The following is a 71,122-nucleotide window of genomic DNA, read 5'->3' on the forward strand; positions in this document are numbered from 1 at the left end:
ATTTAAAAAAATGTTCACCTAGTAAGATTGAAAAAGGGAGAGACAAATGCGGAAGAGGGAGAGGAAAAAAAAGAGAAACCAAAAACAGAACAAAGAGAGGGGGAAAGGGAGAGAGCGAGAGAGAAAAAAGGGAGAAGAGAAAGGGGGAGAAGAGAGTGGGAGAGAGGAGAGAAAAGGGAGAGAGGAGAAGAGAACGGGAAAGGACGAGAAAAAAGGGAGGGAGAGGGAAAGGGAGAGAGAAGAGAGTGAGGGGAGAGAAAAAAGGGAGGGAAAGGGAGAGAGAAAGGGGGAGGGAGAGAGGAAAAGGAGAGAGAGAGAAGAGGGAAAGGGAGAGAGAAAAAGGGAGAGGGAGAGAGAAGAGAGTGAAAGGGAGAGAGGGGGAAAGGACGAGAGAGGGAGAGAAAAAGGGAGCGAGAGGGAGAGAAAAAGGGAGCGAGAGGGAGAGCGAGAAAGAAAAATTGAGAGAAAAAAGGGAGAGATGAGAGAAGGGGGAGCGAGAAAGAAAAATTGAGAGAAAAAAGGGAGAGATGAGAAGGGGGAGAGGAGAGAGGGAAAGAGAAAAAAGGGAGACGAGAGATACGAAGCGATAGAGAAAAAAGGGAGAGGGGAGACCGAGAGAGAGACAGGCAGAGAGAGGAGAGGGAAAGGCAGAGAGAGGAGAGGGAGAGAGGGAAAGAGAGAGAGGGAAAGAGAGAAAAAAGGGAGGGAGAGAGAAAAAGGTAGGGAGAGAGAAAGGGAGAGAGCGAGGGAAAAGGAAGAGAGAGCAAGGGAAAAGGAGAGGAGGGAAAGGAAGAGAGAGCAAGAGAAAGGGGAGGGGGAGAGAAAGGAAAAGAGTGCGAGAGGAGGGAAAGGAAGAGAGAGCAAGGGGAGGGGGAGAGAAAGGGAAAGAGTGCGAGAGAGGAAAAGAGAGAGAAAAAAGGGAGAGAGGGAAAGGGAGAGAGAAAAGAGAGGGGGAAAGGGAGAGAGAGAGAGAGAGAAGGGGGATGTCATTGGATTGGCTGACAGTGTCAGTGATCAAGCCAATGGATGCAATAGCGCTATGTGGCCACCAGATGGATGTTAATTTTGTTCCAATACCTCCATCTGGTAGACACATAGCGCTATTGCATCCATTGGAAAGGGAGAGACGGGGAGAGCGCGAGAGAAAGGGAGAGAGCAAGAGAAAGGGGTAGAGAAAAAGATGGACAGAGGGAAAGGGAGAGAGAGCGAGAGAAAGGAAGAGAGCAAGAAAGAGATGGACAAAGGGAGAAAGGGAGAGCGAGAGCGGGGAAAGGGAGAGAGCGAGACGGGGAAAGGGGTAGAGCGAGACGGGGAAAGGGGTAGAGCGAGACGGGAGAAAGGGGTAGAGAGAGACGGGAGACAGGGGAGAGGAGAGCGAGAGAAGGGGGAGAGACAGGGCAAGGGGGAAAGGGAGAGCGAGACGGGGAAAGGGGTAGAGCGAGAGCGAGGGAAAGGGGTAGAGCGAGACGGGGAAAGGGGTAGAGCGAGACGGGAGAAAGGGGTAGAGCGAGACGAGGGAAAGGGGTAGAGCGAGAGCGAGGGAGAGCGAGAGCGAGACGGGGAAAGGGAGAGAGAGCGAGAGAGGGAAAGGGGAAAGGGAGAGAGAAGGGGAGGAGAGAGCGAGACGGGGAAAGGGGTAGAGAGCGAGACGGGGAAAGGGGTAGAGAGCGAGACGGGGAAAGGGGTAGAGCAGCGAGAGGGAGAGGACGGGGAAAGGGGTAGAGCGAGACGGGGAAAGGGGTGAGAGCGAGAGGGAAAGGGGAGAGGAGAGAAGGGGAGAGCGAGACGGGGAAAGGGGTAGAGAGCGAGAGCGCGAGACGGGGAAAGGGGTAGAGAGCGAGAGCGCGAGACGGGGAAAGGGGTAGAGAGGAGAGCGCGAGACGGGGAAAGGGGTAGAGAGCGAGGAAAGGCGAGCGAGACGGGGAAAGGGGTAGAGCGAGACGGGGAAAGGGAGAGAGAGCGAGAGAAAGGGAGAGCGAGACGGGGAAAGGGGAGAGAGAGACGAGGGAAAGGGGTAGAGCGAGACGGGGAAAGGGGTAGAGAGCGGGAGACGGGAGAGAGAGGGGAGAGGGAGAGCGAGACGGGGAAAGGGGTAGAGCGAGACGGGGAAAGGGGGAGAGACGAGACGGGGAAAGGGGTAGAGAGAGACGGGGAGAGGGGGAGAGAGAGAGCGAGAGGGGAAAGGGGAGAGAGAGGAGAGAGAGCGAGAGAAAGGGAGAGAGAGAGAGCGAGAGAGAGGGAGAGCGAGCGAGCGAGAGGGGAGAGCGAGCGAGAGAGAGGGAGAGCGAGCGAGAGAAAGGGAGAGCGAGCGAGAGAGGGAGAGAGCGAGAGAAAGGGAGAGCGAGCGAGAGAAAGGGAGAGCGAGCGAGAGAAAGGGAGAGCGGGAGGAAAGGGAGAGAGAGCGAGGGAAAGGGAGGAGAGCGAGAGAAAGGGAGAGAGAGCGAGAGAAAGGGAGAGAGAGCGAGAGAAAGGGAGAGAGAGCGAGAGAAAGGGAGAGAGAGGGCGAGAGAAAGGGAGAGAAGGAGGAGAGAAAGGGGGAGAGCGAGCGAGAGAAAGGGAGAGAGAGCGAGCGGAGAAAGGGAGAGAGAGCGAGAGAGAGAAAGGGAGAGAGAGCGAGAGAGAGAGCGAGAGAAAGGGAGAGAGAGCGAGAGAGAGAGAGCGAGAGAAAGGGAGAGCGAGCGAGAGAAAGGGAGAGCGAGCGAGCGAAAGGGCGAGAGAAAGGGAGAGAGCGAGAGAAAGTAGAGAGAGGAGAGGGAAAGGGGGAGAGAGAGAAAAGAGCGGAGAGAGGGGATGGGGAGAGGGGAAGAAGATCGAGGGGAAGGGAGAGAGCGAGAGAAAGGGAAAGAGGGAAAGGGAGAGAGGAGTGAGAAAAAAGGGAGAGAGGAAAAGGAGAGATCGAGGGAAAGGGGGAGAGAGGGAGAGGAAGGGTAGGGAGAGCGAGAGGGAAAGGGAGAGAGAAAATGAGGGGGAGAGGGAAAGGGAGAGGGAAAAGGAGAGAAAAAAAGGGAGAGAGCGAGAGTGAGCGAGGGAAAAGGAGGGGGAGAGAAAGAAAAATAGAGAGCAAGAGAAAGGGAAAGGCAGAGAGAAGAGAGGGAGAGAGAGAAAAGGAGAGAGAGAAAGAAAAAAGGGAGAGGGAAAGTTACAAACAGTTGTTGCAGAGAAAAATATGACAGAGAGGGAGAGAGATGTCTTTGGATTGGCTGACAGTGTCAGTGATAAAGCCAATGGATGCAATAGCGCTATGTGGCCACCAGATGGATGTTAATTTTGTTCCAATACCTCCATCTGGTGGCAACATAGCGCTATTGCATCCATTGGAAAGGGAGAGACGGGGAAAGGGGTAGAGAGCGAGACGGGGAAAGGGGTAGAGAGCGAGACGGGGAAAGGGGTAGAGAGCGAGACGGGGAAAGGGGTAGAGAGCGAGACGGGGAAAGGGGTAGAGCGCGAGACGGGGAAAGGGGTAGAGCGCGAGACGGGGAAAGGGGTAGAGCGCGAGACGGGGAAAGGGGTAGAGAGAGCGAGCGAGACGGGGAAAGGGGTAGAGAGAGCGAGACGGGGAAAGGGGTAGAGGCGAGCGAGACGGGGAAAGGGGTAGAGCGAGACGGGGAAAGGGGTAGAGCGAGACGGGGAAAGGGGTAGAGAGAGAGAGCGCGAGACGGGGAAAGGGGTAGAGCGAGAGCGCGAGACGGGGAAAGGGGTAGAGACGAGAGAGCGAGACGGGGAAAGGGGTAGAGCGAGACGGGGAAAGGGGTAGAGAGCGAGACGGGGAAAGGGGTAGAGCGAGACGGGGAAAGGGGTAGAGCGAGACGGGGAAAGGGGTAGAGCGAGACGGGGAAAGGGGTAGAGAGCGGAGAGAGAGCGAGACGGGGAAAGGGGTAGAGAGAGAGCGAGACGGGGAAAGGGGTAGAGACGAGACGGGGAAAGGGGTAGAGCGAGCGAGAGAGCGAGACGGGGAAAGGGGTAGAGAGCGAGAGCGGGAGAAAGGGGTAGAGAGCGAGAGAGCGAGACGGGGAAAGGGGTAGAGAGCGAGAGCGCGAGACGGGGAAAGGGGAGAGAGCGAGAGAGCGAGACGGGGAAAGGGGAGAGAGCGAGCGAGACGGGGAAAGGGGAGAGAGAGAGGCGCGAGACGGGGAAAGGGGAGAGAGAGAGCGAGAGAAAGGGGAGAGAGCGGGAGAGAGAGAGCGGGAGAGAGCGAGAGAAAGGGGAGAGAGAGAGAGCGAGAGGGAAAGGGGAGAGAGCGAGACGGGAGAGAAAGGGAGAGCGAGAGCGAGAGAAAGGGAGAGAGAGCGAGAGAGAAGGGAGAGAGAGCGAGAGAGAGGGAGAGCGAGAGAGAGAGAGAGGGAGAGAGAGCGAGAGAGAGAGAGAGAGAGCGAGCGAGAGAAAGGGAGAGCGAGCGAGAGAAAGGGAGAGAGAGCGAGAGAAAGGGAGAGACAGGAGGGAGAGAAAGGGAGAGCAGCGAGAGAAAGGGAGAGGCGAGCGAGAGAAAGGGAGAGCGAGCGAGAGAAAGGGAGAGCGAGCGAGAGAAAGGGAGAGCGAGCGAGAGAAAGGGAGAGCGAGCGAGAGAAAGGGAGAGCGAGCGAGAGAAAGGGAGAGAGAGCGGGGAGAGAAAGGGAGAGAGAGCGAGCGGGAGAAAGGGGAGAGCAGGGCGAGCGAGGGAAAGGGAGAGGAGAGCGAGCGAGAGAAAGGGAGAGAGAGCGAGAGAGAGAGAGGGAGAGAGAGGGAGAGAGAGCGAGAGAAAGGGAGAGAGAGCGAGAGAAAGGGAGAGAGAGCGAGAGAAAGGGAGAGCGAGCGAGCGAAAGGGCGAGCGAAAGGGAGAGAGCGAGAGAAAGGGGAGAGAGCGAGAGAAAGTAGAGAGAGGAGAGGGAAAGGGGGAGAGAGAGAAAAGAGCGGGAGAGGGGATGGGGAGAGGGGAAGAAGATCGAGGGGAAGGGAGAGAGCGAGAGAAAGGGAAAGAGGGAAAGGGAGAGAGGAGTGAGAAAAAAGGGAGAGAGGAAAAGGAGAGATCGAGGGAAAGGGGGAGAGAGATAGGGAGAGCGAGAGGGAAAGGGAGAGAGAAAATGAGGGGGAGAGGGAAAGGGAGAGGGAAAAGGAGAGAAAAAAAGGGAGAGAGCGAGAGTGAGCGAGGGAAAAGGAGGGGGAGAGAAAGAAAAATAGAGAGCAAGAGAAAGGGAAAGGCAGAGAGAAGAGAGGGAGAGAGGGAAAAGGAGAGAGAGAAAGAAAAAAGGGAGAGGGAAAGTTACAAACAGTTGTTGCAGAGAAAAATATGACAGAGAGGGAGAGAGATGTCTTTGGATTGGCTGACAGTGTCAGTGATAAAGCCAATGGATGCAATAGCGCTATGTGGCCACCAGATGGATGTTAATTTTGTTCCAATACCTCCATCTGGTGGCAACATAGCGCTATTGCATCCATTGGAAAGGGAGAGACGGGGAAAGGGGTAGAGAGCGAGACGGGGAAAGGGGTAGAGAGCGAGACGGGGAAAGGGGTAGAGAGCGAGACGGGGAAAGGGGTAGAGAGCGAGACGGGGAAAGGGGTAGAGAGCGAGACGGGGAAAGGGGTAGAGCGCGAGACGGGGAAAGGGGTAGAGCGCGAGACGGGGAAAGGGGTAGAGAGCGAGACGGGGAAAGGGGTAGAGCGAGACGGGGAAAGGGGTAGAGCGAGACGGGGAAAGGGGTAGAGCGAGACGGGGAAAGGGGTAGAGCGAGACGGGGAAAGGGGTAGAGACGAGAGCGAGACGGGGAAAGGGGTAGAGAGCGCGAGACGGGGAAAGGGGTAGAGAGCGAGCGAGACGGGGAAAGGGGTAGAGAGCGAGACGGGGAAAGGGGTAGAGAGCGAGACGGGGAAAGGGGTAGAGACGAGACGGGGAAAGGGGTAGAGAGCGAGACGGGGAAAGGGGTAGAGAGCAGAGCGAGACGGGGAAAGGGGTAGAGAGCGAGCGAGACGGGGAAAGGGGTAGGAGAGAGCGAGACGGGGAAAGGGGTAGAGAGAGAGCGAGACGGGGAAAGGGGTAGAGAGCGAGAGACGGGGAAAGGGGTAGAGAGCGAGACGGGGAAAGGGGTAGAGAGAGACGCGAGACGGGGAAAGGGGTAGAGAGAGAGCGCGAGACGGGGAAAGGGGTAGAGAGCGAGAGCGCGAGACGGGGAAAGGGGTAGAGCGAGACGGGGAAAGGGGTAGAGCGAGACGGGGAAAGGGGTAGAGAGAGAGCGAGACGGGGAAAGGGGTAGAGCGAGACGGGGAAAGGGGTAGAGCGAGACGGGGAAAGGGGTAGAGCGAGACGGGGAAAGGGGTAGAGCGAGACGGGGAAAGGGGTAGAGCGAGACGGGGAAAGGGGTAGAGAGAGAGCGAGACGGGGAAAGGGGTAGAGGGAGAGGGGAGGGGAGAGAGAGAGCGAGCGGGGAAAGGGAGAGCGAGCGAGAGAAAGGGAGAGAGAGCGAGAGAAAGGGAGAGAGAGCGAGAGAAAGGGGAGAGCGAGCGGAGAAAGGGAGAGCGAGCGAGAGAAAGGGGAGAGCGAGCGGGAGAGAGAGAGAGCGAGCGGAGAAAGGGAGAGCGAGCGGGGAAAGGGGAGAGCGAGCGGAGAAAGGGAGAGCGAGCGGGAAAGGGAGAGCGAGCGGAGAAAGGGGAGAGAGAGCGAGGAAAGGGAGAGAGCGAGAGAGGGAAAGGGAGAGCGAGAGAGCGAGAGAAAGGGAGAGACGAGAGCGAGAGAAAGGGAGAGAGAGGAGCGAGAGAAAGGGGAGAGAGAGAGCGAGAGAAAGGGAGAGAGAGCGAGCGAGAGAAAGGGAGAGAGAGCGAGGAGAGAGAGGGAGAGAGGAGAGAGAGCGAGAGAAAGGGAGAGAGAGCGAGAGAAAGGGAGAGAGAGCGAGAGAAAGGGAGAGAGAGCGAGAGAGGGAGAGGGCGAGAGAGCGAGAGAAAGGGAGAGCGAGCGAGCGGGAGAGACGGGAGAGCGAGCGAGCGGGAGAGAGCGGAGAGAGCGAGCGAGAGCGGGAGGAGAGCGAGCGAGAGAGCGGGAGAGAGCGAGCGAGGGAGAGAGCGGGAGAGCGAGCGAGAGAGAGAGCGAGGGAGAGAGCGGGAGAGAGAGGCGGGAGAGAGAGCGAGGGAGAGCGCGGGAGAGAGAGCGAGGGAGAGAGCGGGAGAGAGAGCGAGAGAAAGGGAGCGAGAGCGAGAGAAAGGGAGCGAGCGAGCGAGAGAAAGGGAGCGAGCGAGCGAGAGAAAGGGAGAGAGCGGAGAGAGAAAGGAGAGAGGGAGAGCGAGCGAGAGAAAGGGAGAGCGAGCGGGAGAGAAAGGGAGAGCGAGCGGGAGAGAGAACGAGAGCGAGCGGGAGAGAGAGCGAGAGCGAGCGGGAGAGAGAGCGAGAGCGAGCGGGAGAGAGAACGAGGGAGGAGCGAGAGAGGGAGAGAAAGGGAGAGAGAGGGAGCAAGAGAAAGGGAGGGAGCGAGCGAGAGAAAGGGAGAGAGAGGGAGAGAAAGAGGGAGAGAGAGGGAGAGAAAGGGAGAGAGAGGGAGAGAAAGGGGGAGAGAGGGGGAGAGAAAGGGGGAGAGAGGGGGAGAGAAAGGGAGCGAGGGAGAGAGAGGGAGCGAGGGAGAGAAAGGGAGCGAGGGAGAGAAAGGGAGCGAGAGACAGAAAGGGAGAGAGGGAGCGAGAGACGGAGAGAGGGAGCGAGAGACAGAGAGAGACGAGAGAGAGACAGAGAGGGAGCGAGAGACAGAGAGGGAGAGAGAGAGAGAAAGGGAGAGAGAGACAGAAAGGGAGAGAGAGGGAGCGAGAGACAGAAAGGGAGAGAGAGGGAGCGAGAGACAGGAAAGGGAGCGAGAGACAGAAAGGGAGAGAGAGACAGAAAGGGAGAGAGAGGGAGCGAGAGACAGAAAGGGAGAGAGAGGGAGCGAGAGACAGAAAGGGAGAGAGAGGGAGCGAGAGACAGAAAGGGAGAGAGAGGGAGCGAGAGACAGAAAGGGAGAGAGAGGGAGCGAGAGAGAGAGGGAGCGCGAGAGAGAGAAAGGGAGAGAGAGAGAGAGGGAGCGCGAGAGAGAGAAAGGGAGAGAGAGGGAGCGAGAGAGAGAAAGGGAGCGAGAGGGAGCGAGAGAGAGAAAGGGAGCGAGAGGGAGCGAGAGAGAGAGAGGGAGCGAGAGAGAGAGAGGGAGCGAGAGAGAGAAAGGGAGAGAGAGGGAGCGAGAGACAGAAAGGGAGAGAGAGGGAGCGAGAGACAGAAAGGGAGAGAGAGGGAGCGAGAGAGAGAAAGGGAGAGAGAGGGAGCGAGAGAGAGAAAGGGAGAGAGAGAAAGGGAGAGAGAGGGAGCGAGAGAGAGAAAGGGAGAGAGAGGGAGCGAGAGAGAGAAAGGGAGAGAGAGGGAGCGAGAGAGAGAAAGGGAGAGAGAGGGAGCGAGAGAGAGAAAGGGAGAGAGAGGGAGCGAGAGAGAGAAAGGGAGAGAGAGGGAGCGAGAGAGAGAAAGGGAGAGAGAGGGAGCGAGAGAAAGGGAGAGAGAAAAAGGGATGGACAGAGAAAAAAGGGAGGAGAGAGAGAGGGAAAAGGAGAGAGCGTGAATGGGAGAGAGAGCGAGAGAAAGGGAGAGGGCGAGAGAGGCAAAGGGAGAGAGAGGGGCAAAGGGAGAGAGGGGCAAAAGGGAGAGGGCGAGAGAGGCAAAGGGAGAGAGGGGCAAAGGGAGAGAGAGAGAGAGGGAAAGGAGATCGTGAAAGGGAGAGAGCGAGAGAAAGGGAGAGAGAGGGGGAAAGAGAGGAGAGAGAAAAAGGGAGAGAGAGAGGGAAATGGAGGGACAGGGAGAGAGAGAGGGAAAAAGGGAGAGGGCGAGAGGAGGGAAAGGGAGAGAGAGAGGGGGAGAGAGAGAGGGAGAGAAAGAGAAATGGATGGACAGAGAAAAAAAGGGAGAGGAGAGGGAGAGAGAGGGAAAAGGAGAGAGAAGAAAGGGAGAGAGAGCGAGAGAAAGGGAGAGAGCGAGAGAAAGGGAGAGAGCGAGAGAAAGGGAGAGAGAAAAAAGGAAGAGAGGAGAGGGAGAGAGCAAGAGAGGGAGAAAGGAGAGAGAGGGAAATAGGGAAAGGGAGAGCGAGAGAAAGGGAGAGCGAGAGCGCGAGAGAAAGGGAGAAAGAGAGAGGCAAAGGGGGAGAGAGAGAGAGAGAGGCAAAGGGGGGGGGAGAGAGAGAGAGAGAGGCAAAGGGGGGGGGAGAGAGGCAAAGGGGGGGAGAGAGAGAGGCAAAGGGGGGGAGAGAGAGAGGCAAAGGGGGGGGAGAGAGAGAGGCAAAGGGGGGGAGAGAGAGAGGCAAAGGGGGGGAGAGAGAGAGAGGCAAAGGGGGGGAGAGAGAGAGAGGCAAAGGGGGGGAGAGAGAGAGAGGCAAAGGGGGGGAGAGACAGAGAGGCAGGCAAAGGGAGACAGAGAGGCAGCCAAAGGGAGACAGAGAGGCAGGCAAAGGGAGAGAGAGAGGCAGGCAAAGGGAGAGGGAGAGGCAGGCAAAGGGAGAGGCAGGCAAAGGGAGAGGCAGGCAAAGGGAGAGGGAGAGGCAGGCAAAGGGAGAGGGAGAGGCAGGCAAAGGGAGAGGGAGAGAGAAAGGGAGAGAGAGGGAGCAAGAGAAAGCGAGAGAAAAAGTGATGGACAGGGAGGAGAGGGAGCGTGAAAGGGAGAGAGAGCGAGAGAAAGGGAGAGAGAGAGACAGGCAAAGGGAGAGAGAGAGAGAGGGAGAGAAAGCGAGAGAAAAAGTGATGGACAGGGAGGAGAGGGAAAAGGAGAGAGCGTGAAAGGGAGAGAGAGCGACAGGCAAAGGGAGAGAAAGAGAAAAAGTGATGCACAGGGAGGAGAGGGAGAGAGGGAAAAGGAGAGAGCGTGAAAGAGAGAGCGAGAAAGAAAGAGAAAGAGAGAGCGAGAGAAAGGGAGAGAGAGCGAGAGAAAGGGAGAGAGAGCGAGAGAAAGGGAGAGAGAGCGAGACAGGCAAAGGGAGAGAGAGAGAGGGAGAGAGAAAGCGAGAGGGAGAGAGAGAAAGCGAGAGAAAAAGTGATGGACAGGGAGGAGAGGGAAAAGGAGAGAGCGTGAAAGAGAGAGCGAGAAAGAGAGCGTGAAAGGGAGAGAGAGAAAAAGAGAAAGAGAGAAAGAGAAAAAGTGATGGACAGGGAGGAGGGAAAAGGAGAGAGCGTGAAAGAGAGAGGGAAAAGGAGAGAGCGTGAAAGAGAGAGAGAAAGAAAGAGAGAAAGAGAAAGAGGGAGAAAGAGAGAGAGAAAGAAAGAGAGAAAGAGAAAGAGGGAGAAAGAGAAAAAGTGATGGACAGGGAGGAGAGGGAGAGAGAGGGAAAAGGAGAGAGCGAGAAAGAGTGTGAAAGGGAGAGAGAGAAAGAGAGAGAGAAAGAAAGAGAAAGAGAGAGAAAAAGTGATAGAGGGAAAAGGAGAGAGCGTGAAAGGGAGAGAGAGAGAGAAAGAAAGAGAAAGAGAGAAAGAGAGAGAGAAAGAGAAAAAGTGATGGACAGGGAGGAGAGGGAGAGAGAGGGAGAGAGCGAGAGAAAGGGAGAGAGAGCGAGACAGGCAAAGGGAGAGAGAGAGAGAGAGAGAGAGGGAGAGAGAGAAAGCGAGAGAAAAAGTGATGGACAGGGAAGAGAGGGAAAAGGAGAGAGCGTGAAAGGGAGAGAGAGCGACAGGCAAAGGGAGAGAAAGAGAAAGTGATGGAGAGGGAGAGAGAGGGAAAAGGAGAGCGTGAAAGAGAGAGCGAGAAAGAGAGAAAGAGAGAGAAAGAAAGAGAAAGAGAGAAAGAGAGAGAGAGAAAGAGAAAAAGTGATGGACAGGGAGGAGAGGGAGAGAGAGGGAAAAGGAGAGAGCGTGAAAGAGAGAGCGAGAGAGTGTGAAAGGGAGAGAGAGAAAGAAAGAGAGAGAGAAAGAGAGCGAAAGAGAGAGAGAAAGAGAGAAAGAGAGCGAAAGAGAGAGAGAGAAAGAGAGAGAAAGAGAAAAAGTGATGGACAGGGAGGAGAGGGAGAGAGCGTGAAAGAGAGAGAGAAAGGGAAAAGGAGAGAGCGTGAAAGAGAGCGAGAAAGGAGAGAGCGTGAAAGAGAGAGCGAGAAAGAGAAGGGAGAGAGAGAAAGAGAGAGAGAGAAAGAAAGAAAGAGAGAGAAAGAGAAAAAGTGATGGGAAGAGAGGGAGAGAGAGGGAAAAGGAGAGCGTGAAAGAGAGAGCGAGAAAGGGAGAGAGAGAAAGAAAGAGAGAGAGAAAGAGAAAAAGTGATGGACAGGGAGGAGAGGAAGAGAGGGAAAAGGAGAAAGCATGAAAGAGAGAGCGAGAAAGAGAGAGAAAGAGGGAAAAGGAGAGAGCGTAAAAGGGAGAGAGAGCGAGAGAGAAAGAAAGAAAGAAAGAAAGAGAGAGAAAGAGAAAAGTGATGGACAGGGAGGAGAGGGAGAGAGGGAAAAGGAGAGAGCGTGAAAGAGCGAGAAAGAGAGAGAAAGAGAGAAAGAGGGAAAAGGAGAGAGCGTAAAAGGGAGAGAGAGCGAGAGAAAAGGAGAAAGAGAGAGAAAGAGAGAGAAAGAGTGATGGACAGGGAGGAGAGGGAGAGAGAGGGAAAAGGAGAGAGCGTGAAAGAGAGAGCGAGAAAGAGAGAGGGAAAAGGAGAGAGCGTGAAAGAGAGAGCGAGAAAGAGAAAAAGTAAGAGAGAAAGAAAGAGAAAGAGAGAAAGAAAGAGAAAGAGAGAAAGAGAGAGAAAGAGAGAGAGAGAAAGAGAGAGAGAAAAAGTGATGGACAGGGAGGAGAGGGAGAGAGCGTGAAAGAGAGAGAGAGAAAGAGAGAGAGGGAAAAGGAGAGAGCGTGAAAGAGAGCGAGAAAGGAGAGAGCGTGAAAGAGAGCGAGAAAGAGAGAAAGAAAGAGAGAGAAAGAGAGAGAGAAAGAGGGAAAAGGAGAGAGCGTAAAAGGGAGAGAGAGAGAAAGGGAGAAAGAGAGAGAGAAAGAGTGATGGACAGGGAGGAGAGGGAGAGAGAGGGAAAAGGAGAGAGCGAGAAAGAGTGTGAAAGAGAGAGAAAGAGAGCGAGAAAGAGAGAGAAAGAGAAAAAGTGATGGACAGGGAGGAGAGGGAGAGAGCGTGAAAGAGAGAAAAAGAGAGAAAAAGAGAGAGAGAGGGAAAAGGAGAGAGCGTGAAAGAGAGAGCGAGAAAGGAAAGAGCGTGAAAGAGAGCGAGAAAGAGAAGGGAGAGAGAGAGAAAGAGAGAGAAAGAGAAAAAGTGATGGACAGGGAGGAGAGGGAGAGAAAGAGAGAAAGAGCGAGAAAGAGAGAAAGAAAGAGTGATGGACAGGGAGGAGAGGGAGAGAGAGGGAAAAGGAGAGCGTGAAAGAGAGAAGGAGAGAGAAAGAGCGAGAAAGAGAGAAAGAAAGAGAAAGAAAGAGAAGGAGAGAGAAGGAGAGAGAAAGAGAGAAAGAAAGAGAGAGAAAAAGTGATGGACAGGGAGGAGAGGGAGAGAGAGGGAAAAGGAGAGAGCGTGAAAGAGAGAGCGAGAAAGAGAGAGAAAGAAAGAGAGAGAAAGAGAAGGGAGAGAGAGAGAAAGAAAGAGAAAGAGAGAGAAAGAGAAAAAGTGATGGACAGGGAGGAGAGGGAGAGAAAGAGAGAAAGAGCGAGAAAGAGAGAAAGAAAGAGTGATGGACAGGGAGGAGAGGGAGAGAGAGGGAAAAGGAGAGCGTGAAAGAGAGAGAAGGAGAGAGAAAGAGAGAAAGAAAGAGAGAAAGAAAGAGAGAAAGAAAGAGAAGGAGAGAGAAGGAGAGAGAAGGAGAGAGAAAAAGAGAGAAAGAAAGAGAGAGAAAAAGTGATGGACAGGGAGGAGAGGGAGAGAGAGGGAAAAGGAGAGAGCGTGAAAGAGAGAGCGAGAAAGAGAGAGAAAGAAAGAGAGAGAAAGAAAGAGAGAGAAAGAGAGAAAGAAAGAAAGAGAGAGAAAGAAAGAAAGAGAGAAAGAAAGAGAAAGAAAGAGAGAGAGAGAGAGGAGAGAGAAAGAGAAAAGTGATGGACAGGGAGGAGAGGGAGAGAGAGGGAAAAGGAGAGAGCGTGAAAGAGCGAGAAAGAGGGAAAAGGAGAGAGCGTAAAAGGGAGAGAGCGAGAGAGAGAGAGAAAGAGAGAGAAAGAGTGATGGACAGGGAGGAGAGGGAGAGAGGGAAAAGGAGAGAGCGAGAAAGAGAGAGAAAGAGAAAAAGTGATGGACAGGGAGGAGAGGGAGAGAGAGGGAAAAGGAGAGAGCGTGAAAGAGAGCGAGAAAGAGTGTGAAAGGGAGAGAGAGAAAGAAAGAGAGAAAGAGAGAGAAAGAGCGAGAGAAAGGGAGAGAGAGCGAGAGAAAAAGAGAGAGAGCGAGAGAAAAAGAGAGAGAGCGAGAGAAAGGGAGAGAGAGCGAGAGAAAGGGAGAGAGAGCGAGACAGGCAAAGGGAGAGAGAGCGAGACAGGCAAAGGGAGCGAGCGAGAGAGGGAGAGAGAAAGCGAGAGAAAAAGTGATGGACAGGGAGGAGAGGGAAAAGGAGAGAGCGTGAAAGGGAGAGAGAGCGACAGGCAAAGGGAGAGAAAGAGATAAAGTGATGGAGAGGGAGAGAGAGGGAAAAGGAGAGAGCGAGAAAGAGAGCGTGAAAGGGAGAGAGAAAGAGAGAGCGAGAGAGAGAAAGAAAGAGAGAGCGAGAGAGAAAGAAAGAGAAAGAGAGAGAGAGAGAAAAAGAAAGAGAGAGAGAAAGAGTGATGGACAGGGAGGAGAGGGAGAGAGAGGGAAAAGGAGAGAGCGAGAAAGAGTGTGAAAGGGAGAGAGAAAGAAAGAGAGAGAGAAAGAAAGAGAGAGAGAGAGAAAGAAAGAGAGTAAGAAAGAGAGAGAAAGAAAGAGAGAGAAAGAAAGAGAGAAAGAGAGAGAAAGAAAGAGAAAGTAAGACAGAAAGAAAGAGAGAGAGAAAGAGAGAGAGAAAGAAAGAAAGAGAGAAAGAAAGAGAAAGAAAGAAAGAAAGAAAGAAAGAAAAGAGAGAGAGAGAGAGAGAAAGGGAGAGAGAGAGAGAAAAGAGAAAGATAAAAAGAAAAATTGATGGACAGAAAAAAGGGAGGGGAGAGAGAAAAAAGGGAGGGGAAAGGGAAAAGGAGGGAGAGGGAAAATCACTGACATTGACCCCTCCATTAGTGCATTCACTGTCAGACCACAGACACCATTGTCAGATCAGTCAGATCAACCTGTTTCTGAAGAAATTAACCGTCAATATTCATGAAAAAAAAACAGCCCAATAAACTCTCAACATAACCAATTGTACAGACGGGCTCAAAACAGTGCAGAGAGATACATTGAACTCTATAAAGTTCTTCAATAACTCACAATACCAAAACAATAAAAAAGGTGTCAATTCAGCTACTCAAAACAACAATTGCATATTCCAAAAAACAGCATCAAAAGCAAATTTGAGAAAACCAAAGAAACAAAACATTTCTGAAAAATGGTTTGACAATGAATGTAAAAGAATTAGAAAACACCTAAGACAAAATGTCAAATGAAAACCATAAGCAGCAAACAACCCAGAGCCACGCTAGAAACATACACTGAAACGCAAGAAATTGAATTATACTAACAAGACACTTGACGAAATTGAAAACGCAATTGAACAAAATGAGTTCTGAAACATGTGGAACAATTTAAGCACGACAAAGCCACATGAATTAGCCATACAAGATGAAGGAATTTGGGAAACGTATTGTGATCCTCTTTACAAAAAACACCCCACAAAAAGATGTTGGTTCTGTTATTAAAAACAAACAAAATCCATAAAAAATTGCCCAATAACCCAACAAGAACTAAATGAAAAGCTCAAATCTAAAAAATCAAAAGGCTTGTGGTCTTGAAAACATCAGAAATGAAATACTGAAAAACAGCACACCTGAGTTGCTAAATGCTGTGCTTAAATTGTTCAATATGGTATTAACTTTTCCCCTGTCCACAAGAGTGGAGACAAATCAGACCCCAATAATTACAGGGGAATTTGCATAAATAACAACTTGGGAAAGGTTTTCTATAGCATTTTGAATTCAAACCTTTCTTCAAGAACAAAATGTAATTTAGTAAATGTCAAATTGGATTTCTCCCCACATCTTACACACACACACTAATTACTAAACATGTCCACCTGTAATGAGTATGATGGGAGACAAAGTGCTGGTTTCAAGCGCAGGGCGCAGCAGGTGTAAAGAACCACAGGAGGAGGCAGGTAGCATGGTCCAGGGACAGGTAGAAGGTCATACACAGGGATTCCAAAAAGGTAACAGTACAGGCAGGGAAAAAGGCTAATAACGTAGTCCGGGAGATCAGGCAAGAGGTTGATGACAGGAAATCTGATGGGCAAAAGTACAGGCAGGGCAAAAGTACAGGCAGGGAATAGGCAAAAAAAACTGTTAGTGAGGATGGCCAAAAACTACAATACACAGGAGGACTAATATGGAAATACACAGAGCTCCGAATAGAATGTGGACAAAAACAAACAATACCTCGCAATGAGCTGAACTAAATACTGTGTGTAAATGACATACAGGTGTGTGAACAGGTGATCAGAATTCAGGTGATCTGGAGTGAGCTGTGTTCAGGGGATCTGTGTGTTGGAAGCAGACCTTACAGTATCCCCCCACCAGGTAGAGAATGCAACCACCCAGGCACTTGGAGTCAAGGAGGGCTTGGATGGAATAAGCCGGTGCACCACCGACGTCAAACGGAGGGGGTGCGCCGAGGTGCGCAACTGGAGGATGGACAGGGCTGTAACTCACAGGATTGAGAAGGGACACGTGGAAGGATGAGGCGATCCGGTAACGGCGGGGCAACTGGAGACGGTAGGTGACAGGATTGATGCGGTGTTATTTTGAAGGGACCAATGAACCGGGGACTGAACTTTTTGCAGGGGTCACGAAGCAGGATGTCCCGGGTAGATAGAGCGCCACACATGTTGCCTAGGGTGGAAGAGCGGAGTAGGTCGGCGACGCCGGTCAGCGAACCGTTTCTGGGAGAGGGAAGCTTGTGGTAGGTGCCGATGTGCGGTCTCCCAAACCTGCTTACTACGTCAAAACCACACAGACGGCAGGCACAGTTCCGGGCTCTGTCTCCCATGGGATCATGGGGGGGGTTGGAAACCAAGGACACACTGAAAAGGAGTGAGATGGAGTGAGGAATGCACCAGAGAGTTCTGTGCGTTTTCGGCCCAGGCGAGATAACGACTCCACTCGTGTGGTTGTTGGGTGCAGTGTTGGCAGAGGTATGTCCCTATTTCCTGATTCAGGTGTTCTGTCTGCCCGTTGGTTTGAGGATGGTACTTGGAGGATAGGCTGATGGAGACCCCCAGTCAGTCGCAGAAGTCTCGCCACACCCTGGAGACAAACTGGGGCCCCCGACCAGAAACGATGTCCTCCGGGATCCCATACAGACGAAACACCTGTTGGAACATGCACTCGGCCAAATCCATGGCGTTAGGTAGATGCAGAAGGGGAATGAGTCGGCACATCTTTGAGAACCGGTCCACTACAACTAAAATAGTAGTGAAGCACGAAGAGTCTGGCAGATCCGTGAGGAAATCCATGGCGATGTGGGACCATGGTCTGTGTGGTGTAGGTAAAGGCTTGAGTTTACCGGTAGGTAGTTGGCGAGGGCTCTTTGCCAATGCACAGACAGGACAGGAAAGAACATCTCGTACGTCTGCTGTTAGGGATGACCACCAGAACTTGCGTGTCAGTAGCTCTGTGGTCCGGGCGATCCCGGGATGGCCAGAACTCAGCAAAGTATGGCACCACTGCATTAGTTGCTGGGTCGGAGCGTAGGGCCTCTGGGACGGCTGATTGGATTTCCCACTGTATGGGTCCCACGACACAAGACGGAGGCAGGATGGGCTCGGGAGCTGGGTTAGAGGAAGGGGAGTCATATAGACGGGATAAGGAATCAGCCTTCACATTTTTCTTACCGGGCAGATAGGCGACGGTGAATTGGAATTGGAATTTGAGTCGGGTGAAGAAGAGTGCCCAGTGAGCCTGTCTGGGATTGAGCCTATTAGCATTTACATTTGTCATTTAGCAGACGCTCTTATCCAGAGCGACTTACAGTAGTGAATGCATACCGCTCCAACGCCGACCTCGGATGCATCAACCTCCAGAACAAAAGGAAGGGTAGGATCTGGCTGCCCAAGGTTGCGTGCAGAGGTGAAAAGGCATTTCAAGGTTTCAAAAGCTGTAAGGGCGGTGTCGGTCCATTCGAGGGTATGGGTTCTTTGACTGGTGAGAGCTGAGAGAGAGAAGCGGTTGTGCTGCTGCAGTTTTGGATGAACCGGCAGTAGTAGTTGGAGAAACCTAGGAAACGTTGTAGTTCCTTTACGGTGGTAGGTTTGGGCCAGTTAAGCACGGCAGTGACTTTGCCTTTGTCCATGTTGGCTCCTCCGGGTGTCAACACGATACCTAGGAATGTTACCGTAGCTACATGAAAAGCGCTCTTCTCAGCCTTGACATAAAGATGGTGGTCCTGTAGCCGTTGGAGGACCTGATGCACATGCTGTATGTGCTCTGCAATGGAATGAGAGTAGATCAAGATATCGTCAATGTACACGATGAAGAACTGGTTGATTATGTCCTGGAAAACGTCATTCATGAAGGACTGGAAGACTGCGGGAGCATTGGTGAGACCGTAGGGCATAGTCAGGTATTCGTAGTGGCCCTTAGCAGTGATGAACGCCATCTTCCACTCATCCCCACTTCGGATACGGACCAGGTTGTATGCACTACATAGGTCCAGGTTGGAGTAGATAGTAGCCTGTCCAACTTGTTCTAGTGCGGCCGGAATAAGACGAAGAGGGAAGCGATTCTTGATTTTAAGAGGGATCATTGAGGAATCGGTAATCTATGCAGGGATGGAGACTACCATCCTTTTTTTCCACAAAGAAGAAACTAGATGCAGCCGGAGACATGGATGGATGGACGAATCCCATGTCGAGGGCCTCTTCTATATAGGTGTTCATAGCCCCATTCTCTGGGTTGGACAAGGGGTAGATCCGACCCTTAGGGGGCGATACCCCAGGGAGGTGGTCAATCGCGCAGTCCTTCGGGCGATGAGGCAGAATGGATGCCTTTTTCTTGCTGAAGACAGTCGGGAACTGGGCAGATACAGGAGTCAGACAGCTATTGGGTAGGCGGTTACTCTCGCCACAATAGAGGAACAGGTTCACGTAACCTCCGGTGTCTCTCGGCTGGCGTGAGGGGCGCCACCAAGTTGCATGGGCTCGGAGCTATTAGACCGTGATGGACAAGAGAAGGGCGTGGAAGACTCGCAGGCCATGGGTGACTATATAGGTCTGCGGTCCACCAGTAGGTTGCCAATGGATATGGACATCCGGATGTATTGGTTTAGGTCCGTCAAATCTCCTCTGCAGGCCAGTTCGGTCTGTAACTCCCGATTAAGATCCCTCCAGTAGACTGTAAGGAGCGCTCGTTCACTGCCGGCAGCCATGGTGCGGAACTCAAGGGCATACTCAGTGGTGAACCGATGGCCCCTGTCGCAGCTCACATAACAGGCCCCCGGTGTGACGACCTGAAGCCGAATGGTCTAAAACCTCCTTGAAGAGGGCTTGGAAAGGTGATTCAGAGGACAGTTCAGAACTTTGAGCGGCCCACAGGGCTGTGCCCCAATCCAGAGCTTTGTCTGTGAGTAGGGAGATGACGAAGTCCACGCTGTCTTTGTCAGAGGTGAAGACAGCAGGGTGATGGTCTATGTACAGGTTACATTGCATGAGAAATCCTTGACATTTCCCTGGGGAGCCGTCGTATTTATTAGGCATGGATATGGAGAGAGATGAATGAGAGGAGGCTGTGGCACCTGATATCGGTGAAGCAGGAATGGACTGGCGAAAGAGGTCAGAGTTCATCGATTAATTCCTCCTGTCAGGTTAGATGTACAGTGAGGGAAAAAAAGTATTTGATTCCCTGCTGATTTTGTACGTTTGCCCACTGACAAAGAAATTATCAGTCTATAATTTTAAATGGTAGGTTTATTTGAACAGTGAGAGACAGAATAACAACAAACAAATCCAGAAAAACGCATGTCAAAAATGTTATAAATTGATTTGCATTTTAATCAAAAACCAAAGAACATAATTATTTTCACAACGTCAAGGTGAGAGACAAGGCTGCAGTTTGAGTCCAAATCTTTTCAACATTTATATCAATGAATTAGCAGACATGTTAGAACCTTCTCCAGCCCCAGGACTCACTATTTGACACGGAGGTAAAATACCTGCTATATGCTGAGGATTTGGTTATTCTATCACCAACCAATGGTCTTCAACAGAACCTTAACATTCTAGAGCAAATTTCCATAATTGGGCCCTGGCAGTAAATTTAAAAAAAGAAACAAATAGAAATTCACCCTGAACAACACCATAATTGAACACACTAAAAATTACTCATAACTTGGTCTGACCATATCTGCATCGGGAAACTTTAACTTCTTGCGGATCAGTGGGACGCCAACATCCGGGGAAATTGCAGAGCGCGAAATTCAAAATACAAAATTCGTAATATTAAACATTCATGAAAATACAAGTGTCTTACAAAGTTTAAAAGCTTAACTTCTTGTTAACCTGTTGGGGATAGGGGGCAGTATTTGCACGGCTGGATAAAAAAAACGTACCCGATTTAATCTGGTTACTACTCCTGCCCAGTAACTAGAATATGCATATAATTAATTGTTTGATTTGGATAGAAAACACCCTAAACTTTCTAAAACTGTTTGAATGGTGTCTGTGAGTATAACAGAACTCATATAGCAGGCCAAAACCTGATAAGATTCCAAACAGGAAGTGCCCTCTCTGACCATTTCTTGGCCTTCTTTGTCATCTCTTTCCAAAACAGAGGATCTCTGCTGTAACGTGACACTTTCTAAGGCTCCCATAGGCTCTCAGAAGGCGCCAGAACGTTGAATGATGACTCTGCAGTTACTGGCTGAAAAACAGTAGCGCATTTGTTAAGTGGTCGATCTGAGAACAATGGGACGGGCGTGCACGTGAAGAGTCCATGTTACTTTTTCAGTCTTTGAATGAAAACAACGACTCCCGGTCTGAATATTATCGCTATTTTACGAGAAAAATCGCATAAAAATTGATTTTAAACAGCGTTTGACATGCTTCGAAGTACGGTAATGGAATATTTTGCATTTTTTTGTCACGATATGCACCGGCGCGTCACCCTTCGGATAGTGTCTTGAACGCACAAACAAAACGCCGCTATTTGGATATAACTATGGATTATTTGGAACCAAACCAACATTTGTTGTTGAAGTAGAAGTCCTGGGAGTGCATTCTGACGAAGAACAGCAAAGGTAATCCAATTTTTCTTATAGTAAATCTGGGTTTGGTGAGTACCAAACTTGGGTGTCAAAATAGCTAGCCTGTGATGGCCGGGCTATCTACTCAGAATATTGCAAAATGTGCTTTCACCGAAAAGCTATTTTAAAAATCGGGCACCGCGATTGCATAAAGGAGTTCTGTATCTATAATTCTTAAAATAATTATGTTTTTTTGTGAACGTTTATCGTGAGTAATTTAGTAAATTCACCGGAAGTGTTCGGTGGGAATGCTAGTTCTGAACGTCACATGCTAATGTAAAAAGCTGTTTTTTGATATAAATATGAACTTGATTGAACAAAACATGCATGTATTGTATAACATAATGTCCTAGGAGTGTCATCTGATGAAGATCAAAGGTTAGTGCTGCATTTAGCTGTGGTTTTGGTTTTTGTGACATTATATGCTAGCTTGAAAAATGGGTGTCTGATTATTTCTGGCGGGGTACTCTGCTGACATAATCTAATGTTTTGCTTTCGTTGTAAAGCCTTTTTGAAATCGGACAGTGTGGTTAGATTAACGAAAGTCTTGTCTTTAAAATGGTGTAAAATAGTCATATGTTTGAGAAATTGAAGTAATAGCATTTCTAAGGTATTTGAATATCGCGCCACGGGATTCCACTGGCTGTTGACTAGGGTGGGACGCAAACGTCCCACCTAGCCCAGAGAGGTTAACAGCCAGTGAAATAGCAGAGCGCCAAATTCAAAACAACAAAAATCTCATAATTCAAATTTCTCACACATACAAGTATTATCCACCATTTTAAAGATAAACTTCTTGTTAATCCAACCACAGTGTCCGATTTCAAAAAGGCTTTACGGCGAAAGCATACCATTAGATTATGTTAGGACAGCACCTAGACAAGAAAAACCACACAGCCATTTTCTAAGCAAGGAGAGGCGTCACAAAAACCAGAAATACAGCTAAGATTAATCACTAACCTTTGATGATCTTCATCAGATGGCACTCATAGGACTTCATGTTACACAATACATGTATGTTTTGCTCGATAAAGTTCATATTTATATCCAAAAAAAACCATTTTACATTGGCGTGTAATGTTCAGAAATGTTTTGCCTCCAAAACTTCCGGTGAATGAGCACATCAATTTACAGAAATACTCATCAAACGTTGATAAAATATACAACTGTTATGCATAGAATTAAAGATAAACTGCTCCTTAATGCAACCGCTGTGTCAGATTTCAAAAAAGCTTTACGGCGAAAGCACACTGCAATAATCTGTGTACAGCGCTCAGTCACCAAAACAAGCCATACAGATACCCGCCATGTTGTGGAGTCAACAAAAGTCAGAAATAGCATTATAAATATTCACTTACCTTTGATGATCTTCATTGGAATGCACTCCCAGGAATCCCAGTTCCACAATAAATGTTAGTTTTGTTTCAATAAAGTTCATCTTTATGTCCAAATACCTCCTTTTTGTTTGCACGTTTAGTCCAGCATTCCAAATTCACAAGAGCGCGCGTTTAGTCCAGACGAAAAGTCAAAATAGTTACATTACAGTTCGTAGAAACATGTCAAACGACGTATAGAATCAATCTTTAGGATGTTGTTATCATAAGTCTTCAATAATTTTCCAACTGGACAATTCCTTTGTCTTCATAAAGGAAAGAGAAGGGAGCTCGTGCTCATGCCCGCGCCCGTGACTGAGATGGCCTAAGCCAGACACCTGATTCCAACAGCTCTTATTCTCTTCCCATTCACAGTAGAAGCCTGAAACAACGTTCTAAAGACTGTTGACATCTAGTGGAAGCCTTAGGAAGTGCAATATGACCCCACAGACAATGTATATTGGATAGGCAATCACTTGAAAAACTACAAACCTCAGATTTCCCACTTCCTGGTTGGATTTGTTCTCTTTTGGGTCTGAGTAGCAGGCAGTTTACTCTGGGCACCTCATTCATCCAAGCTACTCAATACTGCCCCCCTTTCCCAGAGAAGTTAATCCAGCCGCTTTGTCAGATTTCAAAAAGGCTTTACGGCGAAAGCATACCATGCGATTATCTGAGGACAGCGCCACAAGCAGAGGCATCACGAAAGTCAGAAATAGCGATAAAATAAATCACTTACCTTTTAAGATCTTCCTCTGTTTGCAATCCCAAGGGTCCCGGCTACATAACAAATTGTCATTTTGTTCAATAAAGTCCTTCTTTATATCCCAAAAAAGTCAGTTTAGTTGGCGAGCTTGATTCAGTAATCCACCGGTTTCCCTCGTTCAAAATGCATACAAATGAATCCCAAAAGTTACCAATAAACTTCGTCCAAACAAGTCAAACAACGTTTCTAATCAATCCTCAGGTACCCTAATATGTAAATAAACAAACAATTTTAAGACTGAGAATAGTATGTTCATTAACGGAGATAAATAACGAAGTGCGGGCCCTCATCCACGCGCGCCACAATACTACAGCCAAAATGGGAGCCACCTACAAATTCTGCTAATTTTTCAAAAAACAAGTCTGAAACGCTTTCTGAAGACTGCAGTTCATAGGGCTTCCAGTAGATGTCAACAATCTGGGAGGTATTCCATTGATATTCCCATAGACAGCCATTTCAATGAGTGCTGAGCTCAACAACAACAAAAAAATCCGGATGGATTCTCCTCGGGTTTTCGCCTGCCATATCAGTTGTATTATACTCACAGACATTATTTTAACAGTTTTGGAAACTTTAGAGTATTTGCTATCCAATACTACTATTATATGCATATCCTAGCTTCTGGGCCTGAGTAACAGGCAGTTTACTTTGGGCACATCAATCATCCAAACTTCCGAATACTGCCCCCTATCCCGAAGAAGTTTTAATATGGCACTCAATGAAAAAGGCCGCAGAGCATTGTATGCAATAAAAATGAAATTATTCAAAATCAAAATCCCAATTAAAATTTGGACCAAAATATTTGACAGTGTAATCCTACCAATAGCTCTTTACGGAAGTGAGGTTTGGGGGCCACTCAATAAACTGGATTTTAAAATGTGGGACAAACATCCAATTGAAGTCCTACATGCAGAATTCTGTCAGAAAATTCTACAAGTCCAGAGAAATACACCAACTAATGCATGTAGGGCAGAATTTGGGCGCTTTCCACTGGTAATGAAAATACAGAAAAAACAGACATGGACTTAGAAACCGGCAGACATGAAAAGACATGGCTACCCAAAGAGGAGTGTATGTGGTCACTGCACAACAGGGGAGGTAGAAACGGAGATGCACTTTCTCCTTTACTGTGATAAATGTTCCTCACAAAGAGATTCATTATTCACAGAAATTACTACATTTATTTCAAATTTTAACTAATTTAACCCAGAGGAAAAACTAAAAATACTCATAGGCGAAGCAGCAATGGCTCCTCTTGAAGCCAAATATGTATTTGCCTGCCATAGCCTGAGGGATACTGGATAATAACATCTTCATAGTAAACAGTAGTATACTGTAAACTATTATAGTAAATTATTATTGTTACTATTATTATCGTTGTGATTATCATTCCAAATTGTATGGGTAGTAGGGTGATGGTAATGATAGCAGTTTAACCTCTCTTGGGTAGGGGGCAGTATTTTCACGGCTGGATGAAAAACGTACCCAAATTGAACGGCCTACTACTCGGGCCCAGAAACTAGAATATGCATATTATTAGTAGATTTGCATAGAAAACACTCTGAAGTTTCTAAAACTGTTTGAATGATGTCTGAGTATAACAGAACTCATATGGCAGGCAAAAACCTGAGAAAAATCCAACCAGGAAGTGGGAAATCTGATGCTTGTAGTCTTTTCAAGTCATTGCCTATCTAAACACATCGTGACTTAGGGTTCATTTTGCACTTCCTAAGGCTTCCACTAGATGTCAACAGTCTTTAGAACCTAGTTTCAGGCTTTTGCAGTGAACAGAGAGCGAACAAGAAGGCCGGGAAGTTGGTGACTCAGAAAATGACACGAGTTTTGTGGCGCGCATTCACGTGAAGAGGTAGCTGTGTTCCATAACGTTTTTCAAGACATTGGAATCGTCCGGATGGAATATTATTGAAGTTTTATGTTAAAAAGGCCCTAAAGATTGATGCTATACAACGTTTGACATGTTTCAACGAACGTAAATAGAACTTTTTTGTTACTTTTCGTCATTAAATTTTGGGCGCGCTTCCTACATTTGGAGTAGCTTACTGAACGCGCTAACAACAAGGAGGTATTTGGACATAAATTATGGACTTTATCGAACAAAACATTTATTGTGGACCTGGAATTCCTGGAAGTGCCTTCTGATGAAGATCAAAGGTAAGTGAATATTTATAATGCTATTTATGATTTTAGATGACTCCAAAATGGCGGGTATCTGTATTGCCTGGTGTATGTTTCTGAGCGCCGTACTCAGATTATTGCAAAGTGTGCTTTCCCCGTGAAGCTTTTTTGAAATCTGTCACAGAGGTTGCATAAAGGAGATGGTTATCTATAATTCTTTGAATAACAGTTTAATATTTTATCAACGTTTATGATGAGTATTTTGGGATATTGTTGTGCTGATTCACCGGCAGTATTGGAGGCAAAATATTTTCTGAACATCACGCACCAATGTAAAATGCTGTTTTTGGATATAAATATGAACTTTATCGAACAAAATATACATGTATTGTCTAACATTGAGTCCTAGGAGTGTCATCTGATGAAGATCGTCAAAGGTTAGTGCTTAATTTTAGCTGAATTTCTGGTATTTGTGACCCCTCTCCTGCTTGGAAAATGGCTGTGTGGTTCTTCTTGTGTTGTACCTGTAATCCAACATAATCCAACTTTGCTTTCGCTGTAAAGCCTTTTTGAAATCGGACAATGTGGTTAGATTAAGGAGAAGTGTATCTTTAAAATGGTGTAAAATAGTAATATGTTTGAGAACTTTGAATTATGACATTTTGTTGTTTTGAATTTGGCGCTCTGATTTTTCACTGGCTGTTGAATAGTGTGAACCGTGGGTGGGACGGTAGCATCCCACCTGCCCAAGAGAGGTTAATGATGATGGTAGTAGTAATGATGATGGTAGTTGTAGTACTGATGTAATGGGGAAGATGACAGTTATTTAGTTATAAGTTAGTTATAGTTTAATCTTCCATGTTTAGCTTTTTATATTTATTACATTTATACTATTGACTTTCCATTTTATTGTTGTTCGTTTTGTATTATCATTTACTACCATTTTATATTACTATTTGTTGTTCTTTATTTCATTACAATGTATATTCTATACCGTAAATTCCGGACTATAAGCCGCAACTTTTTTCCCATGCTTTGAACTTCGCGGCTTAACCTCTAGGGTCGGCGGGACGAAATCGTCCCACCTACTCAACAGCCAGTTGAATCCCATGGTGCGTTATTCAAATACCTTAGAAATGCTATTACTTCAATTTCTCAAACATATGACTATTTTACACCATTTTAAAAACAAGACTCTCGTTAATCTAACCACACTGTCCGATTTCAAAAAGGCTTTACAACGAAAGCAAAACATTAGATTATGTCAGCAGAGTACCCCGCCAGAAATAATCAGACACCCATTTTTCAAGCTAGCATATAATGTCACATAAACCCAAACCACAGCTAAATGCAGCACTAACCTTTGATGATCTTCATCAGATGACAACCCTAGGACATTATGTTATACAATACATGCATGTTTTGTTCAATCAAGTTCATATTTATATCAAAAACCAGCTTTTTACATTAGCATGTGACGTTCAGAACTAGCATACCCACCGCAAACTTCCGGTGAATTTACTAAATTACTCACGATAAACATTCACAAAAAACATAATTATTTTAAGAATTATAGATAGAGAACTCCTCTATGCACTCGCTATGTCCGATTTTAAAATAGCTTTTCGGTGAAAGCACATTTTGCAATATTCTCAGTAGATAGCCCGGCATCACAGGGCTAGCTATTTAGACACCCACCAAAATCAGATTTACTATAAGAAAAATGTTATTACCTTTTGTTGTCTTCGTCAGAATGCACTCCCAGGACTTCTACTTCAATAACAAATGTTGGTTTGGTTCAAAATAATCCATAGTTATGTTCAATTATCCTCTGTTTTGTTCGTGCGTTCAAGACACTATGCGAATGGTAAAGAAGGGTGACGCGCACGACGCATTTCGTGACAAAAAAAATCGAAATATTCCATTACCGTACTTCGAAGCATGTCAACCGCTGTTTAAAATCAATTTTTATGCCATTTTTCTCGTAAAAAAGAAATAATATTCCGACCCGGGAATCTGTGTTTAGGTTCAAAGACGAAAGAAAATAAAAACATGGGGTTGACTCGTGCACACGCCTCAGCCCATTGTCCTCTGATAGAGCACTTGCCAAAAGCACTAATGTTTTTGCCAGTGGCTGGAATTACATCATTCAGCTTTTCCCCACCTTCTGAGAGCCTATGGGAGCCGTAGGAAGTGTCACGTTACAGCAAAGATCCTCAGTCTTCAATAAACAGAGTCAAGAAGCTCAAGGAATGGTCAGAGAGGGCACTTCCTGTACACATTCAAACAGTTTTAGAAACTTTAGGGTGTTTTCTATCCAAAGCCAATAATTATATGCATATTCTAGTTTCTGGGCAGTAGTAATAACCAGATTAAATCGGGTACGTTTTTTATCCGGCCGTGTAAATACTGCCCCCCTACCCCCAACAGGTTAAACAATGACGCAGCTAATATATGGATTTTTCCCGCTTTCAAATTTGTGGGTCCTGACAGCGTGGAGCATTGTCAAAAAATCCACTATCATCAACGGGTTTCGAAAGGCTGGACTGCTGCGTGTTGAAGAGGGCTCAGTGGGGGATTTGCCTCCAGATAAAAGTGACGGGAGCAACAATGAAAACGATCCAATATCGGATGAAGCAATTCTAAGGCTATTCAACTCCGACACCGAAGGAGATGACTTCAGTGGTTTCAGTGCACAGGAGGAGGAAAATAGTGACCAATGACTTTCTTGGTAGGCTGTTTACTGTTAATTTTGTATTTTTTGTTACAAGCCGTGTTTCGTTAAAGCCTGTGTGAAGTTCATTTGTTTCAATGTACCGGTAGGCACCTGCGGCTTATAGACATGTGCGGCTTATTTATGTTCAAAATATATATATATTTTTTAAATTCAGTGGGTGCGGCTTATATTCAGGTGTGCTTAATAGTCCGGAAATTACGGTACATTGTTGCTTTGGCAATATTGACAATGTTTTTCATGCCAATAAAGCAGCTTGAATTAGAAGAGAAAAAAATGAATTAAAGGAGAGAAGAGGAGAGAGAAAAGAGAAAGGAGAGAGAAAGGAGAGAGAGAAATAGGGAAAGAAAGAGGAAAAGAAAGAGGAGAGAGAAAGGAAGAGGAGAGAGCGAGAGAAAAATGAGAGAAAGGAGAGAGAAAGGAGAGAGAAAAGAGAGAGAAAAGAGAAGAGAGAGAAGAGAGAGAAAACAGAGAGAGAAAACAGAGAGAGAAAACAGAGGAGAGTAAACAGAGGAGAGTAAAGTGAGAGTAAAGTGAGAGTAAAGTGAGAGTAAAGTGAGAGTAAAGAGAAAATATAGAAAAGAGAGAAAAGAGAGAAAAGAGAAAGAATAGATTGGAATGGAGAGAAAACAGAGAAAGAAATGAATTAAGAGAGAAAAGAGAGGAGAGAAAAGAGCGAGAAAAGAGAAAGAGGGAGAGAGAAAAAGGGAGGGAGAGAGAGAAAGAGGTTAGATAGATGGAAGAGAGAAAAGAGGGGGAAAGGGGGGGTTAAAGAGATAAGTTGTAATGCAATGCACTCTCTGGCATCATCTCCCCATCATGCACGTGTTAAAGGCACTGTACCGGTACTGTACCTTTCTGCGTTGTGTTCTGGTGAGGTGTAGGTGGAAGACAAGTCTGGACACAATTCTGCCGGTTGTCTCTCTTTTAGTGACTACATGGAATGGATACAAATAAAAAACAAAGGTTAATGCTGCTGTCTGGACTCCCACACACAAGTATATCAAATCAAATGTATTTATATAGCCCTTCTTACATCAGCTGATATATCAAAGTTCTGTTCAGAAACCCAGCCTGAAACCCCAAACCGCAAGCAATGCAGGTGTAGAAGCACGTATATTAGCCTCTCTTCTTCATGTTCTGAGCTAACTCACGTCAACAACAAAAACTGCATTGTACATGTTCATTATTTCAAAAGACTCACATTTCATTTTATATATGTTGTACAGAGATAATTTGCTAATAAATGCTAAATATTTCTTAGTGTACTATTGTAGCATTATACCGGAGGTATACTAATGAGGCAACAACGCCATTTTTGACATGCCCAGACAGGTAACAAAATGAACAACAACTAACTAATTAGCACAAACATTACATATCAAATCGTCACATTTCACAACATACCTGCATGGAATGGACACAAATACAAAGCAAATGTTGATGCTGCCGTTTGGACTACCATACACAAGTTTATTGCCTGATAAAAGACAAAAGAGTGCCGAATTCCTGTCAGAAAACTCACGCTGTCTGCACCTGAGACCCTCTCCCGCAAAGGTAACGGTGGCTGGGCAAGCCTTGCAAAGTTGAAATCAAAGTTCCACTCGAACACTATCCACATTAACACTAATATAAATATTCCTAAAAACTGTAGTGCAACACTAAATCAATGACGATATAATTTTCAATAGTCTTTTTTTGTACATTTGTGGACATTTGCGAACATAACACATACCTCTCCTCATCACGCGCTGAGCAAACCGAAGAGTAAAAGCATGGCTCCCGTTGATGACCTCACAGCATTAACACAATTTAGAAAATAAATACAATACAATAGTTCACTCTTAAAAGTAGTGCAACACATCTCAAAATAACCTTAAAACAATGAATTATAATAAATATGAGGGATTTTCGGTGAAATACATAAGGTATATGTTATACCTGTAAAACGTACGTAGCATTTGCTTCGGCACAGGTGTTGTGCTGAAAATCTCCCCTCTGCCAGAATCCCCCCCTTCGCGTTCTTCATTGCTGCGACTTGATTGCTAGTTGTCGTTTCTGCTCTCCACTCCTTTGTCAGTTTAGCGTACATTTCACTGATCTTAGTGGCAGAAAGCATTTTTGTCTGCAGTTTTCGGTTTGGCTATTTGTTTCAAGTGTATGTTGCGGTTCTAGCTTGTATGGCGCCCTGGGCGAACCCCCCTTCGGCGCCCACCCCGCCCACACCCGGGAGCGCCCCTTGTTGCCCCCGGCAAGATGCCCCTGGGCGGCTGCCAATGTCGCCTGTACCTAAATCCGCTACTGATTATTGTATTAGTCTATTAATAAATCTCTTTGCCAATCTCTCTCATGTCTTATTGAACTAGTATTTTTGAAAGTGTAAGGATAATTATTCAGCCATTGCTTGTCAACATTTTACTCCCTCCTCTATGTTTAATATAACACACATACATTAATTATTAATTTCGGTTGCCTATCCTGACGTGAAGTTTGACGTGAAGTTTGTTCTATAGAAAGTATTTGACTCTGATGTGTGTTGGAAATTAGAAGGGGGGGGATTCTGGCAGGGGGATTTTCAGCACAACACCAGTACCTAACTTACTTGATGTTAGCTAGCAGCCAGCATTTATCTGCATTTGGAGAAAGTTCTGAACTCGATTATCTTTTGGACACCTAAAGCTATGAAAATCGTGCATATGTCATGTATGGAACTAGTCTGGGCTGTAGTCTGTTTAGCTAACATTCCACTCCTTGTAACATTACAAAGGGGGTCTGTAATGTATTGCATTGTTATCTAGGTATTCAATTCCCTTTTTAAATTATGCAAGACTACTTTACAATAATGGCAATTATGCATTATTTTAATCTTCCAATTTACCCATGTGGCTCTGACATGCATCGAATGCTACATAACTTTGCATGCATGCTTTCCATAAATGCAATGTACTGATGAAATGCCCCCCCCCCCCCCCCCCCATGAATAATAAAAAAGGCAAGAAATGCAACATTAGGCCAACCTGACTAGCGAGAAAAGTGTTAAAAACCGTAGCTAGCGATCGTCAACATGACAGGATCTGAATGTAGGAAGAGACGAGTCACACACGCCTGTTTAGACAGTTTTCACCGCCTTCTTGTTATGAAGTCAATCAACTGTATTCGCTTCTCAAGTCGAAGTTATTGAGTTGACAATGTTTTGTGCTGTATAAATGTTTGGGAAAGTATTTGTTTTAAGCAAATAACGCCTGCCTGCCAGCTGCGAGAGAAAAGTAATCGCTAACGGTGCATATACACTAAATAGCGGTAAATTGCCGCGTGTCTCTTATGCCGCCCATTGTGACTCGCTTGTGGGCGTGCTGGGTGCATATGGCAGCATGAAGCAGCATGTTCGATTGGAAAAAGAGAGAAAGTAAATGAACTACCTAGATAGCTGAATGCAGCCTGCCGCAATATTGGTTAACATATGGCATATACACAAACTTGGCAGTTGTGTCAAGTTGGCTGTATGTCCTTTGTGTGGCGGGCCATGCACGATACACACGGGAAACTGTCGAGCGTGACAAATCCAGCAGCGTTGCAGTTCTTGACACACTCAAACCGGTGCGCCTACCATACCCCATTCAAAGGCACTTAAATCTTTTGTCTGGCCCATTCACCTCTGAAGGGCACACACAATCCATGTCTCAATTGTCTCAAGGCTTAAAAATCCTTCATTAACCTGTCTCCTCCCCTTCATCTACACTGAAGTGGATTTAACAAGTGACATCACTAAGGGAGTATACATTCACCTGGTCAGTCTATGTCATGGAAAGAGCAGGCGTTCATAATGTTTTGAACAAACAGGACACGCACGCCTCTGAGAATCACGCAGCGCTGCTGGGCTGGCCAAAGGCACAGTAGGGTCACACATGCCGCTTTGAATGGGTCGGTTGTGTGAAGAGGACACACATAACTTTGTCCTTTTTAAAATATTTATTTTGAGTGAAAACGTCTTCACAAATCGTGATTTTATCAGGAGAGAAGATATTCCATGCGGTAATAATCCGATTATTTCTCTCTCTGTCTCTCTGTCTATGGCGCACAGCTCACCATCTGCATTTTTTGTGATACCGGGAGCACGTCAGCTGGTGCGTGGTAGCTGCAGTGTTAGTAATAACGGACAGCATTACTGTGCAGACACGGAGGACGGTCTCTCGCGGGTGACGGGTCCGGGTCCGTTGCATTTCTAACTGCCATGGGGAGAAAACGGTTGGCTGAAAACACTCCGGCTCAAGGGTGAATGACCGCACACCGAGAAGCGAGCGAGCAGATGCTGTTAATTCAACAACCAAATGCAATTGATTTTACATACAACAAACACTAGAAGCTATCGTCAGAGCTTTGGACTCTAAACTTTTATATTTCTTAGTTATATCTTGTCTAAAACTTCCCCGATATTGGGTGTTTGGACTGGAGAGAACAGAAGATGAGTACATCATAAGAGATGGAGGGAGAGGGGGACTCATTTAAGGTTAACTTGAGTGTATCAATGTGGTATCATGTGGTATATGCAGTACTTAGATGTAGAAATGCAACCAGTGTTTCTGGCTCTCTCTTCTGCACTTCCTTTTCTCTGTATGCTCTCTCCCTTTTTCTCTTCCTATATTTTTCCCTCTCTCTCTCTTTCTAGGTCTCTCTCTCTTTCTCTCTAGGTCTCTCTCTCTCTCTAGGTCTCTGTCTCTATCTCTCTCTCCCTGTCTCGCTCTCTCTAGGTCTCTCTGTCTCTCTCTATCTAGGTCTCTATTTCTCTCTTTCCAGGTCTCTCTCTCTCTAGGTCTCTGTCTCTATCTAGTTCTCTGTCTCTCTCTCTCTAAGTCTCTCTGTCTTGCTCTCTCTAGGTCTCTCTCTAGGTCTCTCTCTCTGGGTCTATCTCTCTAGGTCTCTCTCTCTGGGTCTCTCTCTCTAGGTCTCTCTCTCTCTCCTCTGCCATCAAGAGTGATTGGTTGACCGTTACTATGGTATCACTGGGGTGGTAAAGGCTCAATTTACCGTCAGACTAGAGGGAAGAGGGGATACAACTCAGACTAGAGGGAAGAGGGGATACAACTCAGACTAGAGGGAAGAGGGGATACAACTCAGACTAGAGGGAAGACGGGATACAACTCAGACTAAAGGGAAGAGGGGATACATCTCAGACTAGAGGGAAGAGGGGATATAACTCAGACTAGAGGGAAGAGGGGATATAACTCAGACTAGAGGGAAGAGGGGATACAACTCAGACTAGAGGGGATACAACTCAGACTAGAGGGAAGAGGAGATACAACTCAGACTAGAGGGAAGAGGGGATACAACTCAGACTAGAGGGAAGAGGGGATACAACTCAGACTAGAGGGAAGAGGGGATACAACTCAGACTAGAGGGAAGAGGGGATACAACTCAGACTAGAGGGAAGAGGGGATACAACTCAGACTAGAGGGAAGAGGGGATACAACTCAGACTAGAGGGAAGAGGGGATACAACTCAGACTAGAGGGAAGAGAGGATACATCTCAGACTAGAGGGAAGAGGGGATACAACTCAGACTAGAGGGAAGAGGGGATACAACTCAGACTAGAGGGAAGAGGGGATACAACTCAGACTAGAGGGAAGAGAGGATACATCTCAGACTAGAGGGAAGAGGGGATAGAACTCAGACTAGAGGGAAGAGGGGATACAACTCAGACTAGAGGGAAGAGGGGATATAACTCAGACTAGAGGGAAGAGGGGATATAACTCAGACTAGAGGGAAGAGGGGATACAACTCAGACTAGAGGGAAGAGGGGATATAACTCAGACTAGAGGGAAGAGGGGATATAACTCAGACTAGAGGGAAGAGGGGATACAACTCAGACTAGAGGGAAGAGAGGATACAACTCAGACTAGAGGGAAGAGGGGATACAACTCAGACTAGAGGGAAGAGGGGATACAACTCAGACTAGAGGGAAGAGGGGATACAACTCAGACTAGAGGGAAGAGAGGATACAACTCAGACTAGAGGGAAGAGGGGATACAACTCAGACTAGAGGGAAGAGAGGATACAACTCAGACTAGAGGGAAGAGGGGATACAACTCAGACTAGAGGGAAGAGGGGATAGAACTCAGACTAGAGGGAAGAGGGGATACAACTCAGACTACAGGGAAGAGGGGATACAACTCAGACTAGAGGGAAGAGGGGATACATCTCAGACTAGAGGGGATACAACTCAGACTAGAGGGAAGAGGGGATACATCTCAGACTAGAGGGAAGAGGGGATACAACTCAGACTAGAGGGAAGAGGGGATACATCTCAGACTAGAGGGAAGAGGGGATAGAACTCAGACTAGAGGGGATACAACTCAGACTAGAGGGAAGAGGGGATACATCTCAGACTAGAGGGAAGAGGGGATACAACTCAGACTAGAGGGAAGAGGGGATACAACTCAGACTAGAGGGAAGAGGGGATACATCTCAGACTAGAGGGAAGAGGGGATACAACTCAGACTAGAGGGAAGAGGGGATACAACTCAGACTAGAGGGAAGAGGGGATACAACTCAGACTAGAGGGAAGAGGGGATACATCTCAGACTAGAGGGAAGAGGGGATACAACTCAGACTAGAGGGAAGAGGGGATACATCTCAGACTAGAGGGAAGAGGGGATACAACTCAGACTAGAGGGAAGAGGGGATACAACTCAGACTAGAGGGAAGAGGGGATACAACTCAGACTAGAGGGAAGAGGGGATACATCTCAGACTAGAGGGAAGAGGGGATACAACTCAGACTAGAGGGAAGAGGGATACATCTCAGACTAGAGGGAAGAGGGGATACAACTCAGACTAGAGGGAAGAGGGGATACAACTCAGACTAGAGGGAAGAGGGGATACAACTCAGACTAGAGGGAAGAGGGGATACAACTCAGACTAGAGGGAAGAGGGGATACAACTCAGACTAGAGGGAAGAGGGGATACAACTCAGACTAGAGGGAAGAGGGGATACAACTCAGACTAGAGGGAAGAGGGGATACAACTCAGACTAGAGGGAAGAGGGGATACAACTCAGACTAGAGGGAAGAGGGGATACATCTCAGACTAGAGGGAAGAGGGGATACAACTCAGACTAGAGGGAAGGAGTAGAGGAGACAGGTTGAAGGGAATAAAAAAGTTGTTGTTATCTATCCTCTCCTTCTCTCCTTTTTCTATCTGTCTGTCTGTCTGTCTGTCTGTCTGTCTGTCTGTCTGTCTGTCTGTCTGTCTGTCTGTCTGTCTGTCTGTCTGTCTGTCTGTCTGTCTGTCTGTCTGTCTGTCTCTCTCGGTGTGTGTGTGTACAGATGAAGTGGGTAACAGGTGTGTGTGATGGTGGTCTCTTCACAGAGAGCTACTGTAACATCTGCAACGCTCAACTCATCTCAGAGTCTCAACGCGTGGCACACTACGAGGTTAGTCTCTCACACACACACACACACACACACACACACACACACACACACCTGTAAATACCCTGTAACAGTTTCCTTTGTCTTGTCTCTTGTCCTTCAGAGTAAGAAACATGCCAACAAGGTCCGTCTCTTCTACATGCTTCACCCTGAGGATGGAGGACCTCCCTCCAAGAGACTGAGACCTGACAACGCTGTACGTCTGTCTGTGTGTGTGTCTGTCTGTCTGTCTGTCTGTCTGTCTGTCTGTCTGTCTGTCTGTCTGTCTCTCTCTCTCTCTCTCTCTCTCGGTGTGTGTGTGTACAGATGAAGTGGGTAACAGGTGTGTGTGATGGTGGTCTCTTCACAGAGAGCTACTGTAACATCTGCAACGCTCAACTCATCTCAGAGTCTCAACGCGTGGCACACTACGAGGTTAGTCTCTCTCTACACACACACACACACACACACACACACACACACACACACACACACACACACACACACACACCTGTAAATACCCTGTAACAGTTTCCTTTGTCTTGTCTCTTGTCCTTCAGAGTAAGAAACATGCCAACAAGGTCCGTCTCTTCTACATGCTTCACCCTGAGGATGGAGGACCTCCCTCCAAGAGACTGAGACCTGACAACGCTGTACGTCTGTCTGTGTGTGTGTGTCAGTGTTCGTGTCTTTCTCGCATCCCTTCTCTCTCTTTCTCTCTCTACCTCTTCCTCTGCTAGGCCAACTAACAGTCAGTCAGACAGAATGTTACCTCTTCCTCTGCTAGGCCAACTAACAGTCAGTCAGACAGAATGTTACCTCTTCCTCTGCTAGGCCAACTAACAGTCAGTCAGACAGAATGTTACCTCTTCCTCTGCTAGGCCAACTAACAGTCAGTCAGACAGAATGTTACCTCTTCCTCTGCTAGGCACACTAACAGTCAGTCAGACAGAATGCTACCTCTTCCTCTGCTTGGCCAACTAACTGTCAGTCAGACAGAATGTTACCTCTTCCTCTGCTAGGCCAACTAACAGTCAGTCAGACAGAATGTTACCTCTTCCTCTTCCTCTGCTAGGCCAACTAACAGTCAGTCAGACAGAATGTTACCTCTTCCTCTGCTAGGCCAACTAACAGTCAGTCAGACAGAATGTTACCTCTTCCTCTGCTAGGCACACTAACAGTCAGTCAGACAGAATGTTACCTCTTCCTCTGCTAGGCACACTAACAGTCAGTCAGACAGAATGTTACCTCTTCCTCTGCTTGGCCAACTAACAGTCAGTCAGACAGAATGTTACCTCTTCCTCTGCTAGGCCAACTAACAGTCAGTCAGACAGAATGTTACCTCTTCCTCTGCTAGGCACACTAACAGTCAGTCAGACAGAATGTTACCTCTTCCTCTGCTTGGCCAACTAACAGTCAGTCAGACAGAATGTTACCTCTTCCTCTGCTAGGCCAACTAACAGTCAGTCAGACAGAATGTTACCTCTTCCTCTTCCTCTGCTAGGCCAACTAACAGTCAGTCAGACAGAATGTTACCTCTTCCTCTGCTAGGCCAACTAACAGTCAGTCAGACAGAATGTTACCTCTTCCTCTGCTAGGCACACTAACAGTCAGTCAGACAGAATGTTACCTCTTCCTCTGCTAGGCCAACTAACAGTCAGTCAGACAGAATGTTACCTCTTCCTCTGCTAGGGCAACTAACAGTCAGTCAGACAGAATGTTACCTCTTCCTCTGCTAGGCCAACTAACAGTCAGTCAGACAGAATGTTACCTCTTCCTCTGCTAGGCCAACTAACAGTCAGTCAGACAGAATGTTACCTCTTCCTCTGCTAGGCACACTAACAGTCAGTCAGACAGAATGTTACCTCTTCCTCTGCTAGGCCAACTAACAGTCAGTCAGACAGAATGTTACCTCTTCCTCTGCTAGGCCAACTAACAGTCAGTCAGACAGAATGTTACCTCTTCCTCTGCTAGGCCAACTAACAGTCAGTCAGACAGAATGTTACCTCTTCCTCTGCTTGGCCAACTAACAGTCAGTCAGAGAGAATGTTACCTCTTCCTCTGCTAGGCACACTAACAGTCAGTCAGACAGAATGTTACCTCTTCCTCTGCTAGGCCAACTAACAGTCAGTCAGACAGAATGTTACCTCTTCCTCTGCTAGGCACACTAACAGTCAGTCAGACAGAATGTTACCTCTTCCTCTGCTAGGCACACTAACAGTCAGTCAGACAGAATGTTACCTCTTCCTCTGCTAGGCACACTAACAGTCAGTCAGACAGAATGTTACCTCTTCCTCTGCTAGGCCAACTAACAGTCAGTCAGACAGAATGTTACCTCTTCCTCTGCTAGGCCAACTAACAGTCAGTCAGAGAGAATGTTACCTCTTCCTCTGCTAGGGCAACTAACAGTCAGTCAGACAGAATGTTACCTCTTCCTCTGCTAGGCCAACTAACAGTCAGTCAGACAGAATGTTACCTCTACCTCTTCCTCTGCTTGGCCAACTAACAGTCAGTCAGAGAGAATGTTACCTCTTCCTCTGCTAGGCACACTAACAGTCAGTCAGACAGAATGTTACCTCTTCCTCTGCTAGGCCAACTAACAGTCAGTCAGACAGAATGTTACCTCTTCCTCTGCTAGGCACACTAACAGTCAGTCAGACAGAATGTTACCTCTTCCTCTGCTAGGCCAACTAACAGTCAGTCAGACAGAATGTTACCTCTTCCTCTGCTAGGCCAACTAACAGTCAGTCAGACAGAATGTTACCTCTTCCTCTGCTAGGCACACTAACAGTCAGTCAGACAGAATGTTACCTCTTCCTCTGCTAGGCACACTAACAGTCAGTCAGACAGAATGTTACCTCTTCCTCTGCTAGGCACACTAACAGTCAGTCAGACAGAATGTTACCTCTTCCTCTGCTAGGCCAACTAACAGTCAGTCAGACAGAATGTTACCTCTTCCTCTGCTAGGCCAACTAACAGTCAGTCAGAGAGAATGTTACCTCTTCCTCTGCTAGGGCAACTAACAGTCAGTCAGACAGAATGTTACCTCTTCCTCTGCTAGGCCAACTAACAGTCAGTCAGACAGAATGTTACCTCTACCTCTTCCTCTGCTTGGCCAACTAACAGTCAGTCAGAGAGAATGTTACCTCTTCCTCTGCTAGGCACACTAACAGTCAGTCAGACAGAATGTTACCTCTTCCTCTGCTAGGCCAACTAACAGTCAGTCAGACAGAATGTTACCTCTTCCTCTGCTAGGCACACTAACAGTCAGTCAGACAGAATGTTACCTCTTCCTCTGCTAGGCCAACTAACAGTCAGTCAGACAGAATGTTACCTCTTCCTCTGCTAGGCCAACTAACAGTCAGTCAGACAGAATGTTACCTCTTCCTCTGCTAGGGCAACTAACAGTCAGTCAGACAGAATGTTACCTCTTCCTCTGCTTGGCCAACTAACAGTCAGTCAGACAGAATGTTACCTCTTCCTCTGCTTGGCCAACTAACAGTCAGTCAGACAGAATGTTACCTCTTCCTCTGCTAGGCACACTAACAGTCAGTCAGACAGAATGTTACCTCTTCCTCTGCTAGGCACACTAACAGTCAGTCAGACAGAATGTTACCTCTTCCTCTGCTAGGCCAACTAACAGTCAGTCAGACAGAATGTTACCTCTTCCTCTGCTAGGCCAACTAACAGTCAGTCAGACAGAATGTTACCTCTTCCTCTGCTAGGGCAACTAACAGTCAGTCAGACAGAATGTTACCTCTTCCTCTGCTTGGCCAACTAACAGTCAGTCAGACAGAATGTTACCTCTTCCTCTGCTTGGCCAACTAACAGTCAGTCAGACAGAATGTTACCTCTTCCTCTGCTAGGCACACTAACAGTCAGTCAGACAGAATGTTACCTCTTCCTCTGCTAGGCCAACTAACAGTCAGTCAGACAGAATGTTACCTCTTCCTCTGCTAGGCCAACTAACAGTCAGTCAGACAGAATGTTACCTCTTCCTCTGCTAGGCCAACTAACAGTCAGTCAGACAGAATGTTACCTCTTCCTCTGCTAGGCCAACTAACAGTCAGTCAGACAGAATGTTACCTCTTCCTCTGCTAGGCCAACTAACAGTCAGTCAGACAGAATGTTACCTCTTCCTCTGCTTGGCCAACTAACAGTCAGTCAGACAGAATGTTACCTCTTCCTCTGCTTGGCCAACTAACAGTCAGTCAGACAGAATGTTACCTCTTCCTCTTCCTCTGCTAGGCCAACTAACAGTCAGTCAGACAGAATGTTACCTCTTCCTCTGCTAGGCACACTAACAGTCAGTCAGACAGAATGTTACCTCTTCCTCTGCTAGGCCAACTAACAGTCAGTCAGACAGAATGTTACCTCTTCCTCTGCTAGGCCAACTAACAGTCAGTCAGACAGAATGTTACCTCTTCCTCTGCTAGGCCAACTAACAGTCAGTCAGACAGAATGTTACCTCTTCCTCTGCTAGGCCAACTAACAGTCAGTCAGACAGAATGTTACCTCTTCCTCTGCTAGGCCAACTAACAGTCAGTCAGACAGAATGTTACCTCTTCCTCTTCCTCTGCTAGGGCAACTCTTTGTACATGTACGTGCAGTGTGTGTGTGTTTTTGTGTGTGTGTGTGTGTGTGTGTGTGTGTGTGTACATTCAAAGCGCTGTGTCCCCATGGGGGACACTGGTCCAGCAGTCCTGTGTGTCTGCAGATAAAACTCAGCTTCCTTTGATCTCTGCAATGAATTATGGAGGTTGAATCTCTCTCTCTCTCACACACACACACACACACACACACACCACACACACACACCTCTCTCTCTTCCTATCTCTCTTTCTCTCCTATCTCTCTTTCTCCTCCAGGATAGTGAGGAGAGAGCTGTGGATGGTAACAAGTGTTGTAGTCTGTGTAACATGTTCTTTACCTCAGCCATAGTGGCCCAGTCCCACTACCAGGGAAAGACCCATGCTAAGAGCGTAAAACTAGTGTTGGGCTCCTCACCGACTATTTCTACTACCCCTACCACAGGTAACACACACACACACACACACTCAGACACACACACACACACACGCACATTTTTCAATACACACACACACTTTCCTTAATAATCACGTTTCATGAATACGCACTCCTTATTTCCTGTTTCCTGTGTCACAGACTCCTCCCCCTGTCCATCAGACACGCCCCCTCTGCCAATGCCGCCTCCCCCAGCCCCTCCCATTACCTGGCTAGTGACCAATGGCAACACAGCGTGTAGGTCGTGCTTCCTGTGTGGGGCATGGTTCAACAACCCAGCGATGGCCCAGCAGCACTACGAGGGGAAGAAGCACCGCCGGAACGCAGCCAGGAGACAACTACTGGATCAACTAGCTGATAACCTGGACAGCAACCAGAACACAGGTTAGAGGTCAGGGGTTAAAGTTCAGGGGTCAGGAATGCAGCCAGGGCACGACTTCTGGAACAACTGACAGATAATTGGATATGAAGCAGAACACATGTTATAGGTCAGCTGTTAGAGGTCAGAGGTTTGGGAGTTTAGAGGTCAAACTAGGGTCAAAGGTTATGGCAGGTGTAGCTAGGCGTAGGGTCTAAGATTATATAAGGTATGATTACAGGACCGGTGTTATGGTGGCTTTAGTGGGCGTGGCCCACCCTACCATACCCTGCCGTACCTCCTTGACCATCCAAATAAAATATTTAAATATAGATGATTTATTTGACCTAGATGCACGCCGACAGAGACAAATACATCTCAGATAAAGCATCGGCGTGAAACAGCGACTGATATTATATAAGAACGGTTAATAGTAGGTTAACACCATCTGCTTTAATTCACTCCGGAAACAGTCATTCAAGAAGATCTAAACGCATATTCCCATGAAACTGATTGACATCAAATGATTGACGTGCAGTTTGGACATTTCACCTGTAAAACGTAAAGAATTATCATTAAAGCAGATGGTGTTAACTAACTATTAGCCATTCTTATATGATATTAAGCTGTTTCCTGAGTGAATTAAAGCAGATGGTGACTGATCAACAAGTAGCCTATCTGAACACTGAGTTGACATCATATTTGCTTAGCAACAACATAAGCTCAAGAAACTTGTCATGATTGACGGCCATGTTTTCCAAGTTACCGTAATTTCCGGACTATTAAGCGCACCTGAATATAAGCCGCACCCACTGAATTGAATTTTTTATTTTGAACATAAATAAGCCGCACATGTCTATAAGCCGCAGGTGCCTACCGGTACATTGAAACAAATTAACTTTACACAGGCTTTAACGAAACACGGCTTGTAACAAAAATAAATAGGCTTTAACGAAACAAGGCTTGTAACAAAAATAAATAGGCTTTAACGAAACACGGCTTGTAACAAAAAATAAAAAATTAGCAGTAAGCTTTAGTTGTCTTTTTGCACTGAGTCAATTCCTCACGCTGCTGTTTCCAACGTCTTATCATCGACTCATTAAGACCAAGCTCCCGTGCAGCAGCTCTATTTCCTTTTCCAACAGCCAGATCAATCGCCTTCAACTTGAAAGCTGCATCATATGCATTTCTCCGTGTCTTTGCCATGATGAGGGTGACAAAATGACTACCGTAATCAGAATGATAGGAAGTTTGAGAGCGCTCGATTGAATCTAAACAGTAAACAACAAAAAGTTGTTTGACCTTAACCCGTTCGGCAATTTCATTGGTCTAATGAAAGCTTCATGCCGCCAAAAAACTGAGCACGTCACAGAATGGTTTTTTTTTGGCAAAAAAAATTGAAAGCGGGAAAAATCCATATATTAGCCGCGTCATTGTTTAAGCCGCGAGGTTCAAAGCTGGGAAAAAAGTTGCGGCTTATAGTCCGGAATTTACGGTATATGCAGCTTTGTGCCTGTGTCCTCTAGCTGAGCCCACATTTACCAATAATTTTAACTACATCAATCACACGTTTCATGACCTGCCTTCTCTTTCTGACCTGGTCTTGTTGAACTGACATGTGCTTATCACTCAGAAGGGTACGGATGTCTGCTTTTCTGGCTCTGAGGAAAAAAGCTTCTGCACTTTCTCTATGTGTCTTGCTTCTCTCATGTTCCTGAACTCTCTGAGGAGCATGTTTCCAGGCCTGCATGCCTCCTTTGACAAATGCACTATCACTGGCTGAAGGTTTTGCAAATGCAAGACAAACTGAGCAGAACAAGAACCGGCATTCTTCTCTGTTCTAAACGTTCCAAATACCCATAGTGTTCCATTAGTCCTCTCCTCCAATCAGATGCTTCGGTTTGTTCCAAATTAGAGAAAGAGAGAAAAAACCTGCCAATTAAGAGCCTAGCTTATTCCAAAAGTTTTTCAGCCAGTCACGTACCTCCGAAATTTTCATGACTTCACTTAATCACAACAAAATCTTTTTCTGTCAGCCATTGATGATACCCGGTGAGTATATGAGGGAAATGTGCTTAATTTGCAATGAATGTACCATCGACGGCTAAATGTGATGAAATATGACAATAACATGTCTAGCCAACCGACTTGTTTGACTGCAGGGCTACCAAAAATGTGTATTTTAATGACGTTATTAGATTGCTAGCTACTGTAAATATAGTATAGGGTGACGCTGCACAGGAAAGTTAGCATTACGTAACAAGGTTTACAAAGTTCACAAACTTCATTTGACCGCTGACAATCCTGTAAAACCTTAGTTAACATTTATATCAACTCAAAGTTGGAATTCTACACTATTTAATTGACAAATTTCTTTCGTTTTTCGATGCGTTTGAAGTGTATGTAGTTGAATGCACTCTCTGATATGTGACAACCTGTTGGTTATTGGGGCAAACGTGTCTTTCTTTGTAAACTGAATTAAACTGCATATGAAGTAATGATCAATTCGGATGCAGAGCTGGTCAAAGCAGCTGCTGACATAGACACGTGTATGTTTTTACGTCACTATTAATTGACATAGGACATTGATAAGTATTCAGTTGAAGTTTGCTGAAGTATTAAAGTGTTTTCTATTATTTCCTATCGTCAACCCAGGGAAATGTATTGGTAAGTCATCTAGGTTTAGTGGAGAGTCACTGCATGTATGCACTACTAAATATCTTACCTTGTCACTGTTGCTGTCATCCTGCATGTAGCTGTCATCCTGTATGTCACGTAATCATGAGTTTCTCTTTTTCCATTTTAATCACTAATTTAATTTCAGTTTGTTAGGGTTGAACTGGCTATTTGTTTGCATAACTTATATAATATACTGGGGAAGCTATGCTACAATAGTAAGTACATGAACTACGGATAAATCAACTGCTGAAGACAAGAAGAACTACACCCGGAGACAGGAAGTGCGTCACGAGGCTGGGACCAGCCTGCACGCCGACGATAGGAGGAGCAAGTTTAAACCACGGTCCTCCTCCCTCTGACAGGCCAGCATTGAGCGGGAACTATCTCTGTCAGAGTATAAAAGAGAGAACAAAGGATGTGTCGTTCTCTTCTCTGTCTGCCCTGCGAGGTGTCACAGAGAGACCGTATATATACGAACCACCTATTTACCACACACGTGTTTGCATTGAATAAAGTACAAATAAATCAGAAGTTACTATGTGCTGACTATTTTGTTCTGATACCAGAATTGAATTGACGCAACTTTAACAAGTTTTACTCTCAAACTTGACCAACACTCATTTCGTTCTTTTGTTACAGCCTATCAATGATTGATATTCATGTGGGCATGTTGGAATGTGCTATTAATGCACGTAATTCGTATGATTTCTCTCTTTCTCTCGCGTTTTTTTCCTTGGGCACTGGGCGGCAGTTCACCGATCTGAAGGTCTGACCTAGGGGAACCCGCTGATGCACCCAGGTTTGGGCCATCCAATCCCACCGCCCCTGAAAACGAAAGCTCTCCTGAAGCCCCTGATGTTCTGAAAGAGCTGCAACACCTGAACCCGTACCAATCAGCTGGGCTAGACAATCTGGACCCTCTCTTTCTAAAATGATCTGCCGCCATTGTTGCAACCCCTATTACCAGTCTGTTCAACCTCTCTTTCGTATCGTCCGAGATCCCTTTAAGATTGTAAAGCTGCCGCATTCAGCCCCCTCTTCAAAGGAGGTAACACTCTGGACCCAGACTGTTATAGACCTATATCCATCCTGCCCTGCCTTTCTAAAGTCTTCAAAAGCCAAGTTAATAAACAGTTCACTGACCATTTCGAATCCCACCGTACCTTCTCCGCTGTGCAATCCAGTTTCCAAGCTGGTCACGGGTGCACCTCAGCCACGCTCAAGGTACCAAACGATATCATAACTGCCATCGATAAAAGACAGTACTGTGCAGCCATCTTCATCGACCTGGCCAAGGCGTTCGACTCTGTCAATCACCGTATTCTTATCGGCAGACTCAATAGACTTGGTTCCTGAAATGACTGCCTCGCCTGGTTCACCAACTACTTCGCAGACAGAGTTAAGTGTGTCAAATCGGAGGGCCTGTTGTCCGAACCTCTGGCAGTCTCTATGGGGGTACCACAGGGTTCAATTCTCGGGCCGACTCTTTTCTCTGTATATATCAATGATGTCGCTCTTGCTGCGGGTGATTCCAGGGTCCACGTCTACGCAGACGACAGCATTCTGTATTCTTCTGGCCCTTCTTTGGACACTGTGTTAACTAACCTCCAAATGAGCTTCAATGCCATACAGCACTCAATCCATGGCCTCCAACTGCCTAACTAACCCTAGTAAAACTGACAATCCCACCGATCCTCGACTTCGGCGATGTCATCTACAAAATAGCTTCCAATACTCTACTCAGCAAACTGGATGCAGTCTATCACCGTGCCATCCGTTTTGTTACCAAAGCCCCTTATACCACCCACCACTGCGACCTGTATGCTCTAGTCGGCTGGCCGTCGCGACATATTAGTCTCCAGACCCACTGGCTCCAGGTCATCTATAAATCTATGCTAGGTAAAGCTCCGCCTAATCTCAGCTCACTGGTCACGATAACAACTCCCAACCATAGCACGCGCTCCAGCAGGTATATCTCACTGGTCATCCCCAAAGCCAACACCTCTTTTTGCCGCCTTTCCTTCCAGTTCTCTGCTGCCAGTGACTGGAACGAATTGCAAAAATTGCTGAAGCTGGAGACTTATATTTCCCTCACTTACTTTAAACATCAGCTAACCGATCGCTGCAGCTGTACATAGTCCATCTGTAAATAGCCCACCTAATCTACCTACCTCATCCTCATACTGTTTTGATTTACTTTTCTGCTCTTTTGCACACCAGAATCTCTACTTGCACATCATCATCTGCTCATCTATCACTCCAATGTTAATCTGCTAAATTGTAATTACTTCGCTACTATGGCCTATTTATTGCCTTACCTCCTCACACCATTTGCACACACTGTATATAGACTCTTTTTTTTCTATTGTGTTATTGACTGTACGCTTGTTTATTCCATGTGTAACTCTGTGTTGTTGTTTGTGTCGCACTGCTTTGCTTTATCTTGGCCAGGTCGCAGTTGTAAATGAGAACTTGTTCTCAACTAGCTTACCTGGTGAAATAAAAAATCGCCACGATTCTCCTCACCCTGACCACTCCTCTGATTCAGAGGTAATTATAATTGTCCTTTGTGTTGAAAATAAAAATGCTATTGCAACCTCTTTGAAATAAGGAATTGAGGCAAACTCAAGACAATTTTCAGGTGTTTAATACCAAGGATGCCATCAGCTGAGTGCATACATTTAGAAAGATCACAACACATCTTATACTCTTCCCTTGAAGGCGTCACCTCTCCAGCTATACATTTTATGACCCCAATGACTTTCCCCTTCTTTCCCCTGTGGAATATCCATGGTCCTCTTTGTTTAGCTATCCATCTTCTGGGCCTGACCCTGATCTCTGATCCTAGGCAATTTCCTCTTATGTGATTAGGTTCTGGTTTCCTAAATTAGCATACACAAAGTTTCATGTCAACTCAATTAATACTCAGAGTAATCATTCACTAAACAGGATAAAAAACAAACTACAGTTTAACTTGAAACATGTTACATTTTAACAGATTCCATCTGATTTTTAGTTACACAATATAAAACAACTTCTATTTTCTTTGTAGAAGAATCTTATGTGTTACCCCTAAATGTTTGACATCGTCCTCATCGATTCTTCCATGTCTCTTTATCTTCAGGGGGCGACGCAAGGCCCTGATGCAATGCCGGGCTACCAGCATGTCCGCAGGCTTGCCAGGGCCTTGGTGGGGGTGAGGAACCGTCAGGGGCTGTCGGACCGCAGGGTAGATGGTCTGGTGGCGCTGTGGCTGGCGCTTGATCTACCCTGCCCGACACCAGGAGAGGATCGTTCAGGGGCGGTTCAAGGCAACGAAGGGGAAGTCGTCCATTATCCTAGGAAAAGACTCTCTCCAACGGTATGTTGTTAGTGTTCATGTCCTCCACCTTACTATTATATTGCCTGCCTTTACATTAAATGCATATGAAGGTCAGGCGATGGATATCATTATTTTCAATGTTCTCTAATTATTTATCTCCTCTGTTTCAGTTGCCTTCTCGGACTCAACTCGGGCCCTGCAAATTGGCCGGGCACCAGCCGTTTGGTGGAGGCAATTTGCAGTCAGCTCTGCCAAATCCATCCCAAAAAGAGCAGGTGGGCGCTCATTCTGGCAGACTACGTGGCCATCAGGGAGGCAGTGCTGAACAGCCCAAGGTTGATGGCCCAGACCAACCTTCAGCTCTTTGAGCTGAATCAAAGGACCATCAGTCAGTGGTAAGACATTAACTTATGGAAGACTTGTTACATAAACCAATGTGACTAATGACAATCTGAGTGACAGCTTGTGTTTGTTTTCTCTCCCTGTTTCAGGTACTCCCGGCGTCAGGAGAGGATGGTGCCGCAGCAGGGATTGGGGCTCGCTGTTGCCCCCAGCGTCACCGCCCAGCCCCTCCCTGCAGCCAAGCCCCTCCACTACCAGCGGGAGGGAATCAAGACACCCTTCCCTTTCCCTAATCCGGTCCCACGCCAGACCACCCAGCAAGGAGGGCCTGCCCATTCTGCCAGCCCACCTGGAGCAACAACCCCCCCGCACTTCCTGGCCCCTCCCAACCTCCTCCAGTGCCAAGGACAATGGCTTGGAGGAGGAAGAGGATGGCGGAGGATACAGAGGAGGGGACAGCCGGAAAGAGAAGGCGACGTGAGCAGTACATCTGCGCCAAATGCGGGTTGCGGGAGACAGGGCACAGCCGCTTCGGCAGCGTGGCGTTCTGCTCTGTTGCTGCGGGGGAGGGGGAGGGGGAGGGGGGGGGGGGGGTGTAAGATCGTGGCCGGCGGAAATGAAGGACGCTAAGAGGCAAGGTGAAGAACACTGAGCCACTGGCTGGGTGGTCGGATGTTTTTTGTTGTTGTAAATAGTTCACTGTCCCCCTCTACCTGGACCGAGACCTTGAGCGCAGTGTAGAGGCTTGTGTGTGTTAAGGACCCTGAGAGATATAATATCTGTAGTCTATAAGACTACTGGTAGGTTAACCCATGGTAGGCAGTTCTGAAGCGAGACACCAGACTAACATCGGTCCGTTCCCAAGCAAAATGCACGTTTTATTAGCACATTGATATTTTCTTTAGATAGTGAAATAAAAGTACTGTATAGCAAAAACAGACAGGATCGTGATGAACCTGTAAAAAAAAGGGATAGACATTAAAATATACATATACAAATCAAACATGATTTATCAATACATCTTCAAATGAAAACTCAAGTTCTTGGTAGAGCTAATGTTTTTTTCTACAGCAGTAGCTATAACACATAGGTAAAACAATATAAGGCATGAATAGCTTACCTTATGCAAGTATAGACATTTCCGTCCACAGGTCAGTGGCCCAGATGCACTTTCTTCAAACTGCTCTTGATGGTGTAACGCCAATGTTATACATACACCAGGCCATCCGATTTGACACATTGAACTCTATCAGAGAAGTAGTTGGTGAACCAGGCGAAGCAATCATTTGAGAAACCAAGGCTATTGAGTCTGCCGATGAGGATGTGGTGATTGACAGAGTCGAAAGCCTTGGCTAGGTCAATGAATACGGCAGCACTGTATTGTTTCTTATCGATGGCGGTTATGATATCGTTGAGCGTGGCTGAGGTGCACCCATGACCAGCTCTAAAACCAGATTGCATAGCGGATAAGGTGCGGTGGGATTAGAAATGGTCGGTAATCTGTTTGTTGACTTGGCTTTCGAAGACCTTAGAAAGGCAGGGTAGGATAGATATAGGTCTGTAGCAGTTTGGGTCAAGAGTGTCCCCTCCTTTTAAGAGGGGGATGACAGCAGCTGCTTTCCATTCTTTTGGAATCTCAGACGACAAGAAGGAGAGGTTGAACAGGCTAGTAATAGGGGTTGCAACAATTTCGGCAGATAATTTTTGAAAGAAAGGGTCCAGATTGTCTAGCCCGGCTGATTTGTAGGGGTCCAGATTTTGCAGCTCTTTCAGAACATCAGCTGACTGGATTTGGGAGAAGGAGAAATGGGGAAGGCTTGGGCGAGTAGCTGAGGGGTGTGCAGTGCTGTTGACTGCAGTAGGGGTAGCCAGGTGGAAAGCATGGCCAACCGTAGAAAAATGCTTATTGAAATTCTCAATTATAGTGGATTTATCAGAGGTGACAGAGTTTCCTATCCTCAGTGCAGTGGGCAGCTGGGAGGTGTTGTTCTTATTCTCCATGGACTTTACAGTGTCCCAGAACTTTTTTGAGTTTGTGTTGCAGGAAGCAAATTTCTGCTTGAAAAAGCCAGCCTGGGCTCTTCTAACTGCCTGTGTATATTGGTTTCTAACTTTCCTGAAAAGTTGCATATCACGGGGGCTGTTCGATGCTAATGCAGAACGCATGTTTTTGTGTTGGTTAAGGGCAGTCAGGTCTGGAGAGAACCAAGGGCTATATCTGTTCCTGGTTCTAAATTTCTTGAATGGGGCATGCTTATTTAAGATGGTGAGGAAGGCATTGAAAAAAAATAACCAGGCATCCTCTACTGACGGGATGAGGTCAATATCCTTCCAGGATACCCGGGCCTGGTCGATTAGAACGGCTTGCTCACTGAAATTACAGAACATATTACAGAACTATTTACGACGATCCTCCAACTCCTTCCTTCGCCTCCTGTTGTCCTTGGCACCCGAGGCTCAGGCCCTCTCTTCTCCTCCAACCACTCCACAGCAGTTTTGCCTCCTCCTGCTGCCTCACAGAAGTGCTCTCCCCTGTACTGGCTGTGGGCAAATTCTTTTCTTTTAGGCTTGCCACATACCTTGCAGGGGAAAGCAACAGGAAACCTCCTCTTCGTCACAGGTCCACGGCCAGCCTGTGCAATTCTCCTCCTCAAATCTGTGGACCTGGACAAGGGGAGGCCTTTTGTGAGGGTGGAAGCGGCAACAACTCTAGCAATAGGGGGTTTGCTTGTTGATGGGCGCCGCTTATCTTTCCTCCTGACCCCCTTGTTGATTGTAGATGGAGCTGGCTTCAGTTTCTTGTCTACAGAGGGAAACACAGGTAGCGGCTTATTAGAACACATTACACAAAGGGAAATTGCTATAGTCAAACACACAAATTTGAATTTAAGAGAACTCACCTTTGGGGGGGTGTCTGTTCAGAACTGGGGGTCAACATGGACGGCTGAATTTCAGGTGTAGGGGGGAGACAACCTTCCGGTTGGAGCTGGTATCGGTTTCTTCTCTACAGAAGGACAAATCATCAAAAATCAAATCAAATCAAATGTATTTATATAGCCCTTCGTACATCAGCTGATATCTCAAAGTGCTGTACAGAAACCCAGCCTAAAACCCCAAACAGCAAGCAATGCATGTGAAAGAAGCACGGTGGCTAGGAAAAACTCCCTAGGAAAAACTCCCTAGAAAGGCCAAAAACCTAGGCAGAAACCTAGAGAGGAACCAGGCTATGAGGGGTGGCCAGTCCTCTTCTGGCTGTGCAGGGTGGATATTATAACAGAACATGGTAAAGATGTTAAAATGTTCATAAATGACCAGCATGGTCAAATAATAATAATCATAGTAGTTATCGAGGGTGCAACAAGCACGTCCGGTGAACAGGTCAGGGTTCCATAGCCGCAGGCAGAACAGTTGAAACTGGAGCAGCAGCACGGCCAGGTGGACTGGGGACAGCAAGGAGTCATCATACCAGGTAGTCCTGAGGCATGGTCCTAGGGCTCAGGTCCTCCGAGAGAAAGACAGAAAGAGAGAATTAGAGAGAGCATATTTAAAGAGAAATAAGTCCAGATGTAACAGACTGACCCTAGCCCCCCGACACATAAACTACTGCAGCATAAATTAAATAAATAAATAAATAGAATGACCTTCTTGATCCTAATCAGTCAGTTTTCAAGACTGGGCATTCAACTGAGACTGCTTTTCTCTGTGTCACGGAGGCTCTCCGCACTGCTAAAGCTGACTCTCTCCTCTGCTCTCATCCTTCTAGACCTATCTGCTGCCTTTGATACTGTGAACCATCAGATCCTCCTCTCCACCCTCTCCGAGTTGGGCATCTCCGGCGCGGCCCACGCTTGGATTGCGTCCTACCTGACAGGTCGCTCCTACCAGGTGGCGTGGCGAGAATCTGTCTCCGCACCATGCGCTCTCACCACTGGTGTCCCCCAGGGCTCTGTTCTAGGCCCTCTCCTATTCTCGCTATAGACCAAGTCACTTGGCTCTGTCATATCCTCACATGGTCTCTCCTATCATTGCTATGCAGACGACACACAAATAAATTTCTCCTTTCCCCCTTCTGATAACCAGGCGGCGAATCGCATCTCTGCATGTCTGTCAGACATATCAGTGTGGATGACGGATCACCAGCTCAAGCTGAACCTTGGCAAGACGGAGCTGCTCTTCCTCCCGGGGAAGGACTGCCCGTTCCATGATCTCGCCATCACGGTTGACAACTCCCTTGTGTCCTCCTCCCAGAGTGCTAAGAATCTTGGCGTGATCCTGGACAACACCCTGTCGTTCTCCACTAACATCAAGGCGGTGACCCGATCCTGTAGGTTCATGCTCTACAACATTCGCAGAGTACGACCCTGCCTCACACAGGAAGCGGCGCAGGTCCTAATCCAGGCACTTGTCATCTCCCGTCTGGATTACTGCAACTCGCTGTTGGCTGGGCTCCCTGCCTGTGCCATTAAACCCCTACAACTCATCCAGAACGCCGCAGCCCATCTGGTGTTCAACCTTCCCAAGTTCTCTCACGTCACCCGGCTCCTCCGCTCTCTCCACTGGCTTCCAGTTGAAGCTCGCATCCGGTACAAGACCATGGTGATTGCCTACGGAGCTGTGAAGGGAACGGCACCTCCATACCTTCAGGCTCTGATCAGGCCCTACACCCAAACAAGGGCACTGCGTTCATCCTCCTCTGGCCTGCTGGCCCCCCTACCTCTGAGGAAGCACAGTTCCCGCTCAGCCCAGTCAAAACTGTTCGCTGCTCTGGCACCCCAATGGTGGAACAAGCTCCCTCACGACGCCAGGACAGCGGAGTCAATCACCACCTTCCGGAGACACCTGAAACCCCACCTCTTTAAGGAATACCTAGGATAGGATAAAGTAATCCTTCTAACCCCCCCCCCCCCCCTTAAAAGATTTAGATGCACTATTGTAAAGTGGTTGTTCCACTGGATATCATAAGGTGAATGCACCAATTTGTAAGTCGCTCTGGATAAGAGCGTCTGCTAAATGACTTAAATGTAAATGTAAATAAATACTGGAGGCTGAGACAGGAGGGATCAGAAGACACTGTGGCCCCATCCGATGATACCCCCGGACAGGGCCAAACAGGCAGGATATAACCCCACCCACTTTGCCAAAGCACAGCCCCCACACCACTAGAGGGATGTCTCCAACCACCAACTTACCGTCCTAAGACAAGGCCGAGTATAGCCCACAACGATCTCCGCCATGGCACAACCCAAGGGGGGGCGCCAGCCCAGACAGGAAGACCACGTCAGTGACTCAACCCACTCAAGTGACGCACCCCTCCCATGGACGGCATGGAAGAACACCAGTAAGCCAGTGACTCAGCCCCTGTAAAAGGGTTAGAGGCAGAGAATCCCAGTGGAAAGAGGGGAACCGGCAAGGCAGAGACAGCAAGGGCGGTTCGTTGCTCCAGCCTTTCCGTTCACCTTCACACTCCTGGGCCAGACTATACTTAATCATAGGACCTATTGAAGAGATAAGTCTTCAGTAAAGACTTAAAGGTTGAGACTGAGTCTGCGTCTCTCACATTGGTAGGCAGACCATTCCATAAAAATGGAGCTCTATAGGAGAAAGCCCTACCTCCAGCCGTTTGCTTAGAAATTCTAGGGACAATTAGGAGGCCTGCGTCTTGTGACCGTAGCGTACGTGTAGGTATGTACGGCAGGACCAAATCGTAAAGATAGGTAGGAGCAAGCCCATGTAATGCTTTGTAGGTTAGCAGTAAAACCTTGAAATCAGCCCTTGCCTTAACAGGAAGCCAGTGTAGGGAGGCTAGCACTGGAGTAATATGATCAAATTTTTTGGTTCTAGTCAGGATTCTAGCAGCCGTATTTAGCACTAACTGAAGTTTGTTTAGTGCTTTATCCGGGTAGCCGGAAAGTAGAGCATTGCAGTAGTCCAACCTAGAAGTAACAAAAGCATGGATTAATTTTTCTGCGTCATTTTTGGACAGAAAGTTTCTGATTTTTGCAATGTTACGTAGATGGAAAAAAGCTGTCCTTGAAACAGTCTTGATATGTTCTTCAAAAGAGAGATCAGGGTCCAGAGTAACGCTGAGGTCCTTCACAGTTTTATTTGAGACGACTGTACAACCATCCAGATTAATTGTCAGATTCAACAGAAGATCTCTTTGTTTCTTGGGACCTAGAACAAGCATCTCTGTTTTGTCCGAGTTTAAAAGTAGAAAGTTTGCAGCCATCCACTTCTTTATGTCTGAAACACAGGCTTCTAGCGAGGGCAATTTTGGGGCTTCACCATGTTTCATTGAAATGTACAGCTGTGTGTCGTCCGCATAGCAGTGAAATTTAACATTATGTTTTCGAATGACATCCCCAAGAGGTAAAATATATAGTGAAAACAATAGTGGTCCTAAAACGGAACCTTGAGGAACACCGAAATTTACAATTGATTTGTCAGAGGACAAACCATTCACAGAGACAAACTGATATCTTTCTGACAGATAAGATCTAAACCAGGCCAGAACTTGTCCATGTAGACCAATTTGGGTTTCCAATCTCTCCAAAAGAATGTGGTGATCGATGGTATCAAAAGCGGCACTAAGATCTAGGAGCACGAGGACAGATGCAGAGCCTCGGTCTGACGTCATTAAAAGGTCATTTACCACCTTCACAAGTGCAGTCTCAGTGCTATGATGGGGTCTAAAACCAGACTGAAGCGTTTCGTATACATTGTTTGTCTTCAGGAAGGCAGTGAGTTGCTGTGCAACAGCTTTTTCTAAAATTTTTGAGAGGAATGGAAGATTTGATATAGGCCGATAGTTTTTATAATTTCTGGATCAAGATTCGGCTTTTTCAAGAGAGGCTTTATTACTGCCACTTTTAGTGAGCTTGGTACACATCCGGTGGATAGCGAGCCGTTTATTATGTTCAACATAGGAGGGCCAAGCACAGGAAGCAGCTCTTTCAGTAGTTTAGTTGGAATAGGGTCCAGTATGCAGCTTGAGGGTTTGGAGGCCATGATTATTTTCATCATTGTGTCAAGAGATATAGTACTAAAACACTTTAGTATCTCCCTTGATCCTAGGTCCTGGCAGAGTTGCGTAGACTCAGGACAATGGAGCTTTGGAGGAATACCCAGATTTAAAGAGGAGTCTGTAATTTGCTTTCTAATGATCATGATCCTTTTCCTCAAAGAAGTTCATACATTTATTACTGCTGAAGTGAAAGCCATCCTCCATTTGCGAAGGCTGCTTTTTAGTTAGCTTTGCGACAGTATCAAAAAGAAATTTTGGATTGTTCTTATTTTCCTCAATTAAGTTGGAAAAATAGGATGATCGAGCAGCAGTGAGGGCTCTTCGATACTGCACGGTACTGTCTTTCCAAGCTAGTCGGAAGACTTCCAGTTTGGTGTGGCGCCATTTCCGTTCCAATTTTCTGGAAGCTTGCTTCAGAGCTCGTGTATTTTCTGTATACCAGGGAGCTAGTTTCTTATGACAGATGTTTTTAGTTTAGGGGTGCAACTGCATCTAGGGTATTGCGCAAGGTTAAATTGAGTTCCTCGGTTAGGTGGTTAACTGATTTTTGTCCTCTGACGTCCTTGGGTAGGCAGAGGGAGTCTGGAAGGGCATCAAATGTAAAATGTAAATGTAAATCAAGGAATCTTTGGGTTGTCTGAGAATTTATAGCACGACTTTTAATGCTCCTTGGTTGGGGTCTGAGCAGATTATTTGTTGCGATTGCAAACGTAATAAAATGGTGGTCCGATAGTCCAGGATTATGAGGAAAAACATTAAGATCCACAACATTTATTCCATGGGACAAAACTAGGTCCAGAGTATGACTGTGGCAGTGAGTAGGTCCAGAGACATGTTGGACAAAACCCACTGAGTCGATGATGGCTCCGAAAGCCTTTTGGAGTGGGTCTGTGGACTTTTCCATGTGAATGTTAAAGTCACCAAAAATTAGAATATTATCTGCTATGACTACAAGATCCGATAGGAATTCAGGGAACTCAGTGAGGAACACTGCATATGGCCCAGGAGGCCTGTAAACAGTAGCTATAAAAAGTGAGTGAGTAGGCTGCATAGATTATGACTAGAAGCTCAAAAGACGAAAACGTCATTGTTTATTTTTTTTGTAAATTGAAATTTGCTATCGTAAATGTTAGCAACACCTCCGCCTTTGCCGGATGCACGGGGGGTATGGTCACTAGTGTAACCAGGGGGTGAGGCCTCATTTAACACAGTAAATTCATCAGGCTTAAGCCATGTTTCAGTCAGGCCAATCACATCAAGATTATGATCAGTGATTAGTTCATTGACTATAACTGCCTTGGAAGTGAGGGATCTAACATTAAGTAACCCAATTTTGAGATGTGAGGTATCACAATCTCTTTCAATAATGTCAGGAATGGAGGAGGTCTTTATACTAGTGAGATTGCTAAAGCGAACACCGCCATTTTTAATTTTGCCCAACCTAGATCGAGGCACAGACACGGTCTCAACGGGGAAAGCTGAGCTGACTACGCTGACTGTGCTAGTGGCAGACTCCACTAAGCTGGCAGGCTGGCTAACAGCCTGCTGCCTGGCCTGCACCCTATTTCATTGTGGAGCTAGAGGAGTTAGAGCCCTGTCTATGTTCGTAGATAAGATGAGAGAGCACCCCTCCAGCTAGGATGGAGTCCGTCACTCCTCAACAGGCCAGGCTTGGTCCTGTTTGTGGGTGAGTCCCAGAAAGAGGGCCAATTATCTACAAATTCTATCTTTTGGGAGGGGCAGAAAACCGTTTTCAACCATCGATTGAGTTGTGAGACTCTGCTGTAGAGCTCATCACTCCCCCTAACTGGGAGGGGGCCAGAGACAATTAATCGATGCCGGCACATCTTTCTAGCTGATTTACACGCTGAAGCTATGTTGCGCTTGGTGACCTCTGACCGTTTCATCCTAACATCGTTGGTGCCGACGTGGATAACAATATCTCTATACTCTCTACACTCGCCAGTTTTAGCCTTAGCCAGCACCGTCTTTAGATTAGCCTTAACGTCGGTAGCCCTGCCCCCTGGTAAACAGTGTATGATCGCTGGATGATTAGTTTTAAATCTAATACTGCGGGTAATGGAGTCGCCAATGACTAGGGTTTTCAATTTGTCAGAGCTAATGGTGGGAGCCGTCGGCGTCTCAGACTCCACAATGGGAGGAGTAGAGACCAGAGAAGTCTCGGCCTCCGACTCGTTTAATGGGGAGAACCGGTTGAAAGTTTCTGTCGGCTGAATAAGCGACACCGGTTGAGCATTCCTACAGCGTTTCCCTCCAGAAGCCATGAGAAAGTTGTACGGCTGCGGGGACCGTGCGAGGGGGTTTATACTAACGTTACTATCTGTACTTACTGGTGGCACAGACGCTGTTTCATCCTTTCCTACACTGAAATTACCCTTGCCTAACGATTGCGTCTGAAGCTGGGCTTGCAGCACAGCTATCCTTGCCGTAAGGCGATCGTTCTCCTGTATATTATAAGTACAACGACTGCAAAAGGGCATATGTGTCTTAATGAACAATCCACACAATATATTGATTGTTTTTCTTTTCATTAACCTAAGTTGTATTGATTATTTATTGTTTGGATAGTTTCTTTTTGTAAGATGAACAAAATGTATGGAATAAAGACCTCACCTTTGGGGAACCGAACTGGAGGCCACCATGGACGGCTACATTTCAGGTGTGGAGGTGGGTCCTTGTATCTCCCAGCATGCCGTTGGGCTCTCTCCTCTCTTTCCCTCGGCTGCCTTTTTACTCTTATCAAGTCCTGTCGGGCCTTTTGTGCTTTCCTCCGATCCTTTTTCAATATGTATTGTTGGAAAGCACGCATTCTTGTCCCAGGCAAGGTGTTGAGCTGCCTTATCCAGCCTATGTAGCTGTCAGAATTATAAATAGCAGATACACTGAAAAGGGTAGATAACAAATATTCAGATATGAAAAATAATGTTAAAACAAGTTACCTTCTTTGTTCACGGTCTGTAGAGTTATATACAGCATCGATAACATTTCTATAGGCTGGCCTATTGAAAACTGTATCCATCTTGAATAATAGTTCTTTGCAAACTGAGACTATCCCTGAGACTCTCCCAAACATCAACAAGTGAAGGTGTGAAGCAACCAATCAGATTAGTGGGCGTCGATTGGGGGGCTGGGGGTGGTTGACTCCCTGCTGTCACCTATAGTATCTGCTGGTCATCTCAAATGTCTCAGTAGAACTTGCCTGTTTTTTCTGTGCTGCAAACAGTGTGTTTATTAAACTTTAAAGACAGTGTATGACAATAAATCTAAATGAATTCCAAGGGAGAAAAAGTTATTTATTTCACAGGGAATGTCAAGTGTGAAACAACACAGCATAATACACACACACTTTGTTAACAAGTTAAGAATTTTAAATGAGCTAAAAAGGTACAAACAATCAATGTCATAAAAAAACAAAGCAACAAAGAACATATGTACAAAAACTACTTTACACACCAGTCAGTCAGTCAGTTTACTGGCCTTTGCTAGCACCATGCTGGGCCCTCATGAGTGCCAGCCACTCCTCAACAGTTTGGCCACCAGAGGTAGCGGCACAGAATCTCACATTACCGTACATACTGTGTCCAAATTCAGAAGTTTTTGGCTTGCCACATTTAGAGCACTTATAGCCTTCGTATGGCTTGTGCGCTCTTACTGTAATGCCAGACTCCAGCTTCTTCTTCCTCCTCCATTCGGTGGTCCTGGAGACCTTGGGTCCAGCAGGAGGAGGGGGAAGAGTGGAGGTCGAGGGCGCTCTTGGGAGACTGGTTGGCGGTAGAGGTGGCAGTGGCTGACTAGTTGCTGCTCTGCCACGCTGTGTAGCCTGCCCCGTTCTGTCCTCTGGCAGCTGGTAGGTGCTGCTGGTTGATGGGCCTGGCAGCGGTGAAGTGCTCCTTACTGCAGCGTGGAAGGGGCCTGACTCCTCCCTCTCTGCAGTCATGCTGTCCTGGGTCTGGTGCAGGGCCACTCTCTCCATAGAGGATATCCGTTTGTTGTACCTGTGTGAAAAACATGGAAAATGTTAATTGTTATCAGGAACACTGTCAACCAGTGAACTACACATAAAATATACCAACATATTCTTTAAAACTTACCACTGTGTCAAGGTCAGCTTGTTGACCTCAAACAGTTGCAGCCTTGTGTGTGTATTCAGGTTTGGGCTGCCCAGCACCATGGTCCTGATCCTCCTGTAGTCCCCCAGGATAGCACCCCACCTGTTGACCCGGTTACCAAGAACCGTCTTGCCAGCAGGGTGCTTGTGGCACAGCTCCACAAAAATGGCCTCCACTGTCCTGCTGGTGTTGGGCCACTGAGCAGGTCCAGAGCCTTGGCCAAGCAGGGAGCTGAAGGTAGATTAAGTTAACCTGTTATGGCTAGGGGACAGTATTTTCACGGCTGGATAAAAAAACGTACCCGATTTAATCTGGTTACCACTCCTACCCAGTACCTAGAATATGAATATACTTATTACATATGGATAGAAAACACCCTAAAGTTTCTAAAACTGTTTGAATGGTGTCTGTGAGTATAACAGAACTCATTTGGCAGGCAAAAACCTGACAAGGTTTCATGCAGGAAGTGGCCTGTCTGACAAGGTGTCGTTCTTCTTGTCTCTGTTTATTGAAGAGTGAGGATCTTAGCTGTCCCGTGACACTTCCTACGGCTGCCATAGGGTCTCAGAAGGCGGTAAAAAGCTGAATCGTGGCTTTGCAGGCTCTGGCTGAAAAAAAGTAGCGCGTTTGGGTAGTGGCTGGTTACAGTACTGTGAGACTCAGGCTCGTGCCCGCGTCGACCGAAAGCTTTGTTTACTTTCCTCTGTTTAGCTAAAAGGAGATTCCCGGTCGGAATATTATCGCTTTTTTTACGAGAAAAATGGCATAAAAATGGATTTTAAACAACGGTTGACATGCTTCGAAGTACGGTAATGGAATATTTAGATTTTTTTTGTCACGAATTGCGCCATGCGCGCGACCCTGATTTACCATTTCAGATAGTGTCTGGGACGCACGAACAAAACGCCGCTATTCGGATATAACGATGGATTATTTTGGACCAAACCAACATTTGTTATTGAAGTAGCAGTCCTGGGAGTGCATTCTGACGAAGACAACAAAAGGTAATCAATCTTTTATAATAGTAAATCTGATATTGGTGAGTGCTAAACTTGCCGGGTGTCTAAATAGCTAGCCCGTGATGCCGGGCTATGTACTTAGAATATTGCAAAATGTGCTTTCACCAAAAATCTATTTTAAAATCGGACATATCGAGTGCATAGAGGAGTTCTGTATCTATAATTCTTAAAATAATTGTTATGCTTTTTGTGAACGTTTATCGTGAGTAATTTAGTAAATTCACCGGCAGTGTTCGGTGGGAATGCTAGTCACATGCTAGTCACATGCTAATGTAAAAAGCTGGTTTTTGATATAAATATGAACTTGATTGAACAAAACATGCATGTATTGTATAACATAATGTCCTAGGGTTGTCATCTGATGAAGATCATCAAAGGTTAGTGCTACATTTAGCTGTGGTTTTGGTTTATGTGACATTATATGCTAGCTTGAAAAATGGGTGTCTGATTATTTCTGGCTGGGTACTCTGCTGACATAATCTAATGTTTTGCTTTCGTTGAAAAGCCTTTTTGAAATCGGACAGTGTGGTTAGATTAACGAGAGTCTTGTCTTTAAAATGGTGTAAAATAGTCATATGTTTGAAAAATTGAAGTTTTTGCATTTTTGAGGAATTTGAATAACGCGCCACGGGATTACACTGGCTGTTGAGTAAGTGGGACGCAAGCGTCCCACCTAGCCCATAGAGGTTAACACTGCACGTGAACTACATTGGCTGAATATCTAAATATATAACGTTAACTAGTTAGCCAGCTAACTATCAATTATTACCACCCTTTATTACACATTATTAGCTAGCGACACACATAATTCACATTAATTCACCTGAATACACAACTGTGTTCCGAAATACGCCATGAAATATAGCTAACCTTACCTTTACGACGACGACTGAAACTCACAATATTTCATGTAAATACACAAATGTTTCCTGAAATCCGTTATGACAACAAAAAACAACGACTGAAACTCACCTTAATTTACCTAAATACACAATTGTGTTCCGAAATACGCGATGAAATATATATCTAACGTGACCTTTGCAACTATCTTTCTCACAAGTACTCGGAATGATGGAGAACTAACTGCACAGAATTTCTCCGTGGATTTTGGGGGAGGCGGGACATGAATAACAGATAAGAATCCCGTTGGTGGCGTAATTTGCAATTTGACCAATCAGTCTCTGCAACCAAAAGCGCAACAAATGCAACTAGCCAATGAGGTTAGCCAAAGATTTGAAACAGATAAGCAACAGAAAGCAAAGAAGATTCCCTGGCTCAGATTGCACGAAAACCAGTTGTAAGTCTCTCGTACCAAGTACTCCACACTACGGGGGATGGTGTCATTGGAAGCATGATTTACAGCAAGCTGCAGAGAGTGGCACACACAGCGAATAAGAACCAGATATTTGAGGCCATACTCCTCCTTCAGCACTTTATGGACCCCATTGTTAATCCCCGTCAGTCCCTATCCCCAGGAGTTTCTCTTTTTTAAGACGACACTTCGAGGAAAGCCACAACAGCACGGGCTATAGATTTGGCATCTCCTCCCTCCAACTCAACAAGCCCCAGAAATGTTGATACAATTGCCTGCTTGGTGTCAAAGTACCTTATCACAACCCCCAGGTACTTAGAAACACACATCGAGGAGGAGGCTGAAACGCTGGTCACCCACATCTGCGACCAACTTTTTCAGAAAGTATGGTGCTAGAACACCATTAATCATTTCTGTGAACTTTGTCCTGTGCATTTTGAAGTGGGTAGCAGCAGTGGAGTCAGAGAAAGCAGCTCTACATGCTTCTCCAATGTGATCACATGCCAGCATGGAACAGTGTTCAGCGATGGTGGCCTCAGCCTTTTTTGCAGAGTCAATTTTTTTTAACCATAAATGGCAGCTTGTTTTTGGTGGAACTGTTATAAGGCTTTGCCTTTTGAGTATGTTTTTCAGTTGTCATGTGTTTTTTTACATCGCTAAGTTTGGCGTAGAAATCAGCCTTACAATACAGGCAGTATGCCCGTGTATCATCTCCAATAAACGGCTTCAACCAGCCTTTGAATTCAGGGTTTGATTACCACTCCTTTCTGTATTTTTGAGTGTACAGTTTAGACTGAGACATGATGAGCTAGCCAGCTAGATGTTTAGCTTATGTCACAGATAGGCACACACACAGTGGACAAGGTGAGTAAGTGACTGAGGCTGTGTGAGCCAAATGCAGTAATTTATTTTAGACAAAGGACATTTTACATTTATATGAGCCAGCGGCGGCTTCCCGCATGCGTGATTCATTTGCAGTCTGGACGCGGAGGGCGGAACATCTCCTGCTCTGACTGCAGCTGGGGGGGACTGCTGCGCGAGGACTGGGCCGCATGTGAGTGCTTTGGGACGGGGCTCACGGCAGCACCCGCTGCTCGTTGAGAAGAGTAAGAACGATATGTGCTTTCATGTTAGGCTCCAATAACAACAGAAAAAGTCGCTAGATTTGTTGCTAGTCGATTGTTTTGAAAATGTGTCATTAGAGGGGTCTGAATACTCGCTAAATATAGCGACTGAGTTGCTAATTTGGCATCACTGAGTCTATCAGCTCTGTTCAGATAAAATGCACGTGTTGCACCGACCGAACTGCAGCTAAAAACTGTCTAATAACTCTAAACTTGAGTGAAACACACATAGCACAGACCAACTGCTGCTAACAGCTCGCTTTTCAGAGTAAAACACATGTTGCGCTGGCAGTAGTCAGTAAAGTCCGCTAGCTACTGATAATAGCCAATACCGCTCTGTTGAAAATGTAAAACAGGTGATGCACCGATCCACCGGGTGTACATACTGTCCATAAACCACTAAAAGTGGTATAACTTAAAGTTACTGAAGCTAGCTAGCTAATTAGCTCTTGCTAGATGCTCACATTTGCATCTGACTATGCAAATCGTGCAGTAACAGTAAGCCTACTCTACAATGCTAGCTAGCTGTAATGTTGCTCAACACTTTTAATTTGCACACAAAGTTAACCAATAACAGTGAACTTACCTGGAATTCTAATTAAGTATAGAAATTAAGTAATTCTGTGGTTCTGTGAATGACTTCTGATGTTCGGCAGATCCACGCTCTCGATCTGTCCACTCTTTCCATTCACCAGACACTTGACAATGGCGGAAAAATCCAAATTTAACCAACATTAGTGGGCATGGTCATGCTGTTTTACTCCAATATAATTGAATCTGTATTTTTGCTCCCACTCCAGCGGCCACTGGTAATAATTACACTCTAAAATTATTTAATTTCACTACTTGAGAGGAAAATAATTTTAACTCCAGAAAAAACACTCTCCAGTTTTTACTGTGTGCTAGCTAACATCAAGTAAGTTAGGTACCGGTGTTGTGCCGAAAATCCCCCTGCCAGAATCCCCCCCCCCCCCCCCTTTTAATTTTGTGGCTCGAGTCAAATACTTTCTGTGACACACATCAGAGTCAAATACTTTCTATAGAACAAACTTCACGTCAGGATAGGCAACCAAAATTAATAATGAATGTATGTGTGTTATATTAAACATAGAGGAGGGAGTAAAATGTTGGCAAGCAATAAACATTTCAGAACAACTATGAATTATTATCCTTACACTTTCAAAAATACTAGTTGAATAAGACATTGGAGATGTGACGATTGTTGGCAAAGAGATTTATTTATAGACTAATACAAAAATCAGTAGCGGATTTAGGTACAGGCGACTTAGGCAGCCGCCCAGGGGCATCTTGCCGGGGGCGACAAGGGGCGCTCCCGGGTGTGGGCGGGGCGGGCGCTGAAGGGGGGTTCGCCCAGGGCGCCATACAAGCTAGAACCGCAACATACACTTGAAACAAATAGCCAAACCGAAAACTTCAGACAAAAATGCTTTCTGCTACTAAGATCAGTGAAATGTACGCTAAACTGACAAAGGAGTGGAGAGCAGAAACGACAACTAGCAATCAAGTCGCAGCAATGAAGAACGCGAAGGGGAGGATTCTGGCAGAGGGGAGATTTTCAGCACAACACCTGTGCCGAAGCAAATGCTACGTACGTTTTACAGGTATAACATATACCTTATGTATTTCACCGAAAATCCCTCATATTTATTATAATTCATTGTTTTAAGGTTATTTTGAGATGTGTTGCACTACTTTTAAGAGTGAACTATTGTATTGTATTTATTTTCTAAATTGTGTTAATGCTGTGAGGTCATCAACGGGAGCCATGCACATGTTCGCAAATGTCCACAAATGTACAAAAAAAGACAATTGAAAATTATATCGTCATTGATTTAGTGTTGCACTACTGTTTTTAGGAATCTATATACTAGTGTTAACCTCTCTGGGGTATGTGGGACGCTAGCTGTCCAATTTGGTATAGTGTTTAATATCTTAACAATGTGGAGTAATTATAGGAACCGGGGCAGGAACCGGGGCTTGGTCAGTTGGGGGCAGAGGCCGCGGGAGCGATCGGGGGACCTGTAGGGCTACGGCTTTTGCAGTGACAGAAATAAATAGGTTAAATGAATGAATTAATAAATAAAATAAATGCAAGCATGAATGGACAGACATATTACAAATGAAGATAACAGTGATTCAGTTAATAGTTCATACATGCAGTGACTCTTCTCTAAACCCAGATGACTCTTACCAATACATTTCCTTGGGCTGACGATAGCGACAAATTTAACACACTTTAATATGTCAGCAAACTTTAACTGAATACTTATCAAAACGTATCGAATTTCCTATGTCAATTAATAGTGACGTAAAAACATACATGTGTCTATGTCAGCAGCAGCTTTGACCAGCTCTGCGTCCGATTGATCTGTTGGTGGCAGTGCTGGTCGAGGGAAAGACACCCCTATTTCTTCATCTTCGCCTGCAGCTCACCTGGTCGAGAGAGCGCCTTGAAAGGAACGCAGAGATCGCAGGACCAAGAAGCCTTTGAAAACAAAACATAGCAAATATGTCATAATTTCCAACTGTGTGGAACAAATTGAATTATATTTTCCTTTAAGATGATATGTAACATTTACGTAGCCGCACTCTTGGGCCGGGTGGTGCTGGCGGGGGTGGTGCTGGCTGCGGCGGGCCTGGACACAGCAGCTACCCCCTCCTAGTCTCTGCGCTGAATGTAGTCGATCAAGGCGGCCATCGCACTCCCAGGATAACGGGGTGTCTGCGTCCTCATGCTCCTGACATATCTGTGTGAGACACAGCAGAGGGAACGTTTGAGATGAACATAGAAAACACAAAAGACGCACGCCCATTACTTTATCCTGTCCGCACCCGTAGCCTCATACTGGTCCTGCAGCTCTGACAACATCTGTAAGAGACTTTCTTAAGCAAGGGATTATACAGGCAGCCGTCCCACAGGTCTGAACTTGGACTCGATCCGTACCTCATCATCTGCTCCGTTATCAATCTCTCCAGAATTCTGGTGATTAAAACTTTCATACTTGGCATATATTCATCAATCACACAATATCAACACACTCATACCGGTGAAAGAAGCCCACAACACAGTGATTATAACATTTTTCAATTTTTCCAAACATACCATCGCATCACCCAGTCAGTGAGGTATCCACCCCAGAGTTCTCTACTAACTCGTTAGCCAATGTGGTTAAACCTGCCAGGGCCTTGGCCACTGATCCATCTGGAGCTGTGTTATTTGGGATGAAAGTACAGCACATTGATCCGAATATCACACACACACACCACCCTTCTCCACCAGTAACATATCCAATGCTATTCTATTCTGCCAAGCCATCAAACTAGTTGCCTCTGTCTGTTCTGCTAATCCTTTTATCGCATCTCTAGTATAGTTGATGAACTGCTGTTGGTTATAATAAATATAATTTATCCAATCTACATTTCTATTGAGGGTTGACCACCAGAAGATGCTTGATTCTAATCCAGCCAATATCTGATTCCTAGCTTTAAACTCATTAGGCACCCCCCTTGGAACCCCAATGCTATCAATGTAAGCTCTATCGTCTAAGGACCCAGACGGAACACTCCTTCTCCCTCTCTGTTCTTTTGCGTGTTCTCACTTCCCCTACATCCCGTCCGTGTATATTGTGTCAAGCCATACAATAATAGTCTCCTCCTGCGACTGTGAAAGGGGGAAGTCTGGATCTAATGGGCACATAGGATACAGATAATGCAGATCAGTACAACTGTTATTGTCTGGCTTCCCTGCCTTCATGACCAGCTTTACCATACAGGCCATTCCCCTTGGTAAATCAATTCCATCGAGTGGAAAGGGGATGGTTGTCAACTGAGGTTTTGGCTGTTGCGCAGCCATAACATTCTTCTTTAGCTACTGATCTAGCTGTATACTGAATCCATTCCAGCCATAGGTTGGAATCCCCAAACCAAGTCTCCTCCTCAATCACTTCCTTAAGATCTTTCGTCTGAACTATCCTCACCGGTCCTTGGCTCTGAATGACTACACGAGGAATGTCCGTTTTATCAGGGGTACAACTGGTATCCTGTCCTAACCTCTACTACTCGGAATGGTACCGTAGTGTCGACACTGGTCTGGTCAAAGTCAACATACCATAACCCTGAATCCTCTTTCTTTACGCTTTTAATGGTAATTCATACCTTTAAGCAATACTTCCCTTGCTCTGGATTGCAGTCAAAACCCCTGGCTTTCACTATACTCCATCTGTTTCTATATTGGGTGTGTGGATTGACATAGCCTTCTCTCTCTGTGTGAGCTATGACCTGATTCCATGAGTTACACAGGGATCTACACAGATATCTTCCCCATGAAGTCAGAGTCCTAGACTGCCAGGAGGTTAGGGACCCCATTTGGTCTGCATAGAACTCTATTGAGACATCCTTCCCTAACTCTACTCTCACTTCCTTTTTATCCAGATCGAGTGACCTTTTGTACCTAGGGCATAAAAACTCCTCATCTTCTACACTATGGGTCAAGTTACCACTTTCTGACTTCTCGAGTGGTTCATGGTGTATTAGGAATATGGCTCCCACAATCAGACAGCTCAGACTGACCAGTACCCCTGTAAAGCCCCACTCCCTCCCGGAGAACATATCATTGGCTAGAGGCCAACCCACACTTTCACTTCTATGAACGCACACAGTGAGGATCGGGCGGGTTAGGGAATCTTTGTTAGAGAGGTAACCCCCGAACCTTATCGGTATTGGGTTCTTCTCCTAACTCTGTGATTGTTCGACAGTGTCAGTGTATCTTACCCTCCCGCAATGTGTGATATGAACCCAGGTAGGTCTTTCAGCTATTCTCACCGCAAAGGCTGTTACCAGGAGCACTTGGTATGGCCCCTCCCACTGTGGCTGCTTCCAGTTCTTTTGTCCTCAGGGACTGGATCCACACCCAGTCTCCTGGTTGGATTGAGTGAATCACCTTCTGCTGTAATTCACCTGTTGGACACAAAATCTCGGACATACGGGTTTGGTTAACAAACAGTCTTCTCATGTGTTCTGTTAGTATATCTTCAACTTCTATGTCTACCTGTTCTGGCCTCCCTAACTCTGGCATTCTATATAATTTACCTGATCAGCTAAAATGTAATCCATTATTTAAAGAGAGAGAGATCCTAGTTAACCAACTACCCTAATCGTATCCTCCCAGTAAGTTGGGAACGCTTCTTCCCATGTAATATACTTATCTATTATAAAAAAAATGTTTTAAGTAGTTCATTATCCAATAGGCCACAAAGTGTTTCCTAACCTGCTCTACTATACTCCCCCTATTTATACATGCTCAAGCCATGTATCAATATTGCTGCATATCTAAAAAATGTCTTTGGTAAGGTTAGTAATTTATTCTTATGTCAGCCCTTCTCTTGTAGGATTGCCCCCTTTCATTTTCCACATGTCCAATTCTCCCTGGGGCATTCATCCTTATCTACCCTGTAACAATTCTCTGTCAAATGTCTTATTTAAGATTTATCTGTGCTGCTTTGTATGGTTTTAAATGCCTATGTGCTTGTCTGTGTAAATAGTCATATCTCCTCTTAGCGAATTTACCAAACATAAACTTAAAATCAAAACTAAAATACATGCCAATGGAGCCGATAGTCTTTCCATGAATTAATATACTAACTAAGCGAACCAAACTAAATTATCTTCCTATCTTCTATTCTTATTATGTATTTTCTGTCTATCCCAGTATTATTTCTGTCCTCACCTGTTGATATTTTAACTATGCTGCTCTCCACTCATTAACTGTTATCTAATTCTTCTGTCTCTTTTATCTTCTCTTCCTTGCTTATGCTCTCCTCCTGCTACTTCCAACCCATCAAGGTCTCAGCAGTGCAGGGGAGGACTTCTCCATCTGCCCTTCCTTCTATCTGTCTGTCGCTCTTTCTCATAAGTTAGTTTTAAATATGGGTTGTTTCCAAATATTAACTAAATATCTCCCGGTCTCCCTTGTTGCACTCCTGAATTTCTAGAAAAATCAACCTGTCTAGATATTACATATCTACTTAAATTTATCTCAATACCCTCAATAATCCTGGATCACCTACAGATGTCATATATCTCTGTCCTGTTTACACAAGTCTACTATTATTAAACCTATTCACAACAAAATATAATAATACTATTAATCTAAGTCTACCATTATTTAAACTTGTCTTGCTTAACTCAATGACCTTGTTCAATAGCCAAATATAATAATACTTATTATATCAATTCCACAGCCTTGTTGTATTAAATCTTTTCCACTAAATTCAACAACAGCTGACTACCTAGGGGAAAATAAACTTGGCTAGATAATGTACAAGAATACTACTACTTGTCAAAAGATATTCAAATAACATAATCAGATTAAAAATGACTAATCTGAACTACTCCACAAAGGAAAATTAATATACCCTTATTGTTCTAGGAAAATAGACTTAAGGAAGCCTATCCTTAGTCTAAGGCTTTGCCCTTTTAGTCTTCTCATTGGTTCAAATTATCAATTGTTTCTAAGAACTTTAACTCCATCATAATTATCCGTTATACAAATTCCTGTATTAGTATTACAAATGACCATGAATTCACTATCCAAATGGCTTTTCATTGCGGCTGATCAGACCACAAAAGGAAAAGTCACCAGAGGGGTCAAAAGTCATACCACCCTTTCAGAACCGTATTTCTTACTACATTAGACAAATGAAGGCTAAGAACTTTATCTACATTTTGTATCCCAGGTTCCCAGAACATTCCCTATCAAAAGAATTTCACGTGCTTAATTAAAACTCAGAAAACAAAACTTCCAAAATGCCATGTGTGTATACCCCTTTAAGATATCCGGTCCCTAGGAATTTTTCCCAAAGAGAGCTAAGCGCTCCTTTTTCCAAAATAACCACAAACATTTAGTCATCATTCCTTATACTACACCGATTCAGAAACCCAAACGTTAACTACAAACAAAACCTAAAAATACTTATAATTCCATTGTACTCCCCCCAATCATTAGTTTTAAACTTAATTGAACGTGCGCTACCCTTGGATACAATACTGTACTTCAAACCTATTAAACTCCCCTACTTTAACATACTACTTGACTAATTTAACCCAAGATTGCTTAAAACCTTAAACCCCTTGAGTTTGTCTGCAAACCGGCCCATTCTGTTTGCTAGGAATACCCTGCCATTATACACAACTGTGTTTAATGTGCACCGTCCCTGTAAAAATAAAATTAACTCCACCTGCAATTCACTTTACTGACCTGGCATTGTCCCACGTAATGGAAACAGATTATAATGTTAGAATATACTGACCTGACATTGTCCCACGTAATGGAAACCGATTATAATGTTAGAATACATTACTTCCTGCTCAAATTCACTATTGTTAGCTAAACAATAAAAAATATAACCTCTACTCCAACAACGTTCAGCCTTTCCTCTATCGTAAGAGTAAAACCAACTTTTCAACTTTCTCTTCTCTTTCGGCTTCACAATTATGAAATGTCCAAGACTTAAAAGTAACCTGTAAATTGCCAAACTTACTTTTCAACTTTCTTAGTAACTTCCATTTTTTTTTTCACCCTATGCTCTCTTCCTCGTTGTTTCTGTCTCTCTTTTTCCCCTTCTCAGAATTTAGGAATAATTACTACTGTGACTTTTGATAAGATAAGTTATTAGGTCTCACACATACACAAGTTACTTTAACTGGTCAGTAAACCTACCTCACACGCAAATAATAAATAAAAAAATCTGCTGATATCCTTCTTCAAACTTTCTCTCTCTCTTTCTCTACACTTGCCTTTTGCCTTCTTATCCGGGCTTCAGACAGCCATACCCTGGCTATGTCTAACCCTCGACATGCTGTTTCCCTGCCTTGTCTCCACATTAGTCCCAACTTTAACCCATCATTTAAAACATATATTTTTCTACCCTAGCCACGCCCGTAGTATGTGCCTTGCCAATAGCCACAATTATGGTCCTATCTAAAATATTCCTCCAGTCCTTTTAATGCTTTTTCGTCAATAAATTCAATCAGTTAAATATCTCCTTTTATTCTACACCTAATTTGGGCATTTAATTTTATCTTCAAACTTCTATTATACTATTATTCTCTTGCCTTTAAATTCCTAATTTATTATTCCTCTTTTACCTCGCCTACAACCTCACCTCCTTTCCTAAGAATTACTCCGCCGAACCTAACCGTACCTTCGTAGTTACGAACCTCGCCGGTAGCAATTGCTATTTCAATTATTCCCTATATCCCCGATCCTAGTCGTACCTTCGTAGTTACAAACCTCGCCGGGAGATTTCAGTATTTTCTCCGATCCTAACCGTACCCTCAAAGTTACGGATCTCGCCGGTAGAACAATACTCTATGGTACCAAGGTAATAACAACACATTCACCACGGGTTTGCATGTCACAATAATATTCCTTATCTACTCATAACAATTCATAATTTAGTTCACTTACATCGAACAGGTGCTTCACAAAATTAATTTGGATAAAGCCAATATGCAGATCTTTAGTTATTATAACAATAGGTGTCTGCTTACCTGTTTTTAGTTGTCATGACTTTTTGTGAAACACACCATCCCACGACAGCGATGTCCAATTGGCTGATCAATACTCAGCGAAGTCCCGGTACCAGATCACGTCGGGGTCCCCAATTGTTGGGTCGCGTCAATTCGAATCTGGTATCAGAACAAAATAGTCAGCACAGAGTAACTTCTAATTTCTTTGTACTTTAATTAATGCAAACACTTTAGTGGTAAGTATGTTGTTCGTATATACGGGCTCACTGAAACACCACGCAGGGCAGACAGAGAACTGGAATGACATCATAAGTTCTTCTTTAAATACTTGACAAACTTAGTTCCCTCTCCCTGAGGGCCTGTCATAGTAGAGGCTTGGGTATCATAGTAGAGGCTTGGGTTCTTCTCTGTTATTTTATATAGGTTATGCTAACAAATAGTTGGTTAAACCCTAACATTACATACAATGAGGAGAATTAAACAAACTCACCTGGCTGGGAGGACTTTAGCTACCTCGTGCGTCCGGTTGAACCTGACCATCTCAGCGAAGGCCGGATAGGCGCACGAGTAGCAAGTCAAGGCATCCTTGTTGGCTCATCAGGGGATGCTGGGAAACACTGCGCTCTCGCTCCGTCTCCTTCTGATGCACTGTTACCACGTGCACCATGTAGCCCACGTCGTTCTCCATCATCCACTTGAAGGTCTGACCCCAGTACTTGCCGAACTGAACCGTGCACCGGCTCAGGATGACCGTCTCTGCACCGGGGTCACCTCCCTCGGAGACGACGCAGGCTCGAGCCTCTGCCTTCACTTCCTTCCACTTCTTAGCCCTCACAAGAGGGCCCTGAGCACCAAAAGCAGGGGGGCCGTCAGCTGTCACTTTTACTGCCTTGGGTGTGGCCTTGAGAACCAACTCCTGTGAGGGTGTGAAACGGAACCTTGGATTTTCCATTTTAGTAGGCAAGAAAAAAACTTATCATGACTGATGAGTGCAGTGACAAGTGACAGCATAACCGTATTAGATACATATAAAGGAAATTACGTTTGCTTGATAGGTCTGCTAGGAGGAGGACAGCAGTGGGGGGTTTGGGGGTTATGGTGATTATTATTTCATTTGCAGTTAAATTCAGTTTACATAGAAAGACACGTTTGCCCCAATGACCATCAGGTTGCCACATATCATACAATGCATTCAACTACATACACTTCAAACGCATGCCATCAAAAAACGAAAGAGAAGACAATTAAATAGTATAGAATTCTAACTTTGAGTTGATATAGATGTTAGCTAAGGATTTACAGGATTGTCAGTGGTCAAATAAACTTTGAATGTTGTACGCCTACAGTAGCTAGCGATCTACGAAAGTTATTAAATTACACAGTTTGGGTAGCCCCTGTAGTCAAACAAGTCGGTTGACTAGACGTGTTATATATATATATATATTATATTGTGTGTGCATTCATACAGGCTCTATCTATTTCTTTTAACAGTCATGTGTATGTATAACATTGGCGCTAGTGCAT

General features: G+C 45.8%; 3 protein-coding genes across 3 annotated transcripts in view; 1 reads left to right on the plus strand and 2 right to left on the minus strand.

The window, feature by feature from the left end:
• The first annotated feature begins 39,526 nt into the window (after positions 1-39,526).
• On the plus strand, positions 39,527-43,261 carry LOC106564324 (zinc finger matrin-type protein 4-like). Its single transcript, XM_045692088.2, has 2 exons — positions 39,527-39,747; positions 39,880-43,261. The coding sequence occupies exons 1-2, from the start codon at positions 39,633-39,635 to the stop codon at positions 40,125-40,127; spliced, it is 363 nt and encodes a 120-aa protein (XP_045548044.2). The 5' UTR covers positions 39,527-39,632; the 3' UTR covers positions 40,128-43,261.
• Positions 43,262-56,599: 13,338 nt separating this feature from the next.
• On the minus strand, positions 56,600-57,834 carry LOC145859409 (uncharacterized). Its single transcript, XM_082958642.1, has 2 exons — positions 57,576-57,834; positions 56,600-57,479 (listed from the first exon to the last, which is right to left on the minus strand). The coding sequence occupies exons 1-2, from the start codon at positions 57,653-57,655 to the stop codon at positions 56,954-56,956; spliced, it is 606 nt and encodes a 201-aa protein (XP_082814768.1). The 5' UTR covers positions 57,656-57,834; the 3' UTR covers positions 56,600-56,953.
• Positions 57,835-65,625: 7,791 nt separating this feature from the next.
• LOC106597630 (uncharacterized) overlaps positions 65,626-71,122 on the minus strand; it is a 7,322-nt gene continuing 1,825 nt past the window's right edge. The window contains exon 2 of the mRNA XM_082958643.1: positions 65,626-71,122. This exon is cut by the window's right edge and continues 1,031 nt beyond it. The gene's annotated coding sequence lies outside the window, so the exon portion shown is untranslated.

This window comes from Salmo salar, chromosome 12 (genome assembly GCF_965601325.2).
Source record: "Salmo salar chromosome 12, fSalSal1, whole genome shotgun sequence".
Classification (NCBI taxonomy): Eukaryota; Metazoa; Chordata; class Actinopteri; order Salmoniformes; family Salmonidae; genus Salmo; species Salmo salar.

Coding starts and splice junctions, on each gene's coding strand:
- LOC106564324 (XM_045692088.2), top strand. CDS start 39,633: ATGTTCTTTACCTCAGCCATAGTGGCCCAGTCCCACTACCAGGGAAAG. Junction 39,748..39,879: donor TTCTACTACCCCTACCACAG/GTAACACACACA, acceptor CCTGTGTCACAG/ACTCCTCCCCCTGTCCATCA.
- LOC145859409 (XM_082958642.1), bottom strand. CDS start 57,655: ATGGTGCTGGGCAGCCCAAACCTGAATACACACACAAGGCTGCAACTG. Junction 57,480..57,575: donor AAGCTGACCTTGACACAGTG/GTAAGTTTTAAA, acceptor TTTTTCACACAG/GTACAACAAACGGATATCCT.